Source organism: Tenrec ecaudatus, chromosome 2 (genome assembly GCF_050624435.1).
Source record: "Tenrec ecaudatus isolate mTenEca1 chromosome 2, mTenEca1.hap1, whole genome shotgun sequence".
NCBI lineage: Eukaryota > Metazoa > Chordata > Mammalia > Afrosoricida > Tenrecidae > Tenrec > Tenrec ecaudatus.
Window position 1 is genome coordinate 43,401,489 of NC_134531.1, and position 72,089 is coordinate 43,473,577.

Below are 72,089 nucleotides of genomic sequence, written 5' to 3' on the forward strand. Positions count from 1 at the left end.
CTTCATGAGGAAAACACATAATATACTGCATATATCCAGCAAATATACTATATGAACAAGAGTCATTACAAAAAAAGCTATTGAACTATTTTAATAATTATGTTGTGTTGGTATTTGTGTACAGTTCCCCTTCCTACAAACATTAGTAAAAATAAATGCAGAGCAGAAACAATGAGAATTTACTTCTCAGAAATCTACAAAATTTAGTTGATATGTTCTGCCCTTGCTCATGAATATGTAGTGACTTGAATGTTGGTTATATGCGCTGCTAATTTTTAGATGTTATACATATGGGTGTGTTGGCTAATCTACTGTCATAATGCTCATTTGGATAAGAAATATAGCTCCACTTTTATACTCCTTATACCTTTTTACCCTTGTAGCTTCAGTCGAGAAGCCAAAACAGATTCTTGTAACCAAAAAAAGAGTACAAGACAGCAAGCAGAAATATGCATATTTTCTAGTCTATTCTTGTTTTATGTTGAGTGAGATCCTCTTGATTACTGAAAATCAGTGGGTGAAGAACAGTCAACAAATATGGCCCTTCTATCGATAAGCCTTAATGTGACGTATTATAAATTCTGGTCTCTGTGCCTGTGAGTGTAATCCCATTTTGGAAGGCGTTCTCTGCTCTGCCAACGGACGGCATTAGTGTTGGATTAATTGTCCACCTTAGTGGAGGGTGGACACCAAGTCGCCATTCTTTGTTTTCTTGGGGGTCTGGTGTGCTGAAAGACAAACCCACTCTATCAAAGCCACTCCTCTGTGTTGAAGAGTCAGCTCAAGGATACTGGGAAATGCCCCACCATCATCAGAAGCACCACTAGTAGAGCCCGTTTGAGATCTCTGTCAGAAGCGACAGACGCTGTGATCAGAGGCATCAGGGACTTTGATATAGGAAACACAGGACAGAGCAAAGTGGCCTGGCCAAGACCACCAGAGACCACTGCTGGCTGAGGCAAGGAGACCGTATGACACACTAAGAGGAGCACCTCCAAAACGATGGGCGGTGAGGTAGAGTAAGAGCAGAGTGTCCTGGGTCACAGAGAAAGAAGGCAAGAAGAGGTTCAGGAACCGGAGACATGGCTGCTGGCTGAGCTGTTGCGGATCAATAGCTCTGTCCTTACTATTTACTAATCCTGAGTTGTAGGAACCTGTTAACTTCCGTTATAAACCCCCATGACACTGAGTATTGTCTATGAGTTCTGTGCAGTTATTGCATTGAATTCTTGAACCCAGCTAGAAGTAGAATCCTGCAGGGGCAACTGTTGGTGTCAAAATAGATACAGAAGGATGGACCGCGGGGTCTCTGCATCATGACAATAGAGAAGACGCCAGAGGAGGTCAGATATGGCCTGCTGCTATGCCTTTGTAAGCACTGGGTCAGTCCATAGGAGGAATAAAAACAAAGCAAAAACACTTCAAATTATTCAGCAAAATGTGTCAGTATGGATGATAGTAAAGAATTGGGGTCATTAAGGATAGTAATTGACTGTGATATTATTGTTTTGAGACTGTTGTATATGTGATTGCAATGCAGTTGAATTGCGTGGTATGACACTTCTATTCATAGTCTGCGGAACATCCACCAAATGACTGAAAGGTGTGTGAAATTCGAATGTGGAGATTGGTCAGTTTTGCACTCTACTAGGTCTGAAGTGAGTCGTTTCAGAAGTAGGAACCAGGATCTCAAAACTTTCAAGAAAGAAGTGTCACAAGCAGAGCCTATCCAATAACCCTGCACAGAGAAACAGGGACAACAGCAGAGGAAGCAGCACTGAGACCATGAGATTGTTGAACCTAGCAGAGCAGTGCAGTGCCAGGTGGGTGGGGGAAGTTGTGTCAGAATAGGATAAAAAAAAGTTTGAGACAGAGGCGCATCCCACCTCTATCTCCAAGGAATCAGTCTTTTGGCATATGTGGAGTTGGATTCGCCTTCTCACTGTTGAAGCTGGAAGAGGTCCGATGTGGCCTCCGCACCATTTCCTCAGTGGCGTAGGGTAAAACCAAGGTTGTGATGTCTTTAGAACCTAGAATTGTTGATGTGGGAGGAAGGATATATACATACAGTATCAAAGAGATTAAACGAAGCACAATGCTACCTTGAATTTGAAGTATCAAGAAAAACGAGTATGCTTAAAAGCAAATATGATATTAAATTCTCTCCACTGAAAATGGCTAGATAGTAGTACCGGCATAATAGTCATACGTCCAACTGGCATCCATACCACAGTCTCTCCATAATATTTCCTAGAAAAATAAACAAAGATTCCTTAGAGAAATGTCTGGTTGTGAGAAGATAGGAGTCTAGAGAATAGGCTACATCTGACAGCAAGAAAGTTATTAATGATTACTTGCTGCATATTAAATGGAGCCGATTTTAAGAAGTGATTGAAGTAAATGGGGAAAAATTTGTTATTGATATGTGTCAAATCACCATTAATTTTGGCTTCTATCTTTCAAACTGTGATAATAAATTTCTGTTCTTAAAATCCTATCTGTTTATGATATTCAGTTATAGCAGCCCTAGGAAATAAATACAACACAAATAAGAAAGGCGATTTCAATGAATTGCAAACATCAAATATGTTTTAGTACATAAACACATAGTAATACTCAAAGACAATCTTCCCTGAATTTAACTTTTGCTTAAAAAAACCAAGTGCTCAATTATAAACCTGAAACAAAAAAAATTTTTTTAATTGAACATTCATACTACTTTCCATACACAAACTGCCACAAGGTAATCAACTAGTTAATGCGGAAGTTTCTCCAGGGAAATTTCAAGCAATAAATGAAGAAGGGATTTTAAAATTGCAATAGCATTTTGCAATTAATCTCAAATGAAATTGCGTCTAGGCAATGAATATTGATGGCTGCTAAAATTACATAAAAGACAGACAACTAGAAGGTATGTATCTTTCAATAGGTGCAAAATAATCTTGAAGTATTCTTGAGAAAAAAAATTGAATATGATAAATCTTTTGACCTAATTACCAGAAACAAAGGGCAGAGAGAAGCCCATGGCACAAGCCCAAAGGAGTACAATCCGCAGAAGTCACTCTGTGGAGGACACTGCAGAAGGAAGCAGTCGGTCTCCTCCACACACTCGCTGACGGGGAGCAAAACCAAGAAGGAATTTGTCGGTTCATCAGATTTTAAACGAAGCTCATTTTTTTAATCAGTGCACACACTGTTGTGGTTAAGTATGGTGGGCTTGGTTCTAACTCAGCAACCCTATCACAACCAAACCAAACCCCTCTCTGTCATGGGCTCGCCTCGCAGTTTTCTGCTCAGGCCCATTACTGCAGGCACTGTGTCAACCCCTTCGGTTACTGGCCTCTTTTTCACTGCTCCTCCGCGTTACCAAGCGTGATGGATGTCCTTCTTCCGGGACTGGTCTCTCCTGACAACACGCCTAAGGAAGTCCCCAAATTCTTGCTTCCAAGAAGCCTTCTGACTGTACATCTTCCAAGATCAATTTGTTTGTTTGCTTTGGCCGATCGTGGAGCTTTATTTATTCTTTGCCAGCACCATACTTCAAAGACACACATTCTCCTCTGGTTTTCCTTGTTCAGTGTCCAAATTCTCCACTCACCTGATGCGATTTAAAACACCATGGCTTGGGTCAGGTGCACCTTAGTCCTTAAAATGACTTCCTTGCTTTTCAACACTTTAAAAGTGGTTTTGTGCAGCACATTTATCCAATGCAATGCTTTGTTTGATCTTTTGACTGCTGCTTCCATGAGCATTGATGTTGGAGCCAAGCAAAATGAAATATGTAACAACCTTACTCTTTTCTCCATTTATCATGATGTTACCTCTTGGTCCAGTTGTGATGATCTTAGTCATTTTTACGTTCAGTTGTAATCCATACTGAAAACTGCTGTTCTTTATCTTCATCACCAAGTGCTTCAAGTCTTCCTTACTTTCTAGAAAATTGTGTCATATGTACATCAAAAGTTGTTAATAAGCCTTCCTGCAATTCTGATACAACATTGTTTTTCATAAAATCCAGCTTCTCTGATGTTCTGTTCGACATAGATTGAATAAGTATGGTGAGAGGATACAACTCTGACACACATTTTTCCTGATTTTAAACTATTCTGTAATTCCTTGTTATATTCACACAACTGCCTCCTGATCTGTGTACAGGTTCTACATGAGCACAATGAGATATTCTGAGTTTCCCCTTATTCTCAAAGATATTCATAGTTTGTTAAGATCCACAGTCTTTTCATAGTCAATAAAACTTTGTTAGACAGGGTTGTAACAAAGAGAAATAAAACCAGATTGCTGATCTATCTATCTATCTATCTATCTATCTATCTATCTATCTATCTATCTATATCTATCTATATACATACACACAAAGGTAGATAGATATATAACACAAGAAATGAACTGTTAAATTATATACAGATAGATAGATATATAATACAAGAAATGAACAGTTAAATTATAAAGCAGTATAAATGGCTCAGTGCAACTCACTCCCATGAGAGAGTTGTGAGACACTGGCAGTCCTTCAAGTCTTGAGAGCCACCAGGTAGTCTTCTGTAGAGAGATCTAGGCTATCCCAACACACCCAGCAAAACAGCCGAGCAGGTCACCAATTGTCAGCCAGGTCACCAACTCTCAGTTCCCAGATCTAGAGATGTAAATTCCAATCGTGCTCAACTTACAGCAACACAGTCCATAGGCTAGGTGTCCCACAGGTAGTGTACCCTGTAAATGGAGGCACAGAACAAGCAAGGCAGCCGCACAGTGGTCCGATGATTAAAGACCGAGAGACAAGAAAGGTAAGGCTCACCGAGCCATTTATCTGTCCGCCCTTCAATTCATCCCACTTGTGTTTATCGGCCAGGCTGGCACAATAAACTATCTCAATCCACCCCTTGCCAACCTGGCTCCTGTATACAATTCTTTAGCCATATATACTTCAGGATGACGAGGAACATGATACACCCAGTGGATTCCATGGGAATGGGCCCATTGCTGCACTGTATTTGCTGTAATGTGAGTTCCTTGATCTGAAGCAATGCTATGTGGGATGCCATGCCGTGGATGAGGCATTCTGTAAGTCCACAAATAGTAGTTTTGGCAAAAGCGTCACGTGCAGGGAAGGCAAATCCATATCCAGAGTAGGTGTCTATTCCAGTAAGAACAAAACACTGCCCCCTCCATGATGGAAGTGGTCCTATATAATCAACCTGCCACCAAGTTGCTGGTTGATCTCCTTGAGGAATTGTCCCATATCTTGGACTTAATGTTGGTTTCTGCTGCTGGCAAATGGGGCACTCAGCAGTGGCAGTGGCCAAGTCAGCTTTGGTGAGTGGAAGTCCATGTTGCTGTGCCCGTGCATAACCTCCATCCCTGCCACCATGTCCACTTTGTTCATGTGCCCATTGGGCGATAACAAGAGTGTCAGAGGAAAGAGGAGGACCAGTCTCCACAGCGCATGCCATCTTGTCCACTTGATTATTAAAGTTCTCCTCTTCAGAGGTAATCCTTTGGTGAGTGTTCATGTGAGATACAATTATCTTTACTTTCCTGGCCCATTCAGTGAGGTCTATCCACATACCTCTTCCCCACACCTCCTTGTCACCCATTTTCAATCATGATCCTTCCAATTCCCTGACCATCCAGCCAAGCCATTAGCCACAGCCCATGAATCAGTATACAGTCTCACATCTGGCCATTTTTCCTGATATGCAAACTGAATGGCCATGTGCACTGCTCAAAGTTCTGACCATTAGGAAGATTTCCCTTCACCACTGTCCTTTAGAGAGATCCCAGAAAGGGGCTGTAGTGCTGCTGCTGTCCACTTACGAGTGGCACCTGCATATCGTGCAGAGCCATCCGTAAACCAAGCATGACTGTTTTGGTCTTCAGTTAAAGTATGGTAAGGAACTCCCCCGGAGGCCATAGGTGCAGACTGGGAGAAAGAAGGTACTGTGACAGGAGTGGAGACTGTGGAAATTTGGGACACTTCTTCATGCAGTTTATTGATTCCTTCAGTAAAAGTCTCTGAACAATCAGCCAAGATCCATCTGACATCAGCAATAATATATCTTGTTCCGTGTCCTTTTCTGAATCAGGCTGGGCCTCTGGTAGCTCCTTGTGAATGTTCTGCTTCAACCATTGGTAGATGATCCTCAGTAAAAACTTACTTGAATGTGATATCAATGATATTGTTCTATCATTTCAACATTCTCTTGAGAAGCCTTTCTTTGAAAGGGGTACAAATGTGGATCTCTTATTGTCAGTTGTTCAAGTAGCTAATCTTCCAAATTTCTTGGCATAGATAAGTGAGTGCTTCCAGGGCTTCATCAGCTTGTTGAAACATTTTAATTGGTATTTCATTAATTCTTGGAACCTTGTTATTGCCTAATGCTTTCAGTACAGCTTGGATTCAGTCCCATCATTGATGCCAGAGCAGTGCTAACATAAGGATTCTGTGCCTGGTTATTTCAGAAGTGGAGTATTAAGACTTTCTTTTAGTCTTCTCTACATTTAGACCATCATTTGTACTTCCTCAAACAAAACCTCACTGACGAGTCAATTGTGACTCCTAGTAACCTTATAGGACAGAGTCAATCTGCTCCTGGGGTTTTCTGAGACGAAGGCTTACAGGAATAGAAAAACTCATCTTTCCCCTGAGGAGCACTGGTGATTTTGACCTGCTAATCTGTGGCTATCAGTCTAACAATATAAGACACTATGGCACCAGTGCTTTTTTCTCATCATCTACAGACTTCATGTATCATCTGCACACATTCTTTTGCCACAAGAAATTACACAACTTCTCATAGAGGCATTCAACATATAAACCTCTTCTTATTGTGGAAAGATGTAGGCCCTGGGAACTGTCTAGTTTCCATCTCTAATATTAAGTCACTGTTGCACTCAGCTGGAAAAAAAAAAGTTTCCTCCAGGGCTTTCAAATGGTTCTTCTCAGTTCAGTCACAGCCTTTGAAATGTAACTGGAAAGGGCCTGACTTTATAAGCTGTGGGTGAACTAGAACCAGTATGCACAATACATACACTGATTTACAGGGGAAAAAAATCTAATCTACACTAAAAAATCGAATCACTACATGAGTCTGTAGTGAGCCATTGCAAGTCAAATAGCTCACTCCTGATTAGCTGGTGAGCACAATTCCCACTACAGATTAGCAAGTAAGGACAACTCATCACAATTCAGGTGAGGTAATTCACTAAAGATTAGTATGTAAACACAATGAAGCCTATGAATATCTTGCTTATTGGGTAATCTGCTCTGACTGGAACAATAAACAAAGTGGGAACAATGATGTCAATGCCTGGCTAGAAATTTAATTTCCCTCTCTTAAAAGAAGAGCAGTGTGGCCATTGCATAGCAATGCCATCTCTTGATCAGCAAAGTCAGAAACAACAGACTCAAAGATGGGATCAACCACACTGCCCCTAATCCAGTCTCCCAGAGCAGATCTCCGGAAAGGGCCCACTACACCTCTTCTGAGTCTCCATTGCCATGGCATCTAGTAGTAATTTTTCCGATTTTGGTTATCATTCATTTCAACCAAGTTTTACAAATGTGTGTCTGTTCCAACATTGCTCCGTCAGTTATGACTGAAATGTGACAATCCAGTTCAAAACCCTGTTCTCCCTGCTGAAGACTGCTAAAAAGGATTCTTGCTACATTTTCATGTGAGATTGAAATTAATAAAGGAACTCTAGTATATGTCAAGGGGTGTTTTCTCCTGAAAAGTACCATATATACTTGTGCATAAGCCAAGTTTTTCAGCACATTTTAATGCGATTTTTGTGGTAAAATTAGGTGCCTTGACTGATATTAGGGTCAGCCTATACTTGAGTATATATGGTAAGAAGCTGAACTAAGTGAAAGGGACTGTGTTAAATACATGCTTGCCTTTCTCATAAATTTTTTCATCCTTTGTCTGAGAAATACTAAAAAAGGGGTGAACCAATCTGGACATGCCCACCTGATCTTTATCCACTTCTGAAAATCTGAATTTAGATGAAAGGCATAGGTTTTCTCCAGAAACATAAAATTGTTGACATAAGCCAAGATTCATTATTTATTTTCTGGGCTTACTATGGTTGCTTCTGTCACACCCGCTGCCCCATGATTATTCTCTTCTTCTCAGTCAACTCGAACTCCTCCAATGAAAGCACGTGAACACTTGAAGCATTTGATCATATTTTAGGAAGACTTTTCTTTTTCAGATCTTGAAAAGGATTATCCATAAAATTCTTTCTAAATTACAGGAGTTAAAAGTGACAGAACATTCAGATTGTTTTATTGTTTACAAAATCAAATTTTCAGGTCATTATTTGATCATGAGACGAGCCCTTCCTTTATCATCCAAGATAATCCAGTAATATCCATCTGCACTGAATCAATTGGCTTCCTTGCAATGCATTATGATGTGGTTTGGTACAACCTTTACCCCAGGTCATTCTTCTTTCCCTTATGGCTGATTCAGCATCTCCTAGCCACAACCAGTGTATTTCATGCATGGTTAACTTGCCTCGCTGAAACCTTGCAGTTGGCCATTATCTTAAGGACGATGTTATCCCGAATAATGGAGGCCCATTTATAACTGCATATATTCCTCCCAACACTTGGAATAACTTGGGTTGTTTGTTGTTGTTAGGTGCCATTGAGTTGGTTCCAACCCATAGTGGCATTATACACAACCAAAAGAAACAGTGTATGGCCCTGTGCCATCCTCACAATCCTTCCTATGCTTGAGCCCATTGCTGCCGTCACTGTGTCAGTCCATCTCCTTGAGAGCCTTCCTCTTGTTCGGTGCCCTTCTACTTCACCAAGCATGATGCCTTTCTATAGGGACTAGTCTCTCCTGATAACATATCTAAAGTAGCTAAATTGAAGTTTCGCCATTCTTGCCTATAAGAAGCACTCTGGCTGTACTTCTTACAAGACAGATGGGTTTGTCCTTTTAGCAGCCCATGGCACTTTCAATATTCTTCTCTCGAATCACAATATGAATGCATTGATTCTTGTTCAGCCTTCTTTATTCAATGTCCAACTTTCACATGGATATGAGGCAACTAAAAATACCAGGGCTTGGGTCAGGCGCACCTTAGTCCTCAAAGTAATATGCTTGCTTTTCAATACTGTCAAGACGTCTTGAACAACAGATTTATATAATTCAACTCATCTTTTTGATCTCTTGACTGAGCAGATTGTGAATCCAAAGCAACACAAAATCCTTGACTACTTCAACCTTTTCTCCATTCATCTTGATGTTGCCTCTTGATTCAGCTGTCAGTATTTTGGTGGTCTTTACATTGAGTTGTCATCCACTGAGGGCTGCAATCCTTGATCTTCATCAGCAAATGCTTCAAGTCCTTCTCACTGTCAGCAAGGTTGTATCATCCGCATGTTGCAGGGTTTTAATAAGCCTTCCTCAATCCTGATGACACATTCTTTTCCATAGAAGCCAGCTTCTCTGATTATTTCCCAGTATACAGGTAGAATAATTATGGTGAAAGGATTCAACTCGGACACACACATTTGCACACACCTTGCAGCATTTCCTTGTCCCATTCCCACAACAGCCTCTTGATGCATGTACAATTTCTACATGAGCACAATCACAAGTTCTGGAGTTCTGATTCTCAAAATTATCCATAGTTTGCTATGATCCACACAATTGAATTCCTTGGCATAGTCAATAAAACACAAGTAAATATCTGTTTAGTAGTCTCTGCTATCAACTATGATCTATCTGACATCAGCAATAATATCCCTTGTTCCATGTCCACTTCTGAATCCAGCCTGTACCTCTGGCAGTTCCCTGCCAAAGTATTGTTTGATGCAGCTAGTGTTTGATGATCTTCAGCAAAATTTTACTTTCTGGAGTTCACTTAAAGGAAATTGGTTTAGTTAGGGAATTTTGCTCCCAGATTTGGAGATTTTTGTGTGTTCCTGTACTATAGATCAAAGACAAATTCAGGCTGAAGATAAGATAATAGAAATAACATTTTAGAGACTCACTATGAACCGGAAGTACACTTTGTTTATACCTGAATAGTCCTAGGTTTCAAGTTGTGAGTTGGGTAATATTTGTTGCCCAGTGACACTTTGAGTATAGCATCTCTGAAGGTTTATTATCACAGTGCTTATACTGAATAACTATTACAAGCACCCCAACTATCCATTTACAGAATGGATAAATTAAAGCATCGTCATATTGTGGATAAGTATATAAACATTTAACATGGCTACATCTTAAAACAACAGCAAGAACAAAAAAATCAAGTTGTAGAAATACATAATTATATGTATATATAATACTTATACCTGTGTGTATGTGTGTATGTATATATATACTGTGTATGTATATAGATAGAGATACCTGTGTAGATAAATGGATATTCTAAGGGACTTCAACAAGTTCATGGAAAAATAAAATGAAAAGGTAAATGTAATTTTTCTGCTTACATTGAAGTTAAATGATAAACATTCTTACTAAGTAATTTAGACCTAAACACTTAATAAAGAGAGCTATTAGGTATTTCTTCTGGACTGAAGCATACCACAAAAAATTACTGTAATATTAAGAGCTTTGTGCACTGAACAAGCATCCCTCCACTGGAGTGGCCAGCCAAAGGTAATAATCTTGAGATGAGTGAGTTATAGAGATGAGGAACAACTCACAATTCTCTGGATTGTTCATTCAAGAGATTACAAAGCATGGATCCTGCAGCCACCTTCTTTGTGTGTTTTTGTCTGTCAAATAGGCATAGGTTATAATGGAGGGAGAGATGACCTTTAATTAAGCAATTTCAAAGTTAAATTCATCCTTACCAAGGGATAAAAGAAAAAAGCTAGATGCCTCCTTTGGATCAGGAAGTGTAAATCTTGTAGATAACCTGCTGGATCATGAAACTCCCCAAACCCTCATACAAGACCAGAGTGGCATCACATCCCTGACACCTTCTATCTGTGCTTGCTGTTATCTCTGTCTTTGTCATGTGCTTGCTTGGAAGCTTAACTGTGGCAGCAAAGTTGCCATCTCATTTATTGTCATTTGGATGTTAGGTTTGGTACTTTTTCAAAATGTAACACTTTTATATCTGGAACACTTCCTCCTTATCTTTATGCAGACCTCTAAAATGTGCCTCATAATGAAAATTATACCTGACAAAAATTTTCACAGGAGCATAGATGTTTTAAAAGATCAAAGAAACTAGAGATAGAAATTTGTAAGTGATGTTATTTTAAACAAAAATGGGTGAAACTGAAGTTCTATGACATTATGAAGTGCTATGATTGGTTTCTACTTTAGTGGCTAGAGTATTAAAAGCCTTAAGATTAAAAGATGCAAGATAGAAATTTGAAAGATATCCATCTCTGTCTTCTAAAGACATATAAAAAAGCCTCTCTTGTGGGTTAGAATAGACATAAAATCATAATAATTTCAATGACAGGACTCTCATTTTAACTTTTCAAATGTACATTGCAGGTGCTGTGTCTTCTTAGAATGCAGAAGGTCTCAGGCCTGGTTAAGATATTCAAATCAAGCCTGTTGCTGTTAAGTCCCTTCCAACCTATAACAACCTTAAAGGACTAGAACTGCCCCATAGGCTTTCAAAGGCTACAATCTTCTCGGACGCAGCCTGTCAAATGTCTCCTGTAGAGCCGTTGAGGGTTCAAAATGGCCAATCTTTTGGTTCTAGCTAACTGTTTCATTACTGAGCCACCATGGCTCCATGCTCCAGATCAGAATTTTGTCATCAGAGCTTCTGAATCCATGTTAAAAAAAAAACATGGACAGTACAACATGTCACTGTGCACCTATGGAACTAGAAAATTATTGAATTAGATAGCATGTGGTCTAGAGCTAGCTACAAATCTGCAGCACCAGTGTTGGTGGGGAGTTTATTAGAACTAAAGAATCTCAGGCCTTCCTCAGACTTCCTGAATCAGAATGTGCATTGCAAGAAGATTTCCAAGTGATTTGTATTAAAGTCCCAGGAGCTGTGATCTGGAGAAGACAAACGCAAGACTGGGATCCAGGACACGCCTCTGTCATTTATCAGTTTATAAAAGTCATTTACCTTCTATGAGTCTGTTGCCTATAGCTAAAGAAACAAATATAATTATATAGAACCAAGCTCTCCAGGGCTGTTGTAAAGATATAAAATGGATATGGAAAACACGTGGAAGTCCTTCAAAAGATTAGAAGTGTATTGTTTATGTAAACTATCACTCTAATGTGGTCAGTAGAACCACGGATGTGTAGAGCAACTTGGCTCTTCAATTTATTCCAACTCAGTATTTCAAGCCACATCCTTGATTGCTGCATGATTAACCCCCCACTCACATTTATTTAGCCTCCTACTCTAACTGCCCAAAGGTAGCATTACTTTTCTCTCATACATTTTTTAAGTTACAGGGAAGTAAGAAATACAAATGAAAGCATAACTCAACTTAGTATTCATAGAGTGTCTGGTAATATGTTAAATATATTAATATGACTTATTTGGAACTTTGAATCTAAGATTGTAGGCCAACAAGAAGGTGAAATAGGGAGTTCATACTACAAAGACCTTCTACTTGAAAAACATAAAACACCTACTGCTATATCACTTGATCATTGACAGATAATAAAATAAATAAAACAAAACAAATGAAATTAGACCTTGTGATATTTAAGGTTTATTGTGCCAAGCTGGCCAATAAACACATGTGGGATTGATTGAAGGGTGGAGAATTAAATGGCTCAGTGAGCCTCGCCTTTCTAGTTCTCTTGACTCTAGCTTTCTGATGGCCGGACCACTGTGCGGCTGCCCCAGCTAGTCTTTGCCTTAGCTGGCAAGGCTCACTACCCACAAGGCATTCCTGAGGAGAAGCCACATGGACTTAGCCTGATGCAACCCTGCGTGCTGGAAAAGCCATGTGGAGACCCCTGTCTCCACTGAGATGCTTAAATCGCCACTGGATTCAAAGACTTTCTACCCACTGGCCTATGATCCTCCTGCATTCAGCATCATTGCATGTGTTTTGTGAGTTTGAGAAGGACTTTGTACATAGGTATCACACATAAGTATGGGATAAGTCGGACTTATGGTCTTGGACTGGATGGGGTTGGGATGCTTTCTAAATGTATACTTTCCCTTAATATAAAACTCTTTCATATGCATATATGAGTTTCTGTGAATTTGCTTCCCTAGTTTACCCAGACTGACACATTACGGTAACTTGTGAATGGGGTACTGGAAAAACAAATCATAAGATGGAGAGTAGATGTTTGTTTGACCTTTCTTTCCCTCATGTGGTCTTTCTTCTTTGGCTAGACAGAGGTCAGATAAAGCCACACTGTTTACTCAGTTGTTTTCTGGGAAGAATATGGGAAGCTAAAATTTTGATTATTTTGTTTGGTTGTAGTCTTTGGTTATTTCTGTTTAAAATGGTGAAAATGAACATAGTTAATGTATATTTTGTGCGCAGGGGTAGAAATTGCCATTTGAATTTCTCAGAAACCATTATGGTTAAGGAAAATGGCTAACAGAGGGTTAAAATGCCTGACAGAAATCCTGAATCTGGTTTAATGCTCTCAGAGACCTAATCCTATATTTTTGTATAAATAGAATAATTTAGATAAGGATTAGATAAACTAGAGAAGGATTGAAATTGATGGTTTTAAGAATTTAATTTAGTATATGATTCTATTTTTGTTTGTACTGATTTCTTCTGCTTATTATCTATATAATGATTTCTAGAAATGTTTATTGGGAAGTATGAAAATAGAAATCTTGTAAGCCCTCTTACTTTCAGCCATTAAAATTTGATCTTTAGATGGGTTTAGGCCATGCCTACAAAGAAAGCTTTGAAAAGATAAGATATGCCCCACTCAGTGCTTTGGAGTACTCAAGACATTTGCATCCCAAGAGACTTGCCTGGGGGCAAGATTGACAGATTAAAGGGAAAAAGGAACTCTGCATTTTGGAATTTTGAACCGGTGGTTTATGCCAGTAGCTGGAAAAAATCTGGAACCATGAAGAAAAATCCTCTCTGGGACTGAACATTAAAGGTAGCCTGTGAGCAGACTTGCTAGGTGACCACCTAGATCCACTTGTTGAGTATAAATGGGAGAAATGCAGCAATAAAGAGATGGATTGAGTCTGACCACTGACACCTGTGGAACTGGTTTATAGGAAAAAGAGAAGATGAGAGCGGATGGACTGGTCTGAAGTTCATGGCTTAGCATGAGGGTGCTACGCTTGTTGAGTATTTGTGAGAGCCCATAGTCTAAAGGCCAGATGGCGAATGGGCACACTGGGGAGGCTAAGTAAGGCAGCCTATATTGAGTTGACCTGAACCCAACTAGAAGTGAGCCTGTGAACTGTGCATATTGTTGCTGACTTTATGGATGACCTGTCCTGATTTGACTTTGCTTATGGATGCAGACTTCACAAGGTTCCTAGATTAATACTTCATACATTCCAAGTTCCAATTATTAATAGGTATTTACAGCTGTTTCTTCTCATATTGAGTCATGCTTTTTCAGCAAATGAAGGTACTGAAGGTTTTCCTCCCAAAGACTTTACTCCATCCACGTCAGTTTGGTTGACTCTACTTTAAGAAGGGAGTTCTTCCCCAGTCACATTTTGAGGGCCTTCTCACTTGAGGGGCTCATTTGCTGGCACTATTTCTGACAATGTTCTGCTACTATTCATGAGGCTTACAGTAATTGACAATGATCTATTATCTATTAGATTTCAGTGAATAATTTTTCAGAAGTGGACAGCCTATTCTTTTATCGTAGTCTGCTTTTAGCCTGGAAGTCTGCTGAAACATGTTCACGTTGGACGGCCCTGCTAATTCTAAATTACCAGTGACAGAGCTACCAGCATAACAGCAATACATAAACCACCAAAGTAAAACAAACTGGCAGACAAAAGAGGTAATGAAAAATTAGAAACCATAAAAACTATAAATAGAAATTGAAGAACTAAGAAAGAGAATAGAATCAAGGCTATGCCAAATTAATGAGCTTGGAAACAAATATTTCAAGGCTAATCAGCCAGTGGAATAATAAAAGGAACAAAATTCACAACAATTAATATATAGAAAGCCTAAGAATTGTGTGGGACACTATCAAGAGAGATAATTAATGTGTCTTCAGAATTCCAGAATAGGAAGAAATAACAAAAAGCACAGAGAAAATTTTCAAAGGCTGTTGGAAGAAAGCTTTCTAACATCATGAAAGATGAGAAGATATTCATTCAAGTGGCTGGATGACCACTAAGCAGGACAGCCCTTAAAAGAAAATCTGCATGATATATTACAATCAAACTTTCCAAAACCAAGAAGTAATGATGATTCCTGAGTAGCTCAGGAAGAATGAAAAGTGAACAACAGAAGAGGTCAATAAGAGTAAATCCTGGTTTCACAGCATAAACCATACAAGCAAGAAGGCAATGGAATGGCATATAAAATTCTGAAAGAAAAAAAAATCAACCAAGATTCATATACTCAGCAAAATTGTTCCGCAACCATAATAGCAAAATTAGAACATTTACAGAAAAACATGGGCACAATTAAGTGTTCTGGAATTTCCATCCTTCTCAATGTTATCTGTAGTTTGTTATGTTCCACACAGTTGGATTTCTGTGCATAGTCAATAAAACAGATATTACTTTGTGGTATTCTCTGCTTTCAGCCAAGGTCCATATGATATCAGCAATAGTATACTTTATATCATGTCTTCTGAATCCAACCAAAATTCTGGAAGCTCACTGTCAATGTACTGTTGAAACCGTTCTAAAATTATCTTCAGCAAAAGTTTACTTTCATGTAATAGTAATTATTTGATACTTTCCCTAATCTGTTAGGTCACCTTTCTTTGGAGTGGGATGGGAAGAAATATTCATTTCTTCTGGTCATTGTCCAGCTAGCTGCCTTCCAAACATCTTGCCATAAAAGTACTTCCAGAGCTGCTTTGATATTTTGGAAACATTTTGATTGATATTCTGTCAATTCTTGGAGCCTTTAAAAAATTTTTTTGCTAATGCCTCCGTGCAGTTTGAACTTCTTTGTCTGATACCCTTGGTTCTTGATCATATGCTACCTTTTCAAATGATTCAAGTTCAACCAACTCCTTTAAATAAACTGACTATATTCCTCCATCTTCTTTTGATATTTCATGTGTAATTTGATATTTTGCCTATAAAATCCTTTAAAACAGTGACTTGAGACTTAGATTTTTTTTCTTCATTTCTCAGCTTGAGAAATACTAAACCTTCTTGATTTTTGGTTTTCTAGCTCTAGGCTTTTGTATATTCTAATATGTTACTTTGCCTTCTTGAGTTGCCCTTTGAAGCTTTCTGTCTTCTCTTTAACTCCATAATTTCTTATATTTATTTTAGCTTACTTATGTTCAAGGAGCCATAGTGGTGTAGTGGTTACATGTTGGACTGCTAATGGCAGGTCAACTGTTAGTTTCCTCAGAAAACGTGGGGTTTTCTACACCCTTAAAGGGTTACATTCTCAGAAATTCACAGGGGCAACTCTACCCCATCTTATAGAGCTGTATGAGTCAGCATTGACTCAATGGCAGCGAGATTGTTCAAGAACAATTTTCAGTCTCTTGTATGACACACTAATTATAGCTCTATAAAACTAATTTTTTAAAAAAGTTTCCGAGACTCCTCAGATATCTGCTTTTGTCTTTTTCTCATTTCTTATTTTTTAAGGCCTGATTTATTTCTTCATGAATGTTATTTTTATGTCATCTCACAACTCATGTTTGGTCATTCCTATTCATATCTATTCTGGAAATGGTGTATAAATTTAAGTGGGCTATACTCAAGGTCCTATTTGGGACCTCATGAATTTGGTTTAATTTTGTTTTGCTTCAACCTAAGCTTGCATATGAGCACTTTACGGTTGTTTCAGTCTGCTCTTGACATTGTTTTGGCTGATGATATTGAACTTCACCATCCTTCTCTTTCCACAGATGTAGTCTATTTGATTTTGGATGCTCTGTACTCTTTAAATACAAGTCTGAATCCATCTCTTATTCCACTTCTCACTGTTGGCTCTGAAGTCCACAACAGTTCTAAGACTCTCAGCCATTTCCTTTATAATATGTGTGTGGCTAACTAAGAATTTCTCTCTGCGTGTGCTTGGTTGCTTATATTGTATGTCTTTACACTTTGCTGTGAGAGCTGCAAATTTTAATCCAGATATTTAAAACTTATTTTTCTATACTCTGAATTTTCCCTTTTGTGTTTCTCCTTTTTTGACCTGTACAGTCATTCAATGTCCCCAAAGGTTTCACTTCACCATCCTGCTGCTTTTTAGACTACTGGTAACTTGCTGCCTTCCAAGTCTTTCTCATTCTCCTGTGTTCCCGAATCATTTAGATTCATTGTGTTTCTCTTTAATCTCAATCTGATTTCTGTTTCTAGTTTAAGGCTATGCCTTGCCTGGCTACCTGTCTCAAAGGGCACACCTATAAATAATAGGTGTTTGACTTCATTGTCAAATGTTCGTCACTTACATTTCCTGATACCCTTTAATCTCACGAACAGAGATTGCCATGCTGAAGTTAAAGGTTGATGTTCAAGAGTATTACTAGAAATTTTCGACCTGAGGAAATAAAACTAACCGAGACACCAAGATATATCCTCTGAAGACTTCTTATAAAAGAAACAGAAAATTAAAAGCTGGTCATCAAAGAGGGCTTTGAGCAACGAGAAAACTGCTTTTTGTTCTCTATTACATACAATGTACAAATATAACTGATCTACCATAGGCTTTATTTTGTAATATGAACTCAGATTATGATTTATATGATTTTTTGTTACTTTGCTTCAGGTGAATAACAACCATCAGTGTCAGGCTAAAATTCAAATGGTGGTGATTTTGAAAAATTTAGAAAAATTTAAAGAAGTTCCTCTTAGCAATTTTATTCTGCTTCTGGGGTTTAGAGCAATTAGGAACTCCAAGCAGCAATCATGATGGAAGATCCATAAATTATTGAAAGGTGTAAGAGACACAAATTTAATAGATATAAAATCAGCCTTCCAACATTTCTGTGTGATTTTGGTCACTTGTATTTGGATTTCATTGTGATGTAAGTCCTTAGTAGTTTTTTACAGATTAAATATTTTATATGTATATATTTTATATAAATATATATATTTATATTAAATATCTTAATGCCAAAACATATGCCAAATAGAAAATCCCTGATAATCTTGCAATGCCCTTACAGTTGTATGATGTGTTCTTTTTGTTAAATCATTTTATTGGGGGCTCTTACAACTCTTATCACAATCCATACATCCATTCATTGTGTCAAACACATTTGTACATTTGTTGCCATCATAATTTTCAAAACATTCTCTTTCTACTTGAGCTCTTGGTATTAGCTCCTCATTTTTTCCTCCTCCCTTCCTCATGAACTCTTGATGATTTATAAATTATTGTTATTTTTTCATGTCTTACACTGACCAATGTCTCCCTTCCACCCAATTGTCTGTTGTCTATCCCCAGGGAGGGTGTTATAAGTAGATCATTGTGATTGGTTTCCCCTCTCTCCCCACTGGTATTGTTAACCTCATTATTGGTCTTGAGAGGTTTATCTTTCTTGGATTCCCTATGATTTTAGCTCTGATCTGAACCAGTGTACATCCTCTGGTCTAGCCGGGTTTGTAAGGTAGAATTGGGATTATGATAGTGGGGGGAGGAAGTATTAAAGAACCAGAGGAATGCTGTATATTTCATCAGTGCTATACTTCACCCTGACTGGCTTATCTCCTCCCCATGGCCTTTCTGTAAGAGATGTCCAGTGGCCTACAGATGGTTTTGGGTCCCCACTCCACACTCCCCCTCATTCTTCACTCACATTTTCACTAGGGAAAGTAGTCCCTTCAGCTCTAGCCAAGCCCTTAGATGACTGGCTGATCTTTCACTGAAACCTCATTAAAAACCCAGAGCTAGATTCCAGACCCCAAGAAACTAGCAGATAATACATGTTTGTTGTCTCAGGTAGTCAAGTTTGGAAATCATTTGTTATAATCCAAACAGATAACACATTCATAGCTACTACACCATAACTGGGGAATCTCTGAATCAGAAAGGCTTTAAACAAATGCAAGCACAAACTCAACATGCTAAAGAACAAGGAGAAATTGAATAGTTTAAAACCGAGAAGTGTGCTTTACTGACTGTACTTATTCAATACTTAACGAATGTACTTAGACAGGCTGAGGAAATCATCTAAGAAGTTGTACTAGCTGGTGAAGAAATTGGCATCAGGAATAATCTATGATATGCAAGTGACACAACTATGCTTGTTAAAAGGGAAGAGTCCTTGACACACTGAGAAGCATCAGAGAGCACACCTCAATATAGAGAAATAAAACATCATTACAACTGGACCAATAAGCAACATCAAGATAAACAGAGAAAATATTGCAGTTGTCAAGGATTTCATTTAAATTTGGTCCACAGCCGACACCCTTGCATACACCAGTCCACTGATACTGGATAAACACACGGGCTATATGGGATGGAGAGTGGTTGTATATCCATAATGTTTGACAGATAAAATTTGTACATGTACCTTTACTGCAAATATTTCTGTGACTGTGGTATAGCATATAAGGAACAAATTTATGAAAATGTAGATATAACCGACCTCCTTGAGGGAATGAGTGACTGGACCAAGGTGTCTCAGGAGATATCAAGCTCAACTAGCAAAACATACTCCATAAAGACAATGTTCTACATGTTATCCTGGTAAATTGTGACTAGGGTCTTAAAAGCGCCTAAGTGGCCTTCTAAGGTGAAAATATTGGTCTCTCCTTGTTTGAGGGAAAGAAGAGGAGTGAAAATTGGAGATTATGGAAATAGTTAGTCTGCTGGACTAACACACCATATGAACGCCAGTTTCCACAAGTCTGAGACCAAAGGAAGAAGATGGTGCCCAGCTATCAATACAAATTGCTCTGAAAGGATTCACATTAGGAGATTCTTCCTGGATAGATGCAGAGAAAAATACGGACCAAAACTCAAAATCATAAAAAAAAACCAACCCAAAAAACCTGGCTTATTGTGTGGAACTCTGAGTCAATGGTCCCTGTCATCTTTTATCCTATGGCTCAATTTTCAGCCAAACAGTAGACAAGCCTGGAAGAAGAACAATAACATCAGTGAGATATGCACACTTTAGAATAATCAACCACCTTAGATCAAAAGAACAGTATTTATCCAAGAGATCAAATCTCATAAGGGTAAAAAGAAAAGGAGAGATTGAAACAGAAACCACAGGGGGAAGCTGGAGTTGGTTATAATATGGGATTACAATGAATGAAATGGAACAAAATGCGTATGAATCTTTGAATGGAAAATTGACTTACTCTATAAATCTGTACCTAATTTTTTAAAAGTTAAAAGAAGAAAAAGACAATAAATAATTTATTGCTTTGAGAAAATCTGCTATGAAAGACATTTTTAAAGTGTTCAAAAGCAAAGATTTCACTCTGAGGACTAATGTGCACCTGACCCATGCCGTGGTATTTTCAACTGTCTCATAAGCATGAGAAAGCTGGGCAATTAATAAGGAAGACAGAAGAACTGATGCCTTTCAATTAAGATGTTGGAGAACAATTTTGAATATACCGTAGACTTGAAAAAGAACAGACAAATCTGACTTGGAAGATGGACAGCCAGCATGCTTCTTAGATGAGATTTGGTTTCATGAACTTTGTACATGCAATCAGGAGGAACCAGTTCCTGAGGAAGGGCATCATATTTGGTAAAGTATCAATAGTGTCAGCAATGAAGAGGAAAACCCTAAACAAGAGTAGCAGCAACAATGGGCTCAAACATAGGTACGATTGTGAGGAAAGTGCCAGACCTGGCAGAATTTCAGTCTGTATGTGGTACATAGGATCACTATGCATAGAAATGAACTCAAGAGTTCTTAACATCAACATAGAAAGTATTGCTTGTGTATAGTTTAGTTTTATTTCAATGTATCGAATAAATCAACTTTCCTTTTGCTTGAGAATTGAAAGCCAAGTTAAAAATAAAAATTAATACTGCAATCAAATTAAATAAGAGAAGTGTTTAAAAAAATAATACAGATAATAATATCAGAAAAACTTACCTAAGTATAGAAATAATTATTCTATCTCTAAATTACCATTGAAATTAGTAATATATATTTCAGATTGACAGTTTTTGAGCCATCTTAAGGAAAGCAGGGGAACATAATTAAATATCACTTGCCAATATTTTCCAGTTCTGTGTAAAGTTAACTGAACACATAAAACATATTTTCTCCTGTTGTTGACGTTTTATTATCCTGGGTCTGTAATAAATGTAAAGCTGCTATGCTTAAGGGTATAATTTTGTGCAGGAAACCACAATAAGGTCTGGGAGTAATTGCCACAAAGACTAAGATTAAAAGATAAAGTTTTCAACAATCGTTTGACATTTCTATCAAAGTCTGTTCTTTGGAGGAAAAATCCCAATTATTCAATGATGAAATCCGTATCAGAGGAAATGTTAGAGTTTTCATTTTGTTTCTTATTTAAGCCACTTTTCTATTTCCATATCTGTTCTAACTTTACGCACACACACACACACATAACTGAGTGCTAAATCCTTTTGGAGTCAAACTATTTAGTTTTAAAAGGAAGCAGCCATATCAACACAAGGTGAAATTTCCAGTCATCTTTGGCTGTGGACATCTTTATCAAGCCTAATCTCCCTACCCCACCACATATTGTATCACTCTGAGTATGCCCCTTTCATTGTTCTTGATGATGTTATGGGAAGCACAATAAATTTGAGCCAACTGGTGTATTGTGATTCTTATAGAAAGGTTCTAGGACAGTGGTTTTCAACCTTCCTAAAGCCATGACCCTTTAATACAGTTTCTCATGTGGTGACCGCCCCCCCCCGCCCCAACCATAAACTTATTTTTGTTGCTGCTTCATGATTGTCATTGTGCTACTGTTATGAATTGGGTGACCCCTGTGAAAGAGTCGTTCGACCTCCAAGAGGATCAAGACCCACAGGTTGAGAACCACTGTTCTAGGAGCTCCCAGTGCCCCTGAAGGCACTCTTGTACTGGTTTCCAGATCCTAAAGGCAAATCGAACCCATAGGCTTCAAGTCAATGCTGGCTAATGGTGACTCCACATGCTTCAGAGTTGGATTGCACTCTTTGGTGTTTTAAGTGGTTATAATCTTACAGAATCTAATTGCCAGGCCTATTTTCTGAGATACCTCTGGCTAGACTTGAACTGTCAACCTACCAGTCAGTAGCCAAGCTCAAACTGTTAATGACTCTGAAAGACAGAATAAAAAACCCAAGAGTTTCTGTATTTTCACTATTGTTATTTATATTGTTTTAGAATGTTGAAATAAGTGTAAGAATTTTTTTAAGGACCTGAAAGGGATCTGTAGTGTATATATCAGCTTTAACCCAAGGGTGCTGGAGATCTATGAAGAACCATGTTGTTTCTAAGTTATTTCCCTGGCTCTTTCAAACCAGAGTTGTTACCTCCCAGTAAAGGCAGAGAACTGTACTCTCCCCACATTCTTGCTAAGAGCTTCTTCCACAGACCATGCCATCTTCTGCACAGAGATTGTCAACATGTTCGCCTGGGGAAGTTTAGGTAAACAAGACCCCCAAAGGGGTCTGAACTGGCTGATTCCATGTTACAGAACCTTTTCCGAATATGGTAAAATTTGATAATTTGATAATCAAAAAAGAAAGAATTGAAGAGAATCGAATTTCAAGGTAAAAATAAGGCATAATTCTTTCTCCAAAGATTTACTGGCCATCACACAGGCTTGCAGCTCATGCCATGCAAAGACTTTTGGCTTTTTTAGCTGTCCATATTTTTTGTTTATTGAATTAAATTTTAATTAATAAAACAAAACACTTAATAGTATGAAGTAAAAACTAGTAAAATAAAAAAATTTTAAATACTGCTATTACTGCTGCCGAAGAGGACCATCTCTGGAAGGTGAAGTTGCACTTGAGAGAATGAGCCCCCACTGAGCAGGGAAATGGAAACAGTGTGCTAAGTGGTGGGAACCATGGGACTGTCTTGTCAAAGTCTTGTCTTGCAGAGACTTTTAAAGACGTATTCAGAGTAATGAAACCCCCAAACTCACTGCCATTGAGTTGATGCCGACTCCTAGTGAGTCTATGGGACAGAGTAGACTTTCTCCTGTGGTTTTCTGAGACTATAAATCTTTATGGGAGTAAAAAGCTTCATTTTCCTCCCTCAGTGCACCTGGTGGCTAGGGTCTGCTGCCTTTGCGATGAGTAGCCCAACGCATAGCTCACTACCGGACCAAGGCTTTGTATCTATGGGGTAGAAGAGTAGAAATGTCCACTGTTTGTATTAATCCAGACATAAATGGCAAGTGAGAATGTAGAATATTCCATATTGCTTCTTCTCTCCCCAACTTCCCCACCCTACCAGCAGTCTAGGGCAGTAGTTCTCAACCTTCCTCATGCCGCGACCCTTTAATACCTAATGCTGTGGTGACGCCAACCATAAAATTATTTTCATTGCTTCTTCATAACTATAATTTTGTTACTGTTATGAATTGGGTAACCCTGAAAAAGGGTCTGTGATCCCCAAAGGAATCGCGACCCACAGGCTGAGAACTGCTACTCTAGAGTGTCCTCTTGTCCTTGGAAAACCATACCTAGAAAGATAAAATCCTATTAATGGAAAGTCAATGTCAAAGTTCCAAATAATTGGGAAGCTTTGATCTCTATGGTTACTGGTTCAACATATTAATCCATAGTTATTTGAATACGACTGCAACTCATGATAACTTGGTAAACATGTTGAAAATTCACTTTTCTTGTTCTGACTACGCAGAACAACTTTGGCATTGAATAGAGAAACACTGAACAGTAACTTTAGCTGGTAGAAAATCAAACCTCTGTTTTCCACAGACACATAAAATTAGCTGAGAGTAGCCAATATTGTAGTCTGTACTGTAGTCTGGCTGTGCTCTGTTTGCTTCTGTTACTATATCCTGTCTGCAAACCAGGTGCATGAAAGATCACAAGGAAGTGAAGTCTGGTTGCCGGTAATTAATGTAGTTATGCTGGTGAATAAAATTCAAGGAGAATATTTGAAAAGGTTTTATGAAGCAAGAATGAGACACTGAAAATAAATGCATTTAATCTCAATGAACTAGGATATTCTTACTCTTATTTTAAGTTATCAACCCCTGCTTAAAGAAGGAGGTAGGGAAAAGAGATTTTATAGGGTGAATTAAATGTGCCTTATACAGCAAATAAAGCTACTCCTTTTTAAGATCTGTGAAAACTGCCCTCTAAACATCTCTTTGTGCTTAAGGGCTAACATTAAGGCTATGTTACTACTTTACTGACAAACGTATGCACTTGGATGAATTTGACTTGTGACATTGATTCTAGAATCTATTTTTCTTTATATAAAATCTTGATATTGGTTATATTTTAGTGATGGAGATAGGTTTTCCCACATTTTTCTGGGAGAAAGGAGATGCATTAGAGGTCATGGTTTGCAATTAATATAAGTAATTTTGTCTTTATAAAATAACAAATATTTAAAATGAATGAAAATTTGGCCCCAATACCAACTACTTGGACGGCCGCCCCTCCCTACAGAAGAATTTACTGTAGAGGACAGCACTGAAGCTTCAGCTCAGGAAGAGGGATATGGGAGCACATGGGAACAAATGAATGGGGAGGAAGATCAAGTGGAGCACATCCTAGTCTACCAAGCCTGGAGGACGATATCCCCGATCAGAACAGCCAATGCACAGAGTGGACCACAAGGCTGATCCCACTAGGAGACATGACGTCCCTGCTGACCCATGGCCCTATGGGGGACAACACTGGAGACTCAGTGTCAGGATTGACCTGGGCTGACCCCACCACACTGAGGAAAAACACTAAAGGTGAGCAGCAGAGCAGCAAGGGGAGCAGGGCAGGGAGGTCCCGAGGGAAGGATAGACTTTGGGGCCAGAGCATGGCACCCCATTGGAATAGACTGGAGGACACTACTAGAGGTCAACAAACAGACCTTGAATTATTTACAGGTTTTTCTTTTTTATAAATTTAATTTATTTAGTTATGGTCATTTGTTTTGTTGTTGTTGTCATTGTTTTGTTTTCCTTTGTTGCTTTGTTTTGCTATATCATGTCCTTTTGTGCACATTACTATCTTTGCAGGTCTATCTAGATAAGATAGGCTGGATGAACAGAGAAAACAACGGGACCGATGACTCCGGGGGGTACATGGGAGAGGGTGAAGTGGTGGAAAGGAGGTGGTGTTGACCAACCCAGGGACAAGGGAACAACAAGTGATCCAAAATCAGTGGCAAGGAGGGTGTGGGGGGCCTAGTAGGGATCCAGCAAGGGCAACGTAACTGAGAGAAATTACTGAAATCCAAATGAAGGCTGAACATGATAGTGGGACAAGAGGAAAGTAAAAGGAAATAGAGGAAAGAACTAGGAGACAAAAAGCATATATAGAGGTCTAAATATAGGCATGTACATATGTAAATATATTTATATATGATGATAGGGAAATAGATCTATGTGCATATATTTATAGGTTTAATATTAAGGTAGCAGATGGACATTGGGCCTCCACTCAAGCATTTCCTCAATGCAAGAACACGTTGTTTTATTAAATTGGCCTTCCATGATGCTCACTTTCCTAACACAATCACTGAAGACAAATATGTGCATAAACAAATGTGATGAAGAAAGCTGATGGTACCTGGGTATCAAAGATATAACATCTGGGGTCTTAAAAGCTTGCAGATAAACATGCAGCCATCTAGCTCAAAAGCAACAAAGCCCAATTGGAAGAAGCACACCAGTTTGTGTGATCTTGAGGTGTCAAAGGGAGCAGGTACCAGGCATCAAAGAACAAAAAATCATATCATTGTGAATGAGGGGGAGTGCGGAGTGGGGACCCAAAGCTCATCTGTAGGCAACTGGATATCCCCTTATAAAAGGGTCATGGGAGGAGACAAACTAGTCAGAGTGCAGTGTAGCATCAATGAAACAAGCAACATTCCTCTAGTTCTTAAATGCTACCCCCGCCCTCCCCCTACTCTTATGATCCCAATTTTACCTTACAAAACCGGCTAGACCAGAGGATGTACACTGGTACAGATAAGAACTAGAAACACAGGGAATTCAGGACAGATGATCCCTTCAGGACCAGTGATGAGAGTGGTGATACTTGGAGGGTAAAGGGAAGGTGGGGTAGAAAGGGGGAACCCATTATAAGGATTTACATATAACCTCCTCCCTGAGGGGCAGACAACAGGAAACTGCGTGAAGGGAGACAATGGACAGTGTAATATATGATAAAATAATAATAATTTATAAATTATCAAGGATTCATGAGGGAGGGGGAGCAGGGTGAGAAGGGAAAAATAAGGAGCTGATACCACGGGCTTAAATAGAAAGCCAATGTTTAGAGAATGATGATGGCAACAAAAGTAAAAATGTGCTTGGCATACAATGGATGCATGTATGATTATGATAACAGTTGTACGAGGCCCCAATAAAATGATTTAATTTTTTTCTTTTTAAAAATATTTTATGAGACTCATACAACTCTTATCACAATCCATACATATACATACATCAATTGTATAAAGCACATCTGTACATTCTTTGCCCTCATCATTTTCAAAGCATTTGCTCTCCACTTAAGCCTTTTGCATCAAGTCCTATTTTTATCCCCTCCCTCCCCACGCCCCCTCCCGATTTTTAAAAATTAATGAAAATTATTAAAGAGTTTTTAAGTCCATATAACCATATAATATTTGAGGTCTATATACAATAAATGTTTCTAAAATATAAGGGCTAGCAAGCCCATCAATGCAAGTAGAGTCATTCCATTTATGTTCAAAATTAAATTACTAAAAAGAAAATAACAGAAATTTAAAAATGTTGGCAGTGACATCAGACTAGTATCTAATTTCTAAAATCTATGGAAAACTTTAACACCTCCACAAGAAAAAGACAAATAATCCAATTAAATAATGTGTGGGGACATAACATTTTACCAAAGAATACCACCAACAAATATATTAAGAGATGCTTGAGATCATCAAACATGCAGAGATGTAAATCAAAACAACAATGAGATGTCACCTCACCCCAATGTTGACAACAAGTTGAATAAAAACCACTGAAATAACAAATGCTGATGCAGCTATGGAAAGAATTGAACCCGTGTCTATGGCTGGTGGAACTACAAAAGCGTGCAACCATTGTGCAAAGCCTTAAAAGGGTGGGAATAGAAATACCATATGACTCAGCAATTCCTCTACTTGGTATATATCCGATAGAAATTAGATATAAACATATCTAGGCACACCCATGTTCATCACAACACTACTCACAATAGTGGAGAGATAAGAACAAGCCAAATGCCCATCAGTAGAAGAATGGATAGACAACGTTTGCTACATGAACACAGCAGAACACTACATAAACTTAAAGAATAATGATACACCCATGAAAAACATCATAACGTGGATGAACTTGGAGGAAATCAGTTCATCACAAAAGGGCAAATAATGTATGTGACCACTATTATAAATGAGACCTGAAGAGGTTTTCACACTAAAATGAACACTATTTCATGGTTGCCAGGGTGGAAGAGGAACGGAGCAGTCCCTGGCGAGAAGTCAGATTAGTATTAAATTGGGTGAAGAGGAAACCAATACGTGGTACGAGGGAAGTTAGGGGAAACAATGGAGGCAGAGGATACTAGGAAGTTTCCAAGAGTTAAAGGCAACAGAGGGACATGTCATTATATACGGAATCCTAAAGCACTTGTGACATCCAGGTGGATGTGTGTATAGACAGTCAGGCTGAGCTAGTGTGAGAGGGAAAGAGTATTCCCATGAATGTGCATATAGGTTTGACAGGATACTTGTATGTTTTGTATTTATGATTGTTGCAAATATATCCATGCATATAGTGGAAAGTTGTGACAAATTCTTAAACATAACCAAACTCCCTGACAGGATGAGTCACTGGGCCTGGGAGCTTAGGACCATAGCGCGAGGGAACATCACAGTCAATTGGTATAGCACAATCCACAAAAACAATGTTCTATATCCTGTTTTGGTGAGTAGTGACTGGAGTCTTAAAAATTCATGAGGAGCTATCTGAGGTGCAGCCTCTTCCCATCTGGAGAAAAGAAGAGTGATAAAATACAAAAGACAAATGGAAACAACAAGGCAAATGGGTTAATGGAGGACACAAATGTTAATCATAACAACCCTGAGTCCCAGAGAACTACACGGTACCCAGCTACCACTACCAATTGCTCTGAAGGAAGTCACCTTAGAAAGTCCTAGACAGAGTAGGGAAAATGTGGAATGAAACTGACAATAGTAAAATAGCATTGGCTTGCTGGTCAGATAGAGATTGGTGCAATACTATTCATCACACTTTTGGGTCTGGAAATGAATTCACCCCTGTGGTCAATTTTCAGCCAAATACTAAGCATGCATATAAGGGGAATAAAAACATTTGTGAGGTTCATATTGCTTATAATAATCAACCTCTTAAGAAAATCAAAAGTGCAGCATTTACCCCTGCATAAACTCCAGAAGGTTTATGAAAGAAAGAGGAATAGAAATAGGAAACAGTGGGAGGTTATGATATAAGTAATATTACATTGTGGGAATTTTAATCAAACAAACAAATGAAGCAAACGAAATATGTATGAATGGTTCATTGAAAGAATGGAAATTGATTTGATCTATAATTTTACCCAATTTTAAAAATGTATAAACAAGAGAGGTAAAACGCTTTGGTGATAGAAACATGATGGAAATTGTATGATACAATTTTGCAAGACAAAAATCTTCTGTAATGCAAATTTAGACCTCGTCGATATTTAAACAACTTCTATTCTTAAAATTTATTGAAAAATCTTTTTCAATAACATAAAGGGCCACTATACAGTGGACTCTACAAGATAGACTACAGAGGAATCAAACAAGGGGATATTAAATTATTCAAAATTAGAAAAGGTGTGTGTCAGAGCTATATCCTTTCACAATATTGAGTAAATTTTTATGTTGATCAAATAATCAGAGAATCTGAATATCTGAAGAAGAACACATCATCAGGATTTGAGCATTAGCCATTTGTGAATTGTAAATGAAATAATGGTGTTTGGTGACATTGAAGGCTTGGAGCATCTTATTGATGAAGATCAAAGTTTATACCTTGGAACTGGACAAATGATCAATATCATGATAAGCAGCAAAGATATTTAATTTGTCACAGATTTCAATTTAGTTTGTTTCATAATCAATGCCCATAGAAGCAGCAGTTAAGAAGTCAAACAAGGGATTGTGTGAAGCAAATTTACTGGAAAACACCTCTTTGAAGTGCAAAAGTATGAACACATCACTTGGAGGAATAAAGTACACCTGACCTAAGCCATGGTATTTCAACAGCTACATTTGCATGTGAAAGTAGGACAATGAATAAGAAAGACAAAAAAGACTGATGCTTTGAATAAAGGTTTTGGGAAGAATATTCAATATACCATGGGCTGCCAGAAGAAAGAGCAACTCTATCTTGGAAGAAGTACAGCCAGAATGGTCCTTTACAAGTGTGATAGGAAGATTTCATCTTACATACTTTGAACATGTTATCAAGAAAGACCAGTCTCTGAAAAAGGATATCATGCTTGGTAACGTAGAGGGTTAGCAATAAAGAGAAAGAACTTTGAAATGTAGTCAAATAATATGGCCCTTCTAGCCATAATCCCTTATGTGATGTATTATACCTTCTAACATCTATGCCTGAGGTTATAATACCATTTTGGAGGTAGCACTCTCTTAGGCTAATAATAGAAAGAATTAACGTGGGGGTGTATTCTTAGTTTTTACCTTGACTTGGTGTGAACCAAGTCACCGCTCTATTTCTTTGGTGATATGATTTACTGAAAGACAAAACCACGCCTCCATCAAAGCAATTTTCTGTGCACATAAGAGAAATAATTCCCATGACCATCAACAAAGAAGAATCACTTGTTGAGGACCCTTGAGATCCATTTTTGTTTGTAGTGGCAAAGGTCATAGAAGTGATGCTACATCAAGACCAGAAGCCAACGCAAGGATACTATGAGACAGAGCAGAGGAAGAGTGCTAAGACTATGAGACTGTGAGGCAGAGCAGCAGGTGGTCTTCCTAGCCCAAGGAAACAGAAACCCAGGCTGAGAGAGAGGTTGATGATCAGAGAGAGAGGCGTGGCTACTGACTGAGGGCTGAGGAGAGGTGCTGATGGGGACCAATGACTAGTAACTTATTAATGTCCCTAATTAGTCCTCATAATGTGAGTTTTGTCTGAGCTCTTTGTGGTCATTGCAATGAACTATTAAACCCAGCAGGAAAGTAGAGCATCATGGAAGGAACCATTGGTGTCTAAATAGGCTAAAGAAGACTTGAGGACAAAGGCATGTTGGACTTCTGTCTCATGGCAATAGGTGTTGAGCTGGTGAGGATTTGGATTCTTCTTATCCCTTGTGTAGCCAAAGGAGGTCAGATGGGGACCCTGTGCCATTTTTGCAAACTTAAATAAGATAGATTCACATAGTTACTCAAGAAAAAAATGGGCTTAAACAGAACAACCACAGGGAGGGTGGCACAGGGCCTGGTGTTTTGTTCTGTTGCACATAGGATCACTGTACGTGGGAATTGACCCAATGACACCTAACAACAATGTGAAAAATGTTGAACAATACTGTTAGCATTAAAATAAGATGTAAGGAATACACATAGTCACTTTACCAAAAATATCAGTGGACCATTTACTTATATTTGTTTGCTTGTTTATTCAATAAGAAATTTACATTTTATGTTTAACCCTAGATTTAAAGCACCCAATTCAGAGTCAATCATGTTTTCAAATAGAATAATGAGTAGGTGTTCCCTGTGATGACCTCATTTCTTAGACTGCTATGAGGGACAGTTGTAAAAGCTTCAGAAAGATAACTCTCATTGCAAGATACAAGTTAGGTGTCCAGGTTTCCCAAAGAATACTAAAGGGTAAAGCTGTACAGTATTTTGAAATATGCAAAATTCCTGAAGTTTAACTGGGCTAATCCTTTCAGGCTGTGTTTTGGGTGGTTAAAATAAATAAATAAATAAATCAGAAACTGTATCACATGACTCATGCTACAAATGTTCTACCTCTTGAGGATGAAAAACAAAGAAACAAAACAGTGCTGTCGAATTGATTATGATTCACAGCAACCCCAGGTGTATCAGAATACATTTTTTCCATAGGGACACCCAACCTTTTTAGGAGGTAGCATATGATTAAATCCTAATTGTACTGAAGGAATACAATTAAAATATGCTGAAGACATTGGTGAAAAGCAAGGCTCCAGGAACTTATGGAATATCAATTGATACATGGCCAGATGCAGCACTGGAATGACTCATTCATCTACTCAAAAATATTTGAAAGACAGTTACCTGGCCAACTGACTGGGAAATCCATATTTTCGCTCATTCCAAAGAAAGATGATCCAAGAGAATATAGAAACTAATAACATCAATATCATGAACAAGTAAAATTTTGTTAAAGATAACTGAAAAATCTATTGCAAAATTACATACGAGTAGACAAGAAATTCCCAGAAATACAAACCAGATTCAGAAGATATGGAGCAAAGATTATAATAGCTGCTTTCAGATAGATCTTGGCTGAAATCAAATAATACCAGAAAGATGTTTACATATGTTTCATGACTATGCAAAGGCATTCGATTGGTTGGGTTCTAACAAATTATGAATCCCAGTGCAAAGAATAGAAATCCCTGGACACCTAATTGTCCTCAAATAGAACCTATTCAGAGATTGAGACAACTTTTCAAATAGAACAAGAGAATATGATTGATTTTACAAGAAGGATTCACATATGCCAGTTGTATCTTTTCATCACAATTATTCACTCTACACACTGAGAAAAGCATAAAGAAATCGGACTATGTGAAGAAGAATGTGGTATTAGGATTAGATTAGAAAAGAAGAATACAGTCTCAATATTGCTTGATAAAAATAAAGAGGACTTGAAGAACTTACTGATGATGTGCAAAAATGACAGCCTTGAGTTTTGGTTAAGACACAATATAAAGAAAAAAATACGTCTTTACATTTGAACAAGCAAATAACACTCCGAGGTCTAAGTCTCTGTCTCCTGGGTCAAGAAATCTCAATGAGCGTCGAAAGCATGCCCTCCACTACTGGCTACTTTCTCTTGATCAAGAGATCCCTCCTTTCCACTTTTGGGATGGCTCATTCGAAGCCTAGTGAAGTGCATTAAGATTGAATTAGTCAGCTAAATTGGACTGGCATTTTCTAGGAATGACAAATTCAAGAAGAATGGCAGCAGATTGATTGTCAAAAAGGTGATGCCAAGCTCTATCTTAAAGTATAGTGCTGTCTGTGGCAGGATAACATCTATACAAAAAAAGGAAATCCACTTAATACACCTATTTATCAAATTGGTATACCAACTACTAAAGACAATGATGAAGAAATTGAGCAATTCTACCAATATCGTCAGTCTGAAGTTGACCAAACATGCAATCAAGGTGCAGTTATAATGTTGGCAATTGGAATGCAAAATGGGAAACAAAGAGGAAGAAACACTAATTGGAAGATATGATTTTGGTGATAGAAACAAAGCTGGAGATATCAAGATGGATTTTGCAAGAGCAATGAGCCAGAGTTGTTCATAGCAAATGCCATTTTTAAAACTCAGTGATCACTATACACATCAACTTCTCTAGATGGAATACACAGAAATCAAACTGGCTACATGTGGAAAGAGATGATGGAGAAGATCAATATCAGTAGCTAAAAAGGAGACCAGAAGCTGACTGGATCTGAACATCAATTGCTTATAGATAAAATCAAGTTTAAGTTGAAAAAAATTAAAACAAGTCCATGAGAGCCAAAGTATGATCTTGAATATGTCTCATGTGAATTTCAAGAACATCTCAAAAACAGATTTGACTCACTGAACATAATAACAGAAGACCTGATGAGTCGTGGAAAGACATCAAGAATATCCTACATGAAGAAAACAAAGAGTCATTAAAAATAAAGGAAAGAAGGTATCAAAGTGATTGTCAGAAGATACTCAAAACCTTGCTCTTGATCATAGAGTAGCTAATTCAAGTATATGAAATAATGAAGTTAAATAACTGAGTGGAAAATTACCTAGGGTAGCTCAAGAAGACAAAGTAAGATATTATAATGAGATGTATAGAGATTTGGAGTTATAAAACCAAACAAAAGCCTACGTATACACTCAGCATATCTTAAATTGAAAGAGGTGAAGAAAAACCTTAAAGAATCAAATGGCAACATTGATTCTATGGGCAAACTATTGAATGATGCAGGAAGCATCAGAAGGTAGAAGGAATACACAGAGCAACTGTACAGATATAACTAGTTTACAATCAACTATTTGAAGAGGCACCATATGATCAAGAACCAATGGTATTGAAAGAAATCCAAGATGAACTAAATGCATGAGCATAAGACAAGATCCAGAAATTGATCAAATACACAATAAGATAATCTGATGAAGCTCCAATGCCCTCCAAACAACAGATTTCAGATAGGCTAGGGAGAGGGAAACCCCTGTAGGACAAAGGTGAAAAACAACCCCTCAGGGCAGTTGGCTACAGGCAGTCTGCAGAAGCATTCATACCAACCTACCAAAGAGAGAGTCTCAGGCTCTCTGAATTCTGGGAAAATGGCACCGAGATCCTCCAAAATGACACATAAACATCAAGCTGCACCAACAGCCTCAACAACAACAACAACAAAAACAGGAGGAAAAAATCCAATGTCAGAGGATGACCTCAACCTAAAAGCAGTGATAGACGAGGTAGATGTTACAGGATAAGAAGGAAGCAATACAGAAAAAAAAAAGAGCTGATAAAGGAGACAAAGAACATTCTCCAGAGGGAAATACGAAAGCCAGTAGCAAATTCACAGATTTCACCAACAGACTTAAGGAGGCAGAGAATCACACCATTGACCTAGAGCAGGTGTCATCAAACTACAACCCGTGGGCCACATGCAGCCCGCCAAGGATATGTATCCAGCCCGCTGGGTGTTTTTGCCCCTTAGTTTTTTTACTTTAAAATAAGATATGTTCAGTGTGCACAGGGATTTGTTTGTAGTTCTTTTTTAAACTCCTATGGGTCTGAGGAACAGTGAACTGGCCCCCTGTTTAAAAAGCTTGAGGACTCCTGATCTAGAGAATGCAGGCAGACTTCAATGGAAAAGACAGTCAAACAAGATAATCAGAGAAGCTGAAGAAAACCTGAGAACCATGTCTGATGCTATGAATAGCAACAACATGAGAATAATCAGACTACCAAGACAAGACACAATGAAGAAGTCATAGGCAAAAATAGTAAAGGAGTTCTTAAAGAAAAAAGTCCAAGCCTCCCGAATGAAAGCTAGGCAACCATTCGGGAGGCCAAAAGAACACCAGCCAGACTGCATACCAAGAAGAATTCACCAAGGCATATAATAGTTAAACTATCCAACATTGAGGAAAAGGAGAAAATCTAAGAGCAGCTGGGGGAGGAAAGCTGTCATCCACAAAGGCACCCAAATGAGATTAGGCTAAGACCTCTTTCAGCAGACCCTATGAAGAAGAGGACAGAGTGGAGTAACATATTCTGAAAATTGAAGGAAAATAATAAAAACCCAAGAATACTCTAAGCAGCCAAGTTATCTATCAAGATAGATGAAGAGTTCCCAGACAAGGTAACACTCAAAAAATATGTTAAAAGAAACCCAGCCCTGCAAAAGATCCTTGATGACTCAGAAAGGGCACAAGAATAACATTCATCGAGCACAAGTTAGAGACCACCACATAGAACAACTCCACTCAGAGATCAACAAAAAGAAAATATCACCCAAGATAGCATTGGCTCAAGGATGGAAACAGGCCAAGAATGAACCACACATACACACATGGTCAATGCACTGATAAGAAAGGGAAAGTATAACACAAAAGGTGCAAGATGACATCACAGAGTCAACAGGTGGATGTATTATCCCTGAATATCAAGAGAATGAACTCGGGCATTTAAAGACAAAGGCTAGCCGAGTGGTTTAGAAAACACACCCCATCCATCTACTACCTACAGGAAAACATCTCAAGATTACAGACAAAATTAGGCTGGGAACCAACGGCTGGAGGAAAATATACCATGCAAATGGCAATTCAAAAACAGCAAGGGTTGCAATCCTACTCTCACACAAAATTGATCGCAAGGGACAGGCCATAACAATAGATAAGGAGGGGCACTACTTAATGCTCAAAGGAACAGTAGACTAAGAATCAGTGAGCATAAATAAATATATGCTCAGTGAATGAGAAACCCGTGAAATTCTTCAATCAAATGCTCCAAAAGATGAAGAATGAAATCACAGCCTCAATAATTATAGTAGGCGACTTTAAGGGAGAGAGGGTGGTGGGGAGGGGAACTGAGCTTAGACCAAGAGCTCAAATAAAAAGAAAATGGTTTGAAAATGATGATGGCAACATAAGTACATATATGGATGGATGGATGGATTGTGATAAGATGTGTAAGAGCCCACAATAAAATGATTTTAAACAAACAAACACACAAAACTGATGAAACAGTGGAAGTACTCACTCATCTTTCCAAGAAATTTGCAGGACAACTACCTGACCAACTGACTGGAAGAGATCTATATTTGTACCTATTCCCTATAAAAGGTGATGTACAACGCTGAAATTATTGACCAATAATATTGATAACACATACATGTAAAATTTTGCTGAAGATCATTTAACAATGTTGCAGCAGTACATTGACAAGGAGGTGCCAGCTATTCAAACCAGATTCAGAGGAGGACATGGAATAGGAACATCATTACTGACATCAGGTAGATCTTGACTGAAAGTGGAGAATACCAGAAAAAAATTTGCTTGTATTTTATTTACTATGCACAAGTATAGTAGTAACTATGGATATCACTGAGGGCAATAGGATTCCATAACACTTTGTTCCACTCATACTGACCTTCATAGTATCCAAAAGCAGTTCTGTTTCAAAACAAGGGAATATTGCATTGTTTACAATCAGGAAAAATGTGTGTCAGGTTGTATTCTCTTACCATACTTATTCAAACTGTATGCTGAGCAAATAATCAGAGAAACTGCATTACATAAAGAAGAACATAGCACAGGGTTTGGAGGAAGGCTTATTAACAACCTGCGATATACAGGTGATATAATTTTTATTGCTGCAGCTGAAGAGGACTTGAAGTACTTGCTGATGAATATCAAAGATTTTAGCCTTTAGTATGGATTACAATTCAAGGAAAAGAAAACCCAAATCCTCCCAACTAGATCAATAGGCAACATCATGATAAACAGAAATAAATTTGAAAATGACAAGGATGTTCTCTTGCTTAAATCCACAGTTAATGCTAATGGAGGCAACCATCAAGAAATAAAAAAAATACATTGGGTAAATCTGTTGCTCAAGATATCTTTCAAATCTTGAGGAGATGGAGTGTCAGTTTGAGGAACAAGGTGAGCCTGATCTAAGCAATGGTGTTTTCAATCACCAACTGTGCACGTGAAAGTTGGACATTGAATAAGGAAGACCAAAGAAGAATTGATATATTGTAATAATGGTGCAGGCATCAAATGTTGAAAGTCCCACAGACTGACAAAACCACCCCACCCCAAACCAAAAACAGATCTATCTTTGAATACGTGCAGACAGATTGTTCCTTAGAAGCAAGGATGATGAGACTTTATCTCATGCATTTTGGACATGTAATCAGGAGGCATCAATCCTGGAGAAAGACATCCTGCTCGGTAAAGTGAAATGGCAGTGAAAAACTAAAAAAGAATAACCCTTAGGGAGATGAATCGGTGCCATGGCTGCAAGAATGTGCTGAAACATACCCACAGTTGTGAGGATGGAACCAGAGTGGGCAGTGTTGCATTCTGTTGCACTTGTAGCTATGAACCTGAACAAACTGGATGGCACCTAGTGACAACAACCAGGTGGAAAAATGGAACAAGCTCCATGTTAAGGTTCCACATTTATTTTTTGTGTTGTCCCACCTCCCTAAGAGCACTATTTTCAACAATATTTACTACTAATTTCAATTATTAACAAGCTATCTAATTCCCTTGGTCGATTACCAGCACCTCACATTTGCGGAGTCTTACCTATCATTTGACAGGAGTTAAAAAGTGACCCATCCATCACACACCAGCCTGTGTGACCATGAGCTGTCGAAGGGATCAGGTATCAAGCATCAAGAAACAAAAAAAATCATATCATGCAAATGTGGGTGAGTGCAGAGTAGAGACTCAAAACCCATTGGTAGCCAACTGGACACCCCTTACTGAAGGGTTGTGGGGAGGAGATGAACCAGTCAGAGTGCAGGGTAGCAACGATGAAACATATAACTTTCCTCTAGTTCTTAAATACTTCCTCCCTGCCGCCCCCCACCCATCATGATCCCAATTCTACCTTACACATCTGGCTAGACCAGAGGATGTACATAGGTACAAATAACAACTGGAAACACAGGGAATCCAGGACAGATGACTCCTTCAGGACCAGTGGTGAGAGTGGTGATGCCTGGAGGGTGGAGAGAATGTGGGGTAGAAAGGGGGAACTGATTATAAGAATCTACGTGTAATCTCCTCTCTGGGGGAGGGAAAGCAGAGAAGAAGGCAGGGAGAGATGCTGGACAGTGTAAAATATGACAAAGTAATAATAATTTATGAATGATGAAGGGTTCATGAGGTAGGGGGGAGTGGGGAGGGAGGGGGAAATGAGCAGCAAATATTAAGGGCTCAAATAGAAGGCAAATGTTTTGAGAATGGCAACAAATGTACATATGTTCTTGACACAATGGATGTATGTATGGATTGTGATAAGAATTGTACGAGCCCCCAATAAAATGATTTTAAAAAAGAAAAAACTAAAAAAAAAAAGTGAGCCATCCATCAAGTAACCATCTCTTTGCCAAGCATGATGTACTACTTCAGGGCCTAATCCCTCCTGATTAAAAGGTCCAAAGTAAGTGAGATTAAGTCCTGTCTTCTAAGAAGCATGCTGGCTTTTTCCAAGATAGATTTGTTTATTCTTCTGGAAGTCTATGATTTATTGAATTTTTTTGGGCAAACACCATAACTCAAAGACATCCATCAATTCTTCTTCAGTCTTCCTTATTAATTGCCAAGCGTTTGCATGCATTTGAAGGGATTGAAAGACTATGGCAGTACATAAATTAACTGTTGTTTCTAACTGGCAGGTCAGTGTTTCAAACCCACTAGTCGTTCTGAAGAAGGAACATGTGGTAGTCATCTTCTGTAGAGAAGTACACTCGTAGAAGCCCTGTGTCCTGCAGCTTCACTATGAATTGAAATGGACTCAGGGGCAGTGGCTTATGAAATGTTTTAGAGTCTCATAAATTAAAAAAGTAACTCTTAATCTTGGCTACAAATTGTAATTACTTGGGGGAGTTAAACAACAACAAAAAACATTCCAGGCAACAACCCACTCCAACTGAATCATGTAAAAGCTCCTTGAGACTTTTGGTTTCAGCTCTCATACATCAGGAACTTGGAAGCCATCACTCTGCCCTTACAACAAGAAAAAAGTTGGATAAATTGAAAATCAACAATTTTTGAACCCATCAAATAACTCGTGTCTTAATTCAGTCAACTCAAAATCTGGAGAGACTGTTGAATTCAACAGCCACAACTGAGATGTGCTTACCTGAAGCGGAAACTGCCAGAGCCACAAACCAGTTGGTTTTGTTTCTATTAGGTGTCTTTGAGTTGGTTCCAACTCAGACCAACATTGTGTAAAACAGAACAAGACATTGCTTGGTCTGGCATCATACTCATGGTTGCAATGTTTGAGCTCCTATTTGGGCTACTGAATCACAGTGGATTTTGTTCATGGTTTTCTTTTTTATGTCCACCCTCTGCTTTATCAAGCATAACATCCTTCTCCAGAAACACATCCTCCTGATGATGGTCCAAAGCACATGAGAAAAACCGTCCCCATCCTTGTTTCTCCTTGCTTGCTGTACTTCTTCCAAGACAGAGTTTGCTCTTCTGGGAGTCTGTGGTATATTTAATGTTCTTTGCCAATCCCACAACTCAAAAGTATCAATTATTCCTTAGTCTCCCTTTTTCTCCATTGTCTTGATTTCCCTTGTATATGAAATGATTGAAAATACTATGACTTGAATTAGGGGAACCTTAGTCTTTAAAACATTTTTGCTTTCTTAACATTTTTAAAAGATTTTTTCGTGAAGTATATGTGTCATTTAATTTCCTGACTGTTGCCTCCATGGCTAGTAATTGTAGATGTAAGTTAAATTATATCTTTGACAACTTCAAATTGTTCCCCATGTGATCTTCCTTATTGACCTGGTTTAAGGATTTCTGCTTTCTTTTTATAGTGGTAAAATCCATATTGATGGCAGTTGTCTTTATTTTTATCAGTAAGTGCTTCAATCCTCTTCAACTTCAGCAAGCAAAGTGGGTTTTCTGCACATCACATATTGCGAATGAGTTTGTTTTTTTCTCAATTCTATGTCAATGCTCTTTATATAGTTCAGTTTCTCATATTGCATGCTCAGAATCAAACCTGAATAAGTATGATGGAAAAATGCAACCTGAAGCATACCTTACAGGTTGGGCTGCTAAATGTAATTTCAGTAGTATGAACTCACCAGCTGCTCTGTTGGAGAAAGATGAAGCTTGGTACTCTTATAAAGATTTAGTCTTGGAAATGCACTGGGGCAGTTCTTCTTTGTCCTACCGGGGTTCAATGAGTTGGAATCAATTCAGTAGAGGTTACTTTGGCTTTTGGAATATCCATTGTCCTGTTCAAACAATTGCTGCTTGGTCTATATGCTCAAATATAGTCATTGCTATGAATGCGATTCCAACTCATAATGTCCCTATAGGACAGAGCAGAACTACCCCTGTGGGTTTCTGAGGCTGTAAAATTTTGCAGGAGTAGAAAACATCATCTTTATTCCCAAGGTGATTTTGAAATGCTAACCTTGTGGTTAATAGCCCAATAAGTAACCCAGTAAGCACCAGGTAGATTATGTTTCAGGATAAATCTTGAAATGTTGTTTTTAACAATGAATGTGGGACACAGTAGACCATCTGATTATCTTATTCAGAATAGACAATCACTAATACCTAAGATATAAATATATATTCTGTTTCATTTTGTACAACTTAGAATTTTCCAAGATTCATAGTTGCCACATTCCAATTATTAATGGGTGGGTGCAGCTGATTCTTGTCATTATGGGCCATCATGATCAACAATTAAAGGTTATAAAAACACTGCTCCAGCCACTTCAGTAGGGTCAACTCTACTTTGCAAAGGCAGCACTTTCGCATATTCTGTGTGTCTTCCATCCTGAGCGGCTAGCTTCTAGCATTATATTAGAAAGTGTTCAGCTGCTGTTCACAAGATTTTCAGAGGCAATTTTTTTAAGAAGTGGATTGCTTGCCTTCCTTTCTAGTTTGTTTTGATCTGAAAGCTCCTTTGAAACCTATCATGGGAGGTTCTATCAGTAGTTGAAATAGCAACGTCGTCGCTTCCAGCAGCACAGCAGCATGCCAGCTACGAGAGTACTTGTGGGCACATTTAAATTTTATATGGAAAATGAGTAACTCCTGTAAGTCATTGTTTTAAGGTGTCATCACTCTTTGTTAGTTTTACCTCCAGGAACCTGAACAGGTTCTCATGGTAAAGAGCCAAGTGAGCGGGATCAAAGAAGGGGGGAAAAAAACATGTGACATGTATCCAGTGCCTCCATGACAAAGGTCTAATCACCCGAGGAAATGATCGCTAGAACCTTATAAAAGCAGCGGGAAAGGCATGTCTTGTCACTAGCCTCCTGGCCTTCCTTTTCACATAAGATGATGGCAAAGCTAAGAAACACTTTTTGAATTCCATAGTTCAGTGGCACAGGCTCATTAAGGCCTGAGATTTAAATGTATGGTTATAGCAGTCTTCTTCCTCCCACTTCCTGCTACCATACCAACAGAGAGAGAGAGTTTTTAGGGAAGCCCAAAGACAATCAACGTAATAAAAACATGGATAGTTGAGGAATTTGTGACCTCTAGCATGCACTTTACAACACAGAAAACCCAGTTTAACATGTATCCAGATTAACATAAAACCTCACACTGAAGTGGTATTTGTCCCAGTTCTTATTGGCTGTTATATTGTGGGGCACAAGTGTACATAACTTGCCAGAATCAACAGGGTTAAAGCTAAAACAGGCTGTATAAAGGCCAAAGTCTGAGGTAGGTCTAAGTTTCAGTTTCAGGTTCCTGGAACTGATGTGACACATCACCTGACCTTGGCTGACCCAGACCGACCAATGGGAAACATCACCCGATGATGCCTCGGCCAACAGAATTCAAGTGACAGCCCACTAACAGCTGACTAATCAGGAAAATACACGCGACCCTATTCACCAATTGCTGCTGGACAAAGCCGGCGCCAGAAGTTTTCTCCAATAAGTTTAAAGAACAGCAACCCTGGACTGCCCCTTGCCCCTGGCCCTATAAAAGCCTGGAGAACAAAGAACTCAGGGCTTATTCCCTTTTGGACGCTGGGTTCCCACTGTGCTGGGCAGTGGAGGGAGGAAAGTCTTAGCTGGAGCTAGCAAATAAACTCCTTTTGCCGCTTTTGCATCTCAACTGGTCGTAATTCTTCCGTGCGCTCAAGATGAGCTCGCGTTCTCTTCCCAAATCTAACAATATTATATCTGAGCTTCAACAAAAAAAATTAAAAGCTTGTCAAAAGAAAGAAAAAGGTAGTCTAAGAAGACAATGCAAAAATCAGAAGTAAATTCAGAGATGATGCAGTTTGGAGTTCTCAGAAAAGAAATTTCAAATAATTATAATAATAGTTAAAAATCCAAATGAGTAAACATGCAAACACATATGCAATGTAAGCAAGAGATAGAAATTCTAAGACAGAACCAGAAGGAAATGCTAGAAATCAACTACTAAAAGAAACCAACAATGTCTTTGCTGTACCCATCAGTAGGTTGAACAGAGCTAAAGAAAAATCACACTGAAAGATACGAAGGGCGAAAAATGAACATCCTAGAACTTTTGAACAGATTTAAAGATTTAACATATGTATAAGTGGAATGGCTAGCGAGAGAGAGTGGAGAGAAAGCACAGGGGCAGACAGAAAGAACAATATTTCAAATAATAATGGCCTAGATTAAAAAAAAAAAGGCAGGCATTAAACACCACAGATACAGGAAACTGGAGAATGCCAAGCAGGATAAGTACCAAAAAACAAATTCACAATTAGGCACATGCTGTTCAACCTTCCAAACACTAAAATCCAGGGGGAAATGTGAAAGAAGTAGGGATTGATTATAAAGAAACAAAGATAAGAGTCATAACAGACCTTTCTTCAGATTGTGCATGCAAGAAGGGACTGGGGTGAAAAATGCTGAAAGACACAATAGAACAGCACCATAGAGTTCTATAACTCCACTACAGTTGGGTCAATCCTGACTACTAGTAGCCATAGACTACTCCTGTGTTCCTGAAAATCTTTACCAAATTTGACTCCCTCGTCTTTCTCCCACAGAGTGACTGGTGAATTTCAACCACTAACCTTCCAGTTAGCAGTCAAATGTTTGAAACATCAGTGTTCTATAAGAATCTGAAATCCAGTGAAATTACCCTTCAGCAGTAAAGTGCCTAAAATGGGATCCAATCTTGAAAATCATCAGTTAAGGGAAGGACAATTTAGATAGCAAGAATACTTGAGTGTGATTGGATGGATATCCCTTCCCAGTAGCTGATCTTTACCAGACTGGATAAAGAGCCCTGTCCCATTTCACCTTTACCCAGATTGTCTGCCAAGTCCCATCAGGCAATTGACTTCTAGCAGGATTGAATGGAGACCACTATTTAGGAACTAATATTTACCTGGATTAGAATACTTTTAATCAATAAGGAGTTATTAGCTATTTTATTTAAAAAAAAAACAAACAAACAAACCCTGAACCTTTAGAACAAAACTGCCCTAATCAAGAGGGTAGCTCATTTGGGAGTTGACCAGAGTGAGCTCTTGCAGTGGGGGAGTTTGTCTGACGGTTCCTGGTTGATGAAAGGTATGTCCTCAGCTCTAGGGAACTTTCGAGATCTTGCCCATATACTTTCCCTAATTGTATTCTGAGTTTCTTGACACTGACCTTAAGTTTTACCCTAATTGCTTCCAATGGTATCCATGCTGTTATCTTAGTCAGTCACATAACTGTGAGTATAGTATGTGAGTTATGCGTGATGAGTGCAGCGAATCAGGGACCTTAAGAGGAAATGCGGGGTACCATGGGAAGAGGTGGCTTGATACAGTGGTTGCAACAATGGACTCACACATATAACAATAATTGTGAGAATGGCAAAGGGGCTATGGAGGTGTGTTAGTCTGGGTAGCCTAGAGAAACAAATTCATAGACCCTCATATGTATAAAAGAAAGAGGTTTACATACAAGGACAAATGAATATTGAGAAAATGTTACAGCTCAGTCCAGATCAAGTCCATAAGTCCAATATTAGCCCATATGTCCGATATCAATCTATAAAGTCCACTTGAGACTCATGAGGTACATGCAATGATGCTGAATGCAGGATGATCACAGGTCAGTGGGTACAAAGTCTTTTGAATCCAGTGGTTGTAGAAACATCTCAGTGCTGCCAGGCGTCTCCACGTGGCTCCTCCAGTTCCCGGGGCGTGGGATCTATCAGCATAGTGATCTCTGTCTTGTCAGTAGAGTGTCTCTCAGGAAGTGAGCTGAGAGAGAGAAATGTCTCCTGCCTCCAAGGATTTTCCAGAATTCTCAGGAGAGGGCCATGTCTTCACAGAGGACACAATGGCTATCTCTGGATTGACAGACGAGACTCCACCCCTACACTTTTAATCCTCAAATTGACACCAGATTATGTAACTACCACAGGAGGTGTAATGGTTTACAAGGTAGGCTGCTGACCCCAAAATCAACAGTTTGAAACTACTAAACGCTCTGAGAAAGAGGAGGCTTTCTTTTCCTGGAAAATATTATAATGTCAGGAACCCATAGGAGTAGTCCTAAAGTAGTGGGTTTATTGTGCCAACCTGGCCGATAAACATATGTGGGGGTAATCGAAGGGCAGAGAGATAAATGGCTTGGTGAGTCTTGCCTTTCTAGTTCTCTGGTCTCTTGCTTTGTGATGGTCAGATCAGTGTGCAGCTGCCTTAGCAGTTCCCTGCTTTAGTTGGCAAGGCTCCCTTCCTGCAAGACATCCCCAAGGAGAAGCCACATGGACCTACCCCGATGCAGCCCTGGGTGCTGGAGCAGCCAAGTGGAGGCCCCTGCCAGTGCTGAAATGATTACCCTATCACTGACTTGGCTTTCCCCCTGCAGTCAGCATCACTGCATCTGTTTGTGAGATGGAGTTGGACTTCATGGATTGGTGTCACACATATGGGTTAATGTTGGACTTGGGGCTTTGGCAGCATGGGGTTGGGATGTTTTCTTGATGTGCACTTACCCTTTATATAAATCGGTCTCTTATCCAGGTGAGTTTCTGAGGATTTGTTTCTCTAATGCACTCAGACTAACACAAGTCCTTTCAGGGGAAGTGATTCATTTTCTTTTGGTTAGTATGGCACAGGACCAGGCAGCATTTCATTCTGTTGTACAAATGCGTCAGCACCTAACAATAACAAATAGAAAAATTGGTGGTATTCTAAATAATGAAATGAGAAATTAGTGATATGCTTGATCTGTGCCTAATAGGAACCAGCCTTATGCTGATTCTGGTTCATGGGCTATCCTTATAATATTAAATAATCTTACAAATAGCTTTAATAAACTAATTTAATTTAATTTATACCTAATTGAACGAAGTATTTCCTATATCAAGGTCATCATAGGTGTTCTATTACCATTTCCTAAAATTTAAGTTCTCAATTGTAATGTCGATTATGGCAGATATAATTAGGTGAAAATGCAATAGCTTATCATTTGATCTCCCTTTAGGCCCATTTTAAAGGTGTTTCAATTTTCTTTTTTAAGTGAATGGGAAATACATATTGATTAAGCTCCTGGGGAATGTCCGCTGGCCATGAACCTGGAGTAAATAGCCTTGTTAGCATGCAGAATGCATTTGAAAGTACATTGTTGCAGATAAAATTGGGTTAAAATTTAGCATCTTATTATTTGATCTTCCTTATTATCCATTTAAATTCATTCTCGTTCTTATTATTTCTTTTCTATTGAGATTTTATCACTTTTGTTATTCTTGTGAGTTTGTTATTATTGTTTTCTGTTTGTTTTGAATATTTTTCTGTATTAGAAATCCAGAATAAGTAAATCTATAGAGACAGTAACTAGATTAGTGATTTCTTGGAGGTCTGATAGGGAAGGTTGGGGGGAAATGAGAAGTAATAATGATTGGGTATAAGATTAAGGAAAATGTTCCAGAGTTTATTTGGGTGATTATTGTACATCTCTTCTCAATGTGACTGAACTATTGAATTTTAAAATACTTGAATTAAATGCCAATGAAACTTGTGAAAATTATAAAATAAATAAATTTAAGGCTCTCACTCACTCCCATCTAGTCAATTGCAACTCAATTTAACCTGAAAGGACAGAATTGAACTGCCTCTGTGGGTTTCTGAGACTATAAATCTTTGAAAAAACAGAAGTCTCATGTTTCTCCAGCAGAGTGACTGGAGGTTTCACACTGCTGACCTCGTGGCTAATATCCCAACATTGACTCACTCTGACACCAGGGCTTCTGCACTACACACACACACAGACACACACACACAAACACAAACACACATATACACACATAACCTTTCTCCATGAAGCTGTAATTAATCTTTGCCATTTGTCTAGTTTTCTTATATGCATGGGTTAGCTTCTGGCCTTTCAAGCTAGTTAATCACTATCTATCTTTTATCAACACTACACTGTTTCAATGCAACTTTAGGAGAAATATTGATATTTGTTATGGAGATATGCTGCCATACCTCTACCTCTAATTGGGAATATGCTTATTATTTTTCTATGTCAATTTTAGAATCAGCTTTTTGAGTTGTTTGGAAAATCTTATTGAAAATTACACTGAAATGAAATAACTATGAAAATTAGTTTGAGAAACATTATCTTTCAAATATTAAAAATTCCTGCCCCCAAAGGTGTTTTAACAGCTTTGAATGCATTAGCCAAAAATGAAGTTCCAGGAATGATGGAATACCAATTGAAATGTTTCAACCAGCTGATGAAGCACTGGAAGCACTTACTCATCGATGCTTTGAAAAGTTTTGGCCAACACACTGGAAGAGATCCATATTTGTACCCATTCTGAAGAAGGTGACCTGGCTGAATGCTCAAATGATAGAATAATATCATTGATAACACATGCAAGTAGAATTTTGCTTCAGATCATCCAACAATGGTTGCAGCAGTACATTGACAGGGAGCTCCAGAGGTTCAGGCCAGATCCAGTAGAGGACAAGGAACAAGGTGTATCACTGATGATATCAGATGCATCTTGGCTCAATGGTGAGGATGCCAGACAAGGAATATTGACTACAACAATGAGCTCACACATAAGAGCACCTGTGAGGGTGGCACAGGACTGGGCAAGGTTTTGATCTGTAGGGCACAGGACTGCCATGAGCCAGAGCTGACTGCATGGCCTCTAACCACAATAACAATCACAAACTGGGGTTGTTACAAGTATGGTTGGAGTTAGTGGACTAAACATTATTTTTTGAAATGATGATTAGTGGGCTAAAATCGATTTTAAATATTAAAAGTCTATACCAAATGTTCAAAGACTAAGAAACAAAATATTTCGAAACATAGAAAAAGAATAATACATTTTGATTCATTTTATGAAGTCAGTATGACCCTCTTAATACCAGAAAAGGGCCCTACAAGAGAAAAAAACCTATAAAGCAACATTTGTTTTGGACATATATTTCTGAAGAAAATATTATCAAATTAAATCCAGCAACAGTTAAAAATTTTGTGATATGATTATTTAGTGAGTGTTAAACTGAGATTTCAAGGACGGTTCACCCTTCTGTGTCAATACACTAAAAGTAAAAAGCCATAGGATCATATAGAAAAAGTGTATAACAAAATTCAACATCCATTCATGATAAAACTCTTGAGAAACAAGAAATTGAATGAAACTCTATCCACCCAATAAATCAGCTAACCTAATATTCAATTGTGAAAAAATCATTGAAATTGATGGTCTTTGCTGAAGCTAACTCAAAAATGGTGGCAACAATACATCAAAAGGGGACTTCCAGGATTCAAATCAGAGTCAGAACAGAACATGGAATGACAATCACTGTTGACACCAGATGAATGCTGGCTCTAAACAAAAGATACCAGAAGATGTTCACTTATGTTTTATGGTCGATGCAAAGGCATTCAACTGCATGAATCATAACACATTATTGTTAACATTGCAAAAATAGGATTTCCAGAACACTTAATTGTGCTCATGTGACATTTGCGCAAAGAGGCATGTGTTAGCTTCGTATTCTTTCACCATAAGTATTCGATCTACATGCTGAGCAAATGCTAGCAATCTTGGGGGCTGGACTATTTGAAGAAAAATATTATATTAGAGAAAGATTCATTAGTAATATGGGATATGCAGGTGACCAATTTTACTGTCAGAAATCGAACATGGCTTAATACACTTACTGATAATGATTAGACTACAGCCTTAAATTACAATTAAACATAAAATATACAGAAATACTAACAACTGGACCAATAAACAGCAACATGGTAATTGGAGAAAATATCAAAGTTGCCAAAGATTTCATTTTACTTGGATCCACAATCTACACCCATGGAAGTAACAACCAGGATATCAAATAACAAATGCATAGGAAAAATCTACACCACACACACACACACACACACAGAGACAATTCTTTAAAGCATTAAAAAGCAAACATATCACTTTGAAGACAAAGATGGAGCAGACCCAAACCATACCTCATATACCTAAAAAAGTATATGAATAAGGAAGATGGAAGGAAAAATGCTGTCTTTAAATTATCATGTTGGTGAAGAATATTGAAAATACAAATAAATCTCACTTGGAAAAAAATGTAACCAAAATGCTCCCTAGATGTATGGATGGTATAACTTCATCTTATGTACTTTGGGCATGTTATCAAGAAAGACCAATCCCTGAAAAAGGACACTGTGGTAATTTCATAATCTGGTGTCAACTTGCAAAAGGTGAAGTTGAGCCTATCAATCAGGTTGCAGCTTGATGACCACATTTGGAGACATCACAGAGATAAATAGCCCACTGGAGGCTAGATACACATGCTAGAGTTCTGGAGCTGGAGGAGCCACGTAGAAACCCCTGCCAGCGTTGAGATGCTTCCACTGATCCACAAGACTTTCCACCCACTGGCCTGTAATCTTCCTGCATTCAGCCTCATTGAATGTGTTGCGTTAGTCTGAAGAGGAATTTATAGATTGGTATTGGACATATAGGCTAATATCAGACTTATGGACTTGATCTGAACTGGACTGGAAAGTTTCTCAATATAGAATTGCTCTTTTATATAGAGCTCTTTCTTAGACACATGTAAGTGTCATCTATGAATCTGTTTCTCTAGTTAATCCTGATTAACACAGACACTATGTTTGGTATAGAAGGTCAGCAAAAAAGAGTAAGGCCCTCTACAAGCAGAGCTGGCATAGAGGCTGCAGCAGTCGGCTCGAAGGGAACAATTTGAGGTTGATAGAGGACGTGACAATGTTTTGTTCAGTGGTGCACAGTGTCGGTCATTATGAGTCAGAAAGAACTCTTCGACATCGAACAACAGCAAGATTCGGAAAGACAAAGAGTGCTCAAGTTCATCTCCACTCCTATTCCATCCACCTCATCCTAAAAGTTAAAGCCAGGGCAAAAGGGGAAAAACACATACATACATCCATCTGTAAACATCATACAAATGATACACACAGCACGATTGTCCATGAGAAATCTACCAAAAAATCTACAACATATGGTATTACACCTAAAGGAGTTTAACAAGGTCACAGGGGACAAGGTCAAAACACAAAAATCAGTTGTACTGCTACATACTCTAATGAACAATTGGAAAGATCATTTAAAATCTTTAAAGAAACATAATGACTTGCCTATTCCGTTATTCAGGAAGTCTAACTTGTTTTTTCTTGTATGGGATGTGGTTAAGAAGGGGTTGACTTGGATTTTCAGAGTCCTTAAAAGAAAATAATGTATTTGCTGTCTTGAACGTACCATGGCTCAACACACTCTTGGTCTCGTTGCAAATGTCTGATGATGCAACTCACAGATAGATATAAACTATTATTTTCAACAATGGGTCTGAAATAATCTTGATTGGGTTAAAATAATCTGTGGACAGGGAAGGCATCTGATATGCATCAAGGCACCTCATCACCTTTAAGTGTCTGGCTAATAACCCAAAGAAAGGGCCAGAGAAACGAGCAGTGTTTGGAACAGGCTTGCTGAAGGTGGCGATTAAAATGACTTTCAGAGCTCTTGGAACTCAGCATATCACCAAACATTTCATAAACATAGTCTGCTTCCCTGAATTATTTATGGGGTGAGTTGATTAATAGATAATAAGTTGCAAGTAAAACATAGATGTATTCTGGATATGGTTCAACTCTTGTTTGCCTTTAATTTAAAGGTAGTGATTTTCTTCAAGCCACTGATTCAAAACATGGTGTGGTCCTGTCTCTTATATATAGTTATTCAGTCTGTATTTTAACAAGGTGCATTACACATTGGGCTGGAATTGCTGTGTTCATAAGCTTCTAAGGTATTTTCCCAAGATATCTTGATGATAGATGCATCTTTATGTATGTATCCACTAGAGGTATAAGGTATTGAATTGTTTTCTTGGCTACACTTCTGAAGACCCTCAAAAAGGGAAGTCGTTATTTTCAGGCCACTACAATGGTCTAAGTAAAAACACCTGGAATTTCCATACTCACTATTACAGTGAAAAGTTATTCACACAAAAAGCAATTCACTTTCTGATGAAATGGTCATGCTAGAAGGCTATTTTATATTCAATAATGGTGTGCCTTTTATGCCTATATGTACTTCATTTAATTCACTCATTCACCTTTCCATGTGGCAACTTTGTATATGTCAGACATTAGAGCAAGATACATATGTGACTGAATAGGAGGCAAAGTGATAAAAATTATAAGGAGTTATTTCTAAGATTTGGTCACATCCAGAAAAACATTTCACTTCAGATCAAGAGGCAACAAAATCTTAATATTTGATTTGAATGATTACAGGTTAGGTTACCTACCCAATCTGGCCTATTTGGATGAGAACAGATATGTAAACACAGTTGTCACTGGGTCTAAAGATATTACTGTTGTCTGATTTTGAGTCTAATGGAGAATCTTCCTTCCCACTTTCTTTGTTTCAGAGAATGCCAAATGATATAGGTAACCTGTTGCAGATATAAAGTGCTTCCATAAAGGTAAAAGAATGTTGATGCTGAGTTCCTGATTCTCTGTCAAGGTAACTTAACATGTACTTGAGCTAAACGAGAAAGACATTGGCTTTGAAGGCTTGTCTGGGATTGCTGGTTTATCCTCAGGAGGGGGTAGCAGAAGCTCAGAAACAGGGAAAGGAAGGACTCGTTATGTGACGGCTAGGAACTATAAGTCAGTAATGGTTGGTTTTCATGTCTCTGAATTTTATTTACCCCAAGGAAAATGGGCTCAAGAAACCCAGAAACAGTTTGTGGGCAGCCTGTAGAGTCCAAAACCAGTTTATTGTCTTTGGTGGCTAAGTCTTGTAAAAGCAAATTCTCATGTTTTTCTAGTCGTTGAAGCCACACCATTGGTCAGGGGTGTACAATTTTGTTATTATAGTATTAATAACTAGAAGTGAATCATTGCCATACCATAAATGTGGAGAAGGGAAGAAACAGACTTAAAACAAATGTCACTGGAAAAAATATTTTATAAAATCAGAGGCAAAATTTAGTGTGTGTAAGTGACAGCAATTAATTTTCACAAGGTGTTTTGAACTCAAAAATTAAGTTCAGGCGTCTAGAGAACAGAGTATTATAATAAGTCATTAGCTGGTGAGTGTCATTTTATGTACAACTCCAACTAGCTCTGTCATATTATATAATTTGCCCTCACTTTTAAATGATTGAGTCAACATCTACTCAAAACAAGTTCTTCATCACAAGCACCATCACCTGCTGCACTTGCAGCTTTTACCTTACTGACAAGGCTTCGGGCCCTTTCTTTCACTAACATAAGGTTAAATACAAACCACACACACCTGTTCTGATTTAGCTGTAAGTTTGACTTAAAGACACACTTACAAAGAGATCTCATTCATAACCCAAGGACTGCCTGTATTAAACACCACCGATCTGGTGAATGTTTATTCAGATAAAACCAATAGGAAGATATTTCAATTCCCAAAAGGTCTTTGGAGTTTAACTGGTGTCTGTACTATCCTAGTTGGTTTGAATAAAAAACATCACTTTAAGATAACTTCTTGGTCCTTAGAAATTGATTCCTGTTGGGTGCATTGCACTTTCAGGAAAACACTAAAAATCCACTGAAATTATGCCCTAGATCTCCTGCCCATTACACCATAACAATTCTACATTTATTAAAACACAAAGTACCATTGAATAGATTCAGACTCATATCAACCCTCTGCGCAATAGAAGGAAACTTAGATGGTGCCGCGCCATCCTCACAATTGCTATTATGTTTGAGCTCATTGTTGCAGCCACGGTGTCAATCCATCTTGTCAACGGTCTTCCTCTTTTTCACTGCCCCTCTACTTTACCAAGCATGATGTCCTTCTCCAGGTAGAGGTCTCTCCTGATAATATAGCTTAAGTACGTGAGGCTAAGTCTTTGCCTCTAAGGACCATTCTGGCTGTAAATCTTCAGAGACAGATCTGTTGATCATTTTCACAGTCAATGGTACTTTCAATGTTCTTCACCAACACCATAATTCAAATGCATCAATTCTTCTTTGGTCTTCTTTATTCAATGTCCAACCATCATGCCTATGAGCCATTTAAAAATACCATGGTCAGGCACCGCACACTTTTGTCCTCAAGGCAACATCCTTACTTTTCAATAATTTAAAGAAATCTTCTGCAGCAGATTTACCCAACACAAGTGCTTTGAAAACACAAAGTAGTCACTACATAAAATGTTAAGCCTTCATAGGCCATGAGAAGAAAATGTTAAGACATTAGAAACACCTTCCTACAGACTATCTATGCTTCAGTAAGTATGAATTATTGTTTCCCTAATTCCGGGGGCTAGGAGGAGATCCAAGGGGAGGGGCCATAGAAAAGGCAAAGGTGCAAGAGGCAGCACAATATCTACAACCAGTGCCGGCCACAGGGTTTGGAGTACAGAGGTACAAGTTGCCTAGTACAGTGTCATCCGCACCATGGCATAGCATATCTTCCAAAATCCTCCTTCCTATTCTGCTTCCGTGACTACACACTTCTCAGATTACACAGTGAGTGATGATAAAAGATTATTTGTAAGGCCGTAATAAACATCTAGCAAAGGCCTTGACCCTAAACTGGGAACAGTAAATCCATTGCTATCAAGTTGATTACAATTTATGGTAAACCTGTGTATTACAGCTGAACGGGTTCCATTGTATTGTCTTGGCTATCATACTTATGGAAGCAGACCATTAGGAATGTCTTCCAAAGGGTCTCTCATTGGATTTGAGCCAGCAACCTTTAGATTAGTTGTTGTTAGTTGCTATAGGGTCTAAGCTAGTATATCACCATCTTATAGACGGAGTGTAAAACTGTACTCCACAGGGTCGTGCCCTTTCAGGAGGAAATCTTCAGGCTTGTCTTCTGAAGTGCCCCTGCTTGGGTTTAAACCTCCAGGCTTTTGGTTAGTAACCAGGGCTTAACTCTGTGCACCCCCAAGGACACCTTTTAGTTTAGTGAAACTCGAACCAAACCAATTGCCATCAAATGGATTCTAACTCACAATGACCCTGTCGGATAGGGTAGCGCTGCCCCACACTGTCCCAGGCTGTCAGCCTTATGGAAGCAGACTGCCACATTTTCCTCTTGTGGAGCAGCTGGTTGGTTTCTCCACTGGTCATTCTGTTAGTAGCTGAGCCCTCAACCATTTCGAAGGACAATGGAGGCACAGAGAAGGGAGTTGATCCTATGGGGCTCTCCGGTAAGCCTTGGACTGCTAACTGCAAGGTGAAGGGGTCAACATCTCTAGCTGCTCCAAGGGAGAAAGACAAGGTTGTCAGCTCTCATAACGATGTCCTATCTCAGAAACTCTCTCTAGGGTCACCTTGAGTCAGAATTGCCTGGATGGCAGTGGGTTGCATGTTAGGAATTGGGCCAATAGTTTCAAAGTGAGGAAAAATTTACATAGTATTAAATACAAGTGGAAACCGTCCCAAAGTCAGACATTCATGCTCTGGGATTGCACATCCTTGCAATACGGGTGATACGGCTTCCAGCACCACAGCCACAGATAAGACACTATAATACAACACACTGATGGATGAGTGGTGGCACTTCAACTGACAGTATTTCATAACTTAAAATGAAGTACAAAACGTTCCAAATATTTTCCAACAGGACAATGATGTATGACTAAAAAGGTTGCTTCACTAGATTAAACATAAGGAATATATCAAATGGGTTGGTATTTTGAACAAGATGATGTGGGGGTGGTTAATTTAAAAACTCATCAATCCAATGTGTCAGCACCTTCACGTTAAGTAAGCTAGACTTAATAGCGGGAGTCTCTCTTTCCTTTTACCCCCCTTTTCGCTCATGAGAGAATCCACTGTGGTTTCCAAAAACCTAGAAAAACACTGGTGACATGGGTGAACTCTGGTGATCTCAGTCCTAGCTGCAGATCCCCAGCTAATGTGGTGAGTGTTTCAGGGAGGCACTCGAATTACTGGAAGTGATGGGAAGCGTTTCTTCGAGGAGTTTTGCAGCTTCCTTAGGGTCTAGGGGGAGAATTTGAACACTGGGAAATAGAAGGATGGAAGTAAAGCACACATGTGCCTCTAGTTTGCAGAACTAATCTTTTCAAAAGTTTAGAATAGAATTGTAAAGCTTAAAATATAAAAGCTCACAAATAGAACCATAGAAATGGGGGCATTTCAAAATACCATTGACGGTATGAAAATGCACACATATGGATGCATATCATATTTTTTCACAAATACGGTTCTCAAGTAACAATGCATTCACACATACAGTGATCACATAAGACACAATTACCAAGGGAGATAGCGGTCAGTGTAAGATATGAAAATAATAATCATTTATAATTTATCAAGCGGTCACGAGGGCAGGAAGGGGGAGGGAGGGAAAAAAGAGCTCAAATTCAAAGCAAATGTTTAGAAAGTGATGATGTCAGCATATGTACAAATATGCTTGATACAATTGATGTATGGGAAGTTATAAGAGCCCCCAATAAAATTATCTTTAACAAATAATAATGATAAATAAATAAAATGAATTTTTTAAAAGACACAATCACATAAAATAGTTCTGGCATTGCTCACCTATGCATCCCTGCATATATAATGCAACACTTCAAGAAGGAACATTGGCGTCATTCACCTTCATATTTGTATAACAAAGGTATAAACATGGTTAGAAAGTCACCGTTTGGGTTTGGGGTTTTCCTAGTAATCATGAACCATGGAAGCCAGGTGCCTGCTGTGGAGCAGATTCAGGCAGCCCTGAGAGGGGTGTCAGATCATCGCACCAGAGATGGGCGGAAAGGCAGAGGACTAAGTATGGGACTACCACACTCGGAGTATGGACTGGTCTCATGGCAGGAGGGAGCCTTTGCCCACATGTTTCTGGGCCCACGCTGCCACCATACATCAGTGCAGGTGACAGTCTGGTGTAGGTGTTGAGGAGCATTGCCCTGGCCTCACGATGTTCCCACACTGCCTGCCTGGCTCTCTCTTTAACCCAAAGCGCAAACCAAACTCATTGCCATCAAGTACTTCTGACACATAAAGAGCCCTAGCCACCCGACAGGACAGGGTAGAATAGCCCCCGAGGGTTTCTTACACTGTAACTCTATAGCAAGTAGAAAGCCTCATCTTTCTCTCGCCCAGTGGTTTGGAAAACGGCGCACCAACCCTCTGTACTGGCGCCTCTACACCCCATTCATGACCTTCACCTGAGCAGGAGATGCCAGCCGTAGGAGTGGAGCAGAATGCAAGTGACGTTTGTGCTGTGTCCGCTGCTTTCTTGGTGAGGGCCGTTTCCAGAACCAGAGAGAGTGCTGTCTGCCTGCACCGGAGAAAGCAGTTTGCAGAGCGGGAGAGAATCCTGCCTGCAGAGCTGCGCGTTAGAAACCTGAAGTAGGGGTGTGCTGCTGGGAGCAAACTTCCACTGGCTCCAGGATGAAGACCTGTGATGATATCCCCACTATCATGATCCCAAATCTAACCGTACAAATCTGGCTAGACCAGAGGATGTACACTGGTACACATAGGAACCGGAAACACAGGGAATCCTGGGACGATGATTCCTTCAGGACCAGTGGTGTGAGTGGCGATACTGGGAGGGTGGAGGGAGACGGGATTGGAAAGGGGAAACCGATAACACGGATCTACATCTGACCTCCTCCTTAGGGGATGGATAACAGAAAAGTGGGTGAAGGGAGACTTCGGACAGTGTAAGGTATGACAAAATAATAATTTATAAAATATCAAGGCTTCATGGGGGAGGGGCAAGCGGGGAGGAAGGGGCAACAATGCGGAGCTGATGCCAGGGGCTTAAGTGGAGAACAAATGTTTTAAGAATGATGAGGGCAATGAATGTACAAATGTGCTTTACCTAATTGATGTATATATGGATTGCGATGAGTTGTATGAGCCCCTAATAAAACGATTAGAAAGAAACAAAGAAAAAAGAAATCCACTGACCGGGGAAAGGAAAAGGAAATTGAACTCATCCGCATGTGAAAAATAATATTGCTGTAGAACACTCATGAAAATAATACAAGGGGATAGCACATTATGCAAGATGATACAGAATATGCATTATTTGTAAAAGATATGGCAATATTGTCTCAAACATGGAAAATGGCACTATTTCAAGGAGAAGTTAATGAAAACCAAGACTCTGCCTTTTATGGGGGAGAAGGGTTCATTTCCCAAGAAATTGACATTGGCTGCAGAGGAGAAATGTTGTTTGTGCATAACAAATGAGAGGATCATATTAGAACCACAAAAATATTTGTTATCATGCTTTATTATTTTACACATTTATTTATTTTGTGGAAATTAGTATTTATTTTTACCATCTTCATTGAAACAGTGAAAATAAAATATATTTTCATCTTTTAAAAATCTATATACATGGGATCCTCAAAGGTTTATAGAAAAATTAAGTGAAAAGATAATGAATGTTCCCATGAATATTTTAAACCCTCTCATATTATTAATAATGGTAGAAATGCCACAATAATTCACATACCTAATTAATTCTTATTAATTCAAATAGAAAATAAGTATTTATGAAAATAGACTTCTAAAATATTAATTTTATTAGCACATATTAAAGGCTTAATTCCTGAACCCTGCAATAAAGTGAATATTGAAATAATTGGAATGACATGAAATATTATTTTCCCAGTTCATATGGAAGTTATACTTTTACCGTGTTGTGTCAGTTCATTGTACTCTGGTGGCTTGTATGTTGCTGTAATACTGTAAGGCACACCACCAGTATTTCAAATATCAGCAGTGACCCATGATAACATATTTGAACAAGCTTTTGAGACTAAGAATAAACTAGAAGAAAAAAAAGCCACATCTGAGGGATTAGCTATCGAAAACCTTATGAATATGTTCATTACAACATTCAAAATAGCAAAAAATGGAAACAACCAATGTGTTAGTCTGAGTTTACTAGAGAAACAAATTTATAGACATATATGTGCATAAGAAAGCTTTATATAAAAGGGCAATTGTATATTGAGAAAACAACCCAGCCCAGACCTTATCAAGTCTATAAGTCTGATATTAGCCCATATGCCTGATACCAATCTATAAATTCCTCTTCATACTCATGCAACACATGCAATGACACAATGTAAAAGATAGAAAGTCTTGTGGATCCACTGGCTGTAGAGGCATCTCAGCACAGGTAAGAGTCTCTTTGTGGGTCCTCCAAATCCAGGGCACTACTGTAGCTCCATGTGTCTTGCCAGCAGGAATATCTCCTGGGGAGTGAGCCATTGTCCTGCCTCCAGCAAGCTATTTATTTCCTTAGCAGCTCAAAATGAGTTCATCCAACTGTGACCTGATTGACAGGCTAAACTCCACTCCATCCCTTTTAAGTCTCAAGTTGACAACAGACTGTGTAACTACCATGACCTATTTGCCCATCAAAGGAAGAATGGACACATAAACTTCGGTACACGAACACAATGGTATACTATATAATATTAAAGAATAACAACTAACCTTCAAAATACCTCATAACATAGAGGAACCTATAGGACATAATGAATGAGATTAATCAATCATGAAAGGACAACTATTACATGAGCTGACTATTGCAGAATTAAAAAAAAAAAGGTTTCACAAAAGAAATATTTTTTGATAGTTCCCACGGAGGAAGAGAGGGAGATCCTTAGTTAGAAGGTAGACAAGGGTTAGCGTGAGTGAAGGGGAAGACAATATAAAATGAGGGATATTAGTTAAAAAATTATAGGGACAAGGAAAGACACTGAGAGGAGTTTTTAAGAGTTAAAGACAACAGAGGTAACTACTGTCATATACCCACTCCTGCAATTGAGTCTATGCACAAGTAGAGACTGTATAGACACTCAGGCTGAACAGGTGTGGGAGGGAGAGTGGGAATATAACCGTGAATATATATGGGTTTGACAGAAGATACTTCGCTCTGCGTATTTATTTTGGGTACATGCATCTCTATGAGTATTGTGGAACATCTGACTCAATTCTGATTCAGTGCCACTATAGAATATAGCCCCTAGTGATTTTGAACTGCTGACTTTGTAGTTAACAACCCAACTGGTACCTACCAGGGATTTTGCATGTAGGGGGAAGAGTCAAGAAAATTTCTAAATATAGCCAATAACTTCAAGACATCTGTTTCTGGGTCTGGGAGATCTTATCATTGTTTCAGGGCACACCAAAGTCAATGGGCATCATGGAGTAGATAAAGACAATGTTCTACATCCTATTTTGTTAAGTCACAACTGAAGTCTTACAAGCTAATGAGTGGTCATCTAAGGTGTAGCTATTATTCTCTCACTGACCAGAACAAAGAAGAGTGATGAAAATCAGAAGATTTATGGAAAGAATTAATTATGTGAACTAATGAGCCACATCAATCTCCACAACCCATAGACCAGAGGAAATTCATGGATGCAGAACTTGAAAAATGTGAAGGGATGGGAAGTTAATAATAGAACAAAATTGCATATTTAAAAACCTGGAGACAATAAAGGTCATGACACATTCAGAAATCTGAATAAGTTCACCATGGTGGAAATTTATGCTTCATCAACAAAAAATTAAGAATATTTTTATGGTACGTATTATTATTGTTGTTATTGTTGTTAGCTGCAGTCCAATAAAAATCTAGCTCATGGTGAGCCAGTGCACAAGGGAAATAAACTAAATAAAGACTGCCTGTTCCCACATCATCCCTATAATCAGATTTGGATTAGATTTTTATGATACATGAGGTTTTCATTTGTGAATTTTTGGAAGCAGGTCTCCAGTGCTTTCTTCCCTAGTGCATATTACCAACTGCCGTCAGGTTCATTCCAACTCGTAATGAACCTATACGACAGAGAAGAACTACTCCTTAGTGTTTCCAAGGGTAGACATCTTCACAGAAGCACTTTACATAGTGCTTACATAGGGGCACTTAAATACAACAAATCATGGGGCCTGATTTGCGAATATACATGTGTTCTATGCCTACAGGGTTAAGTAATTAGTAAATCAAATCCTAATTTCACCACTCATCTGTCAGCTTGTTATACTGTGGTGGTTTGCATGTTTTTGTGATGCCGAAAGCTTGGCCACCAAGATCTCAACTATCAGTAGGGTCAACCACACTGAGGAGGTTTCAGCAAAACTTACAGACTAAGAGCATGCTATGAAGGAGAAAGAGGCTATCCACTTCTGAGTAATTTACCATAAACAATTTATGAATTTCAGCAGAACATGATCAGTTATAGGGGCTGAAAATCATCCCCTATGTTGGAGGGCACTGAAAATATGACTGAGGAGAACTATCTCCTCAAAGTAAAATTAAACATAATGCTTGAATGGAGGAAAGTCTCAACTTTCATTTGTTAATGGGGCATGATACAAAATGAAAAGAAACAGCTGTAAGTATTCGTTAAAAATGGGGCTATAGAATGTAAAAAGTATGAATCTAGGAAAATTGGAAGTCATACAAAATGAAATGAAACACATAAATATCAATATCCTAGGTTTTAGTGAGCTGAAATAGACTGGTATTTACCATTTTCATGCTCACAATCATATGGTTTATTATACTGGCAATGAAAACTTCGATATGAGATCATCCTCATATTCAAAAAGAGCAACTCAATATCTTTCTTCAAGTAGAATGCTATAAGTGATAGTATAATACAAGCAAGTGCAGTTAATACAACAGTTATTCAAATTTCCACACCAACCACTAAAGCTAATTAAGAAATCGAACTCTACCATCTTCAGTCTGAAATGGATTAAGCAGGTAATAAAAATGTATTAATTATTATTGGTAATTGGAATGCAAAATTTGGAAAGTAAGATAAAGGATTAGTAGTTGGAAATTAAAACTTTGGCTATAGAAATGAAGCTGAAGATCACATGATACAATTTTGCAGGACCAAGGGCATAGTCATGGCAAAACCCTTCCCCCCCCCAATAATATAAACAGCAGCTATACACATGAACTTTACCATATGGGGTTCACAGGAAACAAATTGACTACATGTGGCAAGAGACAGTACCGTATTCTATATTATTAGTCAAAATGAGACCACATGTAAGTTTGGGCTGAAATTGAAGAAAACAGAAACAAGTACATGAGACCCAAAATAGGGCTATGTTAGGTCAAGTCTCTAGAGAGCAAAACCAGTGAAGCTTCTATGCATATGTATATACATAGAGATTTTTATCAAGCAATTACTTACGTGGTTGTAGAAGTAGATTAGTCCAATCTGGTTCAAGTCTGTAAGTCAGATGTAAACTGGAGACTTCTCCTGACTCAGGAGCTCAGGAATAGGAAACAATAAGAAAAATTAAGATGGCCACAGGCTGGTGGCTGCAGACTAAATTAATTTGAGGTCAACAGTTTCTTCTGGGATAGGCAAGTGATTCAGGAGATTGACAAACCAGACATAGGATCTAGATTCAGCAGAAGGAAAGGGGGCAAGATAAACTTCAAATCTGCTCAGTCTCTTCTAAAGATCATACCATACCACCAATGAGAAATCATTAGGATTTGGCCTGATTGATAGGTTGATTTCCACCTCTATCTTCACCCAGATACATTCAGTTGGCATAGAATCAAACCACCAAAATGACCTTGAATATATACCACCTGAATTTAGAAAACATCTAAAGAACAGATTTGATGCATTGAACACTAATGTCAGAAGACTGGTGAACTGTGGGAAGACATCAAGAATATCATACAGGTGAGATTACAGAAAAAGTAATCAAGAAGGTAGTACCTTTCACAATACACAAGCATAAAAGTGAAATATGTAGGGACATACCTAACCAAAAAAATATAAGACCTCTACAAAGAAACCTACAGAACATTATTACAAGAAACCATGAGGGACCTTCAGAAAAAGAAGAATATTCCATGCTCGTGAATTGGAAGACTCAATATTTTAAAATTTTCAATCATGCCCAAGGCACTATATAAGTTCAGCAAAAGTATAAGCATCATTTTTCAAAGAAATTAAAAAAAAACTGGCTACCATATGGAAAGGGAAGAAACCCAGAATTGACAAAGAACTCCTCAAGGAGAAGGATAAAGTGGGCAAGCTTGCGTTACTGGACATTAAAACTTATTATAGAGCCACAGTTGTCAAAACAGCATGGTAGTAGTGTAGTGAGAAGTACTCTGATAAGTGGTAAGAACAGAAAATCCAGAAATAAGAGCAGCAGTATATAGACAACTGATCTTTGATAATGCCCCCCCGCCAAATGTCAAATGGGAAGTGAATGCCCTGTTTAAGAAATGATGTTGGAAAAGCTAGATATTGACCTGCAGAGGAATGAAGCAAGATCCTTACCTCACTCCATACACAAGAACACATTCAAGGTGGATCACATACCTTGAGGTAAAACCCAAAACTATCAGGATCATCATGAAAAATTTGAGACAAACCTAAGATCATTAGTACAGGGAATACATGGACTATGAGAATTAAGGAAGGATACTCAATCAGAGGAAGATAAAATAGATGAGTGGGACATACTAAAAATGCAGTCCTTGTGTGCATCGAAAGACTTCAGCAATAGAGTAATAAGAGAAAAGAAATTTAGTAATAGCATAAAGATAAAGGGCTTATTACTAAAATCTACAGAATCATAAAAGCCTACAACAAGAAGAAGATGAATAGCCCACTGAAGAGATGGGCAAAAGAATTGAAGATTCACAAGCTAGGCAATCCAAATGTCCAATAAACATGTGAGAAAATGCTCCTGATCATTAGCCATCCAGGATATGCAAATTAATTCAACTATGAGACACCACCTACCACCCACAAAAGCAGCCCAATTCAAAGAAACGGAAAGCAACAAATGTTGGAGAGGGTATGGTGAGATAGGCATTCTTATTCACTGCTGGGGGTCTTGAAGAGATGTACAACCACTATGGAAAGTAATTTGGTGATACCTAAAACAGATGGACATTGAGATACCTGAAAATCCAGCAATTCTACTACTGGGCATATACGCCAAAGAAGTAAGAAATAGACCATAACCTGACATCTGAACTCCAATATTCATTGCTGCACAGTCCACTATTGCAAAAAATTGGAAATCGTCTAAATTTCCATCAATAGACGAATGTATTAAAAAACAAAACTCTGTATATAAACACAGTGGAATACTACACAGCACTAAAAAATAGTGATGAAAAGATAAAACCTTATGGAAAGAGCTGGAAGATATTGTGCTCAGTGAAGTTAGCCAAGCACAAAAGGTCAAGTACAACTGAGCCATCTGAGATAAGTCCAAACAGCAGAATGGGCACTAAGGGAAAATGCACACAACACCCAATTCCTGGGCTGAGGATCAGATACTCTGGCATGAGCCAGACCAATCCTAATGATGCATACGTCATCAAATAAATTAATTCATTTAAAAGATGCAGATAGAGCCCATGCTGAAAGGCATCTTCTCCATGCTACCTCACCCCCATAGGCCTTTAAGGACCACAGAATGCTGGGGCAAGGTAAAAGATGGCAATGGGAACCAGGGCACTAATCCACCCAAGGGAAGGGTATTGTTTATGTCTCCACAGGAAAGGGATACTGAAAGTAGACCTCATTCTGGTGTGTCAATCCTTGAGGGCAGGGTTCCTGCTTGGAAAAACTCATTCCCAGAGATGACTGCAGGGTTGGCCTCAGCTCCAGACATGAAGTCCTCCCCCTGATGATAGCACTATAGAGGAAGGTCCCGAACATACAATTCAGGGAGAGCGGGCTGGTCTGAAGCACACACATGGGGGCAAACCACGAGGAGGGTGCAGCAGACCAGGGATGGGATTGAAGCTCAAAGTCCCCAAGGAATCCCGATTGTAGACTTCTGACTCTAGGGGCAATCTTTGGTACCTCACCCGACCTGGGTGGAGGTTACTCACAAGGGGGCCACGCTGAAAGTGTAAAGGTGTAGTGGGGTGGCGACACTAGATTTCCCCAGCCCTAACTGCAAGAAGAATAATCAGGACCTTTAGAATGCGTGCGGCTCGGACATGAACGATGAGAATTAAATGGGTCTTTAGGTAAGTGAGTCCCAGGATACAGAACCCTGAAAGAAAAGGGGATTGGGCTGAGGGATTATAGCAGATCTCGCTCGATATTTAGCAGAGAGATATTTATCTACTCTGGCTCAGAATACCAGTTAGACATGGAACTATTTTTATGGTCTTATTCCTTTTTTTTTTTGTGGTGTCTATACAAGATAGACAAGATAATCAACCCATGGATATAGCCACGGGACCTATGGTTCTGAGGGGGCCTGGGAGGGGAAGAGGCGGGTTGGGGGAGTGGTGATCCAATGCCAGGGACAGGGGAATAGCAACAAGTAGAAAAGAAATGAGGAGGCGGGTGTAGAGTTTCTAGGCATGTTTGAGAAGAATCACTGAGAGGTTAACAAAGAGTAAGCATGATAGTGGGCCAGGAGGAAAAAAACAAAAAGAGGAAAGAAGAAGAAGGGAGCAAAACTTTGTACACCTAGGCATACATGCAGATATATAAATCTGTAAATAGATAATTATATGAATATATGTGTATTTGTCTATACATGTACATATATTTAAATACCACAAAGCAGATGGACTTTGGGCCTCTACTAAAATCTCACCTAAGAACAAGAACAGTTTGTTCTAATAATGAGGCACTGTATGATACCTTCGCTACAGGATCGCTGAAGACAAAATGGGTGCACAAGCAAATGTGATGAAGAAAGCTGATTATGCTCTGCTATTAAAAAATATAGCATCTGGAGTCTTAAAGGCTTGTAGTCAAACAAGCAGCCATTGAGCAGGAAAGCAATACAACCTGTAAGGAAGAAACACACCAGCCCGTGTGATCATGAGGTGTCAACAGGTTTAGGTATCAGATCAAAAACAAGCATTCAAATTGATGTGAAGGAGTGTGGACAAAGTGGAGACGCACAAACCACCTGTGAGACAATTGGACAATCCCTCACAGAGGGACCTTGCAAGAAGGATGAGGAATTCAGTGTTTAGTATAGCATTAATAAAACACATAACTATCTTCTGGTTCTTTAATATTTCCTCCTCTTACTATTAAGGCTTATGTTTCACCTCATTAATACTGTTAGACACACACACACATGCACACATATATTCATTTGTATAGTTAAGATCATTTGTTTCAGGAATGCCAGGATGGATGATCCTTCAGAAACAGCAGTGGGAGTAATGGTTTCCTGAGGTTTTGGGAAGACAGGGGGAAAGAATGGGGTGGGGAAAGGGGGATTGATAGCAGTGGTGACCGCATAATCCCACTCAAGGGGCATGAATAACAGAATTTTAGGTGAATGTATATATTGGATGGGGTAAGATATGGCATATATATACATATATAATATAAGAATAGTAAGGGGGTAAGGGTGGGGAGGGAAAGGATAAAAGGGAGCTAATATCAGAGATCAAGAAGACAGAAAATGTTCTGAAACTGATTGTAGTAGTAATTATAAAAGTACGCTCAATATATTTGAATTATTGAATGTTATATCTGCAAGAGCCCCCCAAAATGATCAATAATAGAAAAAAGATATCATACATGCAGAAAGCAAAATGTCATTAAAAAGACAGGAAAGAAAGAAAAGACCACTGAGGATGTCGCAGACGCAATGGGAAAAAAATGGAGAAATAGAGCTGAACAGAAAATTTCAAAAAATCAACTTGAGAGAACAAAGTAGAATATTGTAATGAAATGTGAAAAGACCTAAAGTTAGCCAAAATGAAAGAACATACTTTTCATATCTCACACGGAAATAGCTAAGAAAAAATTCAAGCCACGCGTTTGAAATACTGAAGGCTTCTGTGGGCAACATTGGACAATGCGGGAAACATCATACAGGAGATGAAAAGAAAACACAGAGTCACTGTAAAAAGAATTGGTCAACATTCAACCATTTTATTTGGCAGTAAACGGTCTTGAACACTCACAGGGCCACTTTTACCCTGCCCTCTGGAGTCACCATGAGTCGGCACTGTCTCTATGGTAGTGAGGGGGTTTCCTGATTCCTGGTTTTCCACTTTACAAAGCTTGTTGCACTTTTCCAGGGTCTGGTGTCTCCTGATAACATGTCCAACGTTCTTGAGACAAAGTCTCACCATCCTTGTCTCTGAGGACCACTCTGGCTGTCCTTTTTCCATGAAAGATGTTCATTCTTTTGGTGGTCCTTGGTGCTTTCAGCCCCATAATTCAAATGCATGAATTATTCTTCAGTCTTCTTTATTTGGTGCCCAACTTTCACATGCATAACTATTCTCAACATGACTTCCTTGTTCTTAAATCCTTCAAAGGCATCTTGTGCAGCAGATTACCCAATGCAATACATTGTTCAACTTACTGCCACTGAGTTAATTCCAACTCTTAGTGATCCTATAGGACAAAATAGAACTACCCTCGTTGATTTACAAGGCCATAAATCTTTATGGGAGTAGAAAATTTAATATATCTCCTGACAAGTAGCCAATAGTTTTGAACTGCTGACTTTTGGGTTGCCACCAAATACATAACCCACTTATCTTGCCAGAATCCCTGGTGACATAGTGTGTGGCAAACCACAAGGTCAGCAGTTAAAAACCATTAGCTGCTCTAAAGATAAAGATGAAACTTTCTACTCCAATAATGATTTACAGTCTGAGAAACCCACAAGAGCAGTTCTAATTTGTCCTCTATAGTTACTATGAGTCAGAATCGACTCAATGTACGTGAATTGAGTTGAATTGAATGTATTATCAGATTTTTTATTGCTACATCTATAAGCATTGATTGTGGTTCAAGCAACACAAAATCATTGAAAAGTTTGATTTATTTCCTCCATTTCTTATGATCTTACCTATTGATTTTTGTTTTCTTTACAGTAAGTTGTGATCCATATTGAAGGCTGCAATCTTTGGCCTTCATCAACAAGTGCTTCAAGTCTTCCTCATTTTCAGTAAACAAGGTTGCATCATCTGCATAAGCCTTCCTGCAATCCTGACGCTACATTTTTCATTGCATGTATGATTATTTGTTCAGCATGCAGAATTAATAATATGGTGAGCCAATATATTCCCTTTTTCTCTTCACACAATTGTCTCTTGATACCTGCATGCTCTCTATTAGTACAATGAAGCGCTTTGGAATTCCCATTCTTCTGAAGGCGATGCATAGTTGGTTATTATCCACACAATCAAAAGCTTTTGCAGAGGAAACAACTCAGATATGTATACCAGGAAAATTAGATGGCAGCTATTTGGACAACCAATTGGAAGATATGTATATTTGTGTAAAGTTTGAGAAAAGTGACCCAACAAAATGTGGAAATTATTGAACAATATAATGAATATTATATTCAAGTATAATTCAAGTAAAAAGAAAATAATTCAAACTTGGTTGCAGCAGTATACAGACAAGGGGCAGCCAGAAATTCATGCTGGGTTCAAAAGATGACATGGGATAGTGTGCTGATATCAGATAGACCTTGGTTGAAAGCAGAGCACATAAAAAATATATTTATTTGTGTTTTATTGACTATGCAAAGACATTGGACTCTGTGGATCATAACAAACAGGTATAACAATGAGAAGAATGGGAATTCCAGGCCACTTTATAGTGCTCATGTGGTGCTTGTACATGAAGCAAGCGGTAGTAGTTCCATCAGAACAAGGGAAAGTATGCGTTAGGTTTGTTTCTTTTCACCATACTTATTCAATCTGTATACTGAGTTAATGATCTGAGAAGCTAAACTATTTAAATAATGGGGTATCAGAATTGGAGGAAGGATTATGAACCACCTGTGATATGCAGATGACACAACCTTGCTTTACTGAAAATGAGTACTTGGAGAACTTGCTGATGAAAAATTTTAAAACACTACAGCATTCAGTATGAGTTGGGATTCAATTGTAAAAACAAACAAATAAACAAAATCCCCACAACTGGATCAGTAGGTAAAATTATGATAAATGTAAAAAAGATTTAATTTGTCAAGGACTTCATTTTACTTGGATCCCCAATCTATGCTTAATGAAGCAGCAGTGAAAAAATTAAATTACATATTGACTGCCAGGGACAAATGTAATGTAAACGATCTCTTTAAAGATTTCACTTTGAAAACTAACATGTGCTTGACCCACGCCACAGTGCTTTGAATCATCTCCTATACATGGGAAAGCCAGCCAATGAATAAGGAAGCCTAAAGAAGAAGCATTTGAAGTATGTGCTAGTTGATGCATACTCAAGTACCATAGATTCCAGAAGAAAAAACATCTCTTTGGGAAGAAGTACAACCAGAATGCTCCTTAGGAAAGATCATGGTGAGAAAATGACTCGTACCCTGGACATGGTTTCAGGAGGGACCATTCTCCCTAGAAAAAGAATCAATTTTGGTAAAATGAAGGAGTAGCAAAGAAGAAGACCTTCAAGAAGATGAGTCGACACAGTGACCGTGACAACAGACTCAGACAGCAATGATGAGGATGGTGCAGGGTCAGTGTTTTGCTCTGCTGTACTTAAGGTCATTATGAGTTGGAATCAACGTGATGGCACTCAGCAATAACAACTCTTATTGTCTGTTGAACAGTTAAAGAAATTTGGAGCGTGAGTGCTCTTTATTTCTCAACAGTTTTAGTGTCGTGTAATTTACATATGATATAATTTAATAGTTCATTCACATTAAGAAGAGTTGAACAGTCATCACCACAACCAGTTTGAGAACATTTCTTTATTCTTGTACTCATCGTTATTAGCTCCCTATTGCCCCCAACCTCCATGCCCTATCCCCAAGGAACTGTTGCTATACATTTACATAGCCTAAATTTCATGTACAGAAAAACATCAAAACCCAAGCAAGCAAGCAAGCAAGCAAATAAAAACGAATAAGAATAACAAAGCAAAACAGATAAAAGCCCTAACAGAAAAGAAAGTAGACAATAAACTTAACATGGATTATTAAAAATCAAAGTTAAAATAAAAATATGCATTGTATATCTTATGAATGAATCATTTCTAGTGATTGAATTAAGAAGATCATAAAGCTATTACACACCAATATTTTTCAGATAACAGAAATTGGGATTTCAAAATATTGGTAATCCATGACAATATTAAGCTATTGGTTAACATGATTTACAATTCAACAGAATTCATATCAGTGCTTGATTTTTCATTACTTATTAATTTAAATGTATATTGAAGAGAACACCTCTGTTGCCTGGTATGATTTTTGCTGACTATCATGCCCTTTCTTCTTTCATGCCACTATTTACTTTTGGTTTCTATTCTCCTTCACCTGATCTAATGTACACCCTTTCAGACCTTATCTACTTTTTTTTTCAAAACCAATGTGACTACCTTTTCTCAACGATACATCTTCAGAATATATAGTCTTTTATTTTTAATAATTTTATTATATCATATATAAAATATTATATACCCTTGTCATTTATTTGCCTGTGATTCCTTTAATATTCTTACTGTTTCAAAAACAGGTCACAAGTCCTTAATATTTATTAAGCATTATAGCCTTTATAAAAGTGTCTAGCATATAGAACTTCTTATATTTTGTTAAACTGTAGTTTGACTAAAAATTGGTGTATTATGAAATTCTTAAAGAAATCTTTAAATTTTGAGTACAGCATGGAAGAACCCTTTGCTATTTATTTTTATATTTTTAACAAAATTCAAAAGGGAATTACTTTTAGTGGCAAGATTGTAAAAAGAGAAAGTGAAAATAGAATTAGAAAAAGTAACTTGCCGTGTGTATGTGTTTTTGTATGTATTGTCTATGCTCAGCTTTGTGTATACATGTAAGAAGAGAAATTCAAATTTTTTTAGGTAACAAATGTGTATCTGTTTCCATATAAAATTGATATAATAGAAACATTTATATTTTCCATTTATTCTCACACAACTTTGAATAAACAGATTAGATGTGTTATTTATTTATTTATAGTTAAAAATACTTTTATTGGGGGTGCTTACATCTCTTATCGCAATCCATACATTCATCCAGAGTGTCAAGAACATTTGCACATATGCTGCCATTATCATTTCAAAGCATTCTCTTCCCACTTGAGCCCCTGATATCAGCTACCCATTTCTTTCCCCTCCCTTACAAACCCTTGATAAATGATAGATAATTATTTTCATATCTTACATCGTCCTCTGTTGCCCAGCATCCACTTTTCCGTTGTTCATCCCCCTGAGATGGGGTTCTAAATTGATCCTTGTGGTCAATTCCCCTTTTCTTCCCCCACCCTTCCCTAATCCTCCTGGTATCTCTACTCTCATTGTGGGCCCTGTGGGGTTGATCTATCCTGGATTCCCTGTGTTGCGGGCTCTTATCTGTAGCAGTGTGCACGTTTTGGTCCAAACCAACTTGTAAGGTAGAATTGAGGTCATTATAGTGGGGGGGGGGGGAGGAAGCACCAAAGAACTAGAGGAAAGTTGTGTGCTTAGTAGGTGCTATACTATACCCCGACTGACTCATTTCTTCCCTGTGACCCCTCTGTAGGGGGATGTCCAATTGTCTACAGATGGGCATTGAGTCTCCACTGCATGCCCCCCCCATTCACCTTGGGTATGATTTTGTTCTGGGTCTTAGATGCCTGGTACCTGATCCCATCAACACCTCATGATCACACAGGCTGGTGTGCTTCTTCCATGTTGACTTTGTTGCCTCTTAGCTAGATAGTCACTTGTTTGTCCTCAAACCTTTAAGATCCCAGACGCTATATCTTTCTATAGCCGGACACCATCAGGTTTCTTCACAACATTTACTTATGCACCCATTTTGTCTTCAGAGATTGTGTCAGGAGGGTGAGCATCACAGAATGTCAGATTGTTAGAACAAAGTGTTCTTGGGAGAGGGAGTACTTGAGTTGAGACCCAGTGTCCACCTGCAACCTTAATTCTTAACATACAGACATGAGTGCATAGTTCGATTCCCCTCTAGTTTTATATATATATAATTATATATAATGTAAATTATAATTTACATATGTACATGCCTGTATTTAGACCTCTATAAATGTCCTTGCTTCCTGGTTATTTCCTGTATTTCCTTTTTACTTTTCTCTTGTCCCACCATCATGTTAAGCATTCATTCGGGTTTAATAATTCCTCTCTGCGACGTTGCCCTTGATTAAACCCCATTAGGCACCCTACACCCTTCTCTCCATTGATTTTAGTTCACTTGTTGTTCTCTTGTCCTTGGGTTAGTTCCCCACCCCCTTTCCTTTCTCCCGTATCCCCCTTTCCTGTATCCCCCTGGAACCATTGGCCTTTTTATTTTTGTCTCTGAATATTTACCCTGCCTATCATCTAGAATGCAGAGACATTAATAAGCGCAAAAATCCAGCAAAGCCAAATAAAACAACAAATGAATTCAAGACCAACAAAACAATAACAACAAAAAGAATGCCACCGACAAAAATGGAAAGGCCTATAAATAGTTCAAGGTCTGTTTGTTGGCCTTTACGAGTGTTTTCCTGTCAGTCTGATGGGGTGACACACTCTGTCTACAATTTCTATCTTTCGTATTCCTTGGGGATTTCATCACTTTGCTCCCCTTGCAGCTCTGATGCATGCACTCAGTGTTTTGCCTCACCGTGATGGGGTCAGATTGGGCAGAATGCCAACATTGTGTCTCCAGTATTGTCCCCTGAAGCACTATGGTTTAGTGAGGGATGTCGTGTCTCATGGTGTGGCTGGCCCTCTCTGTGTGTTGTATGCTCTGAGCAGGAATATCATCCTCAGGGCTTGGTGGACCAGGATGGCCTCCCCTCCCTCTCCATCCCTCTTCATTTCTCCCATGTGCTCTAATAGATGCACCCCTCTCCCCAAGCTGTAGCCCCAGTGCTGTCCCCTGAAGTGCATTCTTCTGAGAAGGCGGGGGGGGGGGGTGTCCACATAGTTGTACCAGTAAGATCTGATTGTACCATTACTTTCTTCAACCTTACGATACAACTAAAATTTTATTGTAGGAATAAATGTGACTTTCTAGCATTTTCTAGTTTCTACTTTGTGTTTTTATTAGAAATATTTTATTTTTTGGAACATTTACTGAACTACTTTAAAGCCACTTCTTTATTTGTTAGGATTACTTTTTGTTAAAACTAGATGATATAACCTGTAAATGCACTTAGTTGGTCACATATAAGTAGCACTTCATTCTAATATGTTAAAAACAAACAAATGTTTGAAAGTCCACATTTCTCCTTACTCAGAACATTTCACCTTATGAGCTCACGCACATCTGACCAAAGGACTAAGAGAAGTCAGCAGTACCTGTGTGCTTGTTATATCCTAGTATCTTTATAGTTTTTTATCAACATCTATAACAAAGTTTTGTCCACTATCCAAATTTATTAACCTATGAAATGGACATGTACTCTTGACACTCTATAAATTTCTCTAATGATTACCAGTAGGGCATCTCCAAATAAGATTATGCATATTCAACAGATTGCTATCTCTTCCCTGTCCCTGATATTACTATGGTATATATTTTAAAATTTGCACCAGGGAGAAAAATGTCCAGGAAAGGTACATCGAGATGTTTTCCATCACAACAATGTACCTGCTACCCTTAGAGAATAGCGAGTGGGCCATCTTACGAAAAATTATTTGGGAAATGTCACACCACCTTCCCAACTGCCCTGATCTCAATCCTTCAGTTTTACTTTTGTTCCTAAATCCCAAATCACATTTAAAAGGATACATTTTGAGTCTCTCGTGGATGTCACTGTCATTTTGAAATGATGTGTATCAAAAAGAGCAGAATTCTTTGGGGAAAGGTTACATAAGTGGAAACAATGTCAGAAGT